Here is a 64,259-nt window from a genome sequence, read left to right on the forward strand (position 1 = left end):
CCACATCGCTGCGCTTAGTCCGCTTCACAAATGGATTTATGAGTATTTCACAGCTCTGGGAATGAGGCTGTGAGCACCGCTGTCGACACACTGCAGCCATTCCCCACTGCGGCGTCACATGGGTGCCAAGAGGGCTGCATCAGTCATTAATGGTGACTTGTGGGTGGCGGTCGTGCGCGTGTCGATAGTCCCGTCTTTCCAAGCGCGGCCTGCAGACCCGCAGGCAGACGTGACCTCCCACCACGGACTTTCTGCAGGGTTTTTTTTCCTCTTCGGAAATGTCATATCTGCGCATCTGCGTAGCCTCCTCCCTAAACTGGAGACAAGTACCCTTCAGCCTCCGAGTCCTGAAAGAGGACAGACAGTAGAGGTTGTTCGCGAGCCTGTGAAGAACTTCCTTGTCTCTGTTTTTTTGTGCGCGTCTCTGCTTGAAGATTACGTTTACATTTATTCTTTTAGCTGTCACTTTCCCCATTTCAACAGCTGGGTAATTTCTCCTGGATCACTTAAGTTTAGCGTAGATATCTTGATCAAGTGTACTACAGCAGGAGGGGAGCTTCAAACCTTGGTTCTTCAGGTCTTGGAGCAGAGGCTGGACCCGGTACACCACCCGATGCCCCAAGTAGCTTAATATTCAAACAACATATGTCAAAAGTATCTTTACACAGATTTATGTCCGTTTACCGTGGTAGGCTAAACTCACCGAACCCACGCTTAGCTGTCAGAAACCAAGTCACAGATGACCACAGCATGCTATAAAATCAGGTCAAGGAGTAGCGTGAGTATCTTCTAATCTCCTTTTGTCCCTTCGTGTGTTAATTTCATGGGTAGCCTCCGAATGACCTCTGACCCTTCTTGACCCTTTACGACCTTAGGAGAGGGGCAGCCCTTTCATCTCCCAGCAAGCTGGCAGCAGTTACGTTTAATTGCTGAAGGTGTGCGCTCCCCGTGACCCCCGGTGACCTGTGGCCGTGCCCTCCTGCTCCTCCCAGCTGTGTGCGCGGACCCCGGGATCAGCAGGGACGCCGCAAACTTCGCAGAAACGCGTGAAAGAAGCAACGCGAGGGGCGTCTCCTCTGACTCCTTCCTTAGACCCGATCAAGGTTGTTCACACACCGCTCAGCCCCTTTTGACATAATTCATCGCGAACGACACTCATTTCCAATTTATTCGAAGTGAAAAATCAAACAGCCGATTTGCATATGAAGTGAAAAATGCAAATTAGGTAAATGGAAGGCTTGCAAGGACAAGCTCTGGTTTTTTACGGCCTGATGTAAATGCCTCGAGACATTTAGACGTTCGAAATGGAAGCCTGGCGAGTGAAGTGACATATTGTTTGATGGGTGGCAAATGTTAGGTTTTGTTGCGCTGGATCAGAATTCGAAGGACGATGACGTGATCAAGGTATGTCATTTGTCTTCCTGAGATGAAGACGGTGTAAGATACGTCGAGGAGCACCGTCACGTCCCGAGCTGTACTCAGATAAATTGCTCCCTCCTAATAACGGATTATTTATTCTTTATTGCGACTCCAGGCATCAAAAAAATGATACCTTCTACTTTGTTATCGGTAATAACTGTTTATCTGTTGGTTTGTGTCATTAAATATGGCAAACTTTTCTAAATTTTTTAGTACACCGACTGTGTGCATGATGCATAATGTATACCGACACCGGTAATGTACACCGAGGCAACCATATATTGACGGAAAATGTTTCTGAACATCCGAGCAACTTCGAACCGATGTTTTTCCATGTCTGCGTAAAACACGGAGCATGTCCTTAGCAGCGGTCCCTGAATAACTGAAATAAAAAGCTGGAGATAGCTTGAGGGGAGAACACTACGACATGCAAATTGCTATTAAGGATCATTGGAGAACCATTAACATATTGCAAGATAAAGAAACAAATGAACACGGGCCGTTCTCGGCATTGCCGCTTGCTGCCGGTGCAAACCAACGGAAACCTCTAGTACTCCAGGGTAAGATCAGAGCGGAGCTGGATGTTTTAGTGTTGTCAGAAAAAAATAGCTATAATCCTTTTGTGACCCATTTCAGTCTCAGTAGGAGTCCTGTTGTTGAGAGCGAAAAAGAAATTTCCCCTGGCACACAAATATCTCCAAAGCTTCCTTCACCTAAAAAAGGTTTTTGTCTTTTAGGGAACAAGGGATTTGCTAACTTCTATGGAAAGGGGGTTTAAAAATAGCGGCGACATCCAAATTTGCCGAATATGTGATCCCATTTCCAGTTCTGTTATTTCTACGCCGTGCGCTGTAATCAAATTTTTTAAAAAACTGTGTGGTATAATATCGGTTTTTCTGGTAACTTTCCAGCTGGAGAATGTAATTTTCACCATGTATGTTTTTAATTGGATAGAGAAATAAACCTGTTTTCTGGTCATCAATTACCCATTCTTCTAATGTGGCTTGAATTAGGAAAAGCTGTATAAGAAGAAGCTTAGCGAGCTATTTGGAGTTGAGACTGGGAATTGCACAAAATGGACAAAATGAGAGGTTTCTTTCCACCCTTGTTGTCGACACATAGATGGCCTCCTAATTGACAAATCCCTCAGCTCGCTGAAACCGAGTAATATCACGTGCAATAAAAACAATGCGACGCACGTGGTGCAGGGGTTTCGACAGCTTTTTAAGGGTCGCAGCGATGGTTTTACCTCATAGCTCTATGACTTTACTGTTTAATCTTCTCCCCTGACATTTTTAATTCAATCTGCACAAAAATTTTACCCACTTTTAGAGCTGAATATTTTATTAGAGCAATTCAGGTTAACTATCTTTCCCAAGATCACACCAGCAGAGCTCTTTTTGGGACGTGGATCAACAGCCACCAGGTTGAGAAACCGTGTCTTTAAGCATCGCATCTTCTCTGTTGTGCATGAAACAAACTTTCTGGTGCTTTAAATTGTGAGAAAAAAGGTGTTGGAAATGTGCCTGTGAAATCAACGTTGCCGCGATGTATATGGCTTGTTGAGAGAACAGTGAAGCGTGCAGCGACAGCAAGGAAGCTCAGCTTCCCTGATATTGTAAGTAACACAAGCGGAGGGAAGGGGGTATTTCGTGTTCTTTCCAACAGGCTGGACTTGATGCCGCTAACCATCCTCAAATGCCGTATTCCCCGCAATGATGCGACCGCCATACAGGAGGCATAAGGCCGGAGATACGAGGGGGGATGGGGGGAGCTCCGTCCCGCCAGCGCCGTTTCAGCTGTCAGAGTGCATGAGGAGAGGCTGTCTTGAAGTGAAAAATCCATTTTTCCTCAAGGTCTGACGAAAGGTCGGCCGTTGGTGTCACTGGACAAATTACTCACTCCGTTGTGTCGCCGGGCAATGGAACGGAAAGTAGAGGTAGATGGGCGCAGGGGCTGAGATACAGGAAGAGGAAAAGGAGGAAAGGTGGGAGCTGAGAGGCGGGGTGATGGCATTGCCTCCTTGAAGACCTCGTGGCTGTTCGAATGGCGAACTTAGCGCAAGCATTCCTCATCGACCGTCCGGAATGCGCTCGGGGTCTTGCCGCACCTGCCGCTAGCCGAGGCCTGCCGTCGCATTTAGTTGAGATGTCAACCGTGCATGGCCCTCCTCAAGGTCAACTCACCCCAACGTGAATCCATCAGAGACCAGCCTAATTACTGAGCAACAACAGGCATGGCTGAAATAACCTAATTATTCTAGGCATGTATTAGATAAAGGGTCTTATTGCCTCCTTTCCTGAGAGGAATAGTTTAAAAGGAATTAGATTTCCCCGAATACTTCTCAGCTAACTCTCTCCCAGTGTTAATTGGGTATCGTAGGCATTGCGGAATAGTTATTCCCAGCAAATTTCATTGCCGCCTTTTTTAAATTAAACATGCAGAGATGAGCTGAGGCGTGCATATTCAATGATAAATCATCTCCCCTCGCTCTTAAATATTTTATAACAGGTTGAACGGTACTGATCGATATAAGCGGAGGACAGCCCAGAGAATAATATGCAGTAAAATAATAGTTATGCCTCTGTCTGGATTACTGATTTTAAGGTCACCCTTGGTACGGTGAGAGGGCATATCAATTTTTAGAGCTCTCAGGAGGAACAACATGTTTTCTCCTCAATCTGTTAAGCGCCTGTGGAGAGCTGACTTTCATGGCTCCTGGGGGTAGTTGCGGATTTGCACACGGTTCTGTATCTGGACCAGGATCACGGTCTGGCCCCATGCAAACACTTCACTCACTGTGTTTGATGTTCATAAAGACATCTGGCAGAATTTATTCATGGAGGAGTGGTATCTGCATATTTTTGATCTTCCTTGTCTACGGAATGCATGTTCTATGCCTCCGATGGCCTCGAAGCCAGTCAAGTGGGAGGCATGTGATGCTCTGGAGGTCAAGGGTCATCGTGAACTCCTTGTGGCCCAACCAAAGGCATTGTATGAGCACTGGATTCTTAGAAAATGGTATGTTACTTTTTCCGCTGAAAGTGTGGGAGTACATTGACCCTGAGATATCCCCAGGTCGTGTTCTGAAACCGCCCATCCCACACAGAAATGTAAATTTTTTTATTCTTTCTTATTTCAGTTTTTTGTAAGAGTTAAATGACATCATGGAAAATTATAGGAAGGAAGAATAATAATTTCCTCCTAAATCACAGGGTCAAATTTTCCGCTATTCTTATTTAAAGAGATATCTTTCATGTGATGGTTAAATACATAATTTAGCCCTGGACACCAAAAACTGGCTGGGTTAGCCAGGAGTCGTGGCCTTGTCAGAGTGCAGAGGAACAGCAGCGAGCTGGCAGTGGCGGTGTGAGACGAGGACAGCGAGGAAGTCAGCTGAGATTGATCTGTGGGTGAGGGAGCAGGGTGACCCTGGACCATCTAGAACCAGAAACCAAAACGGGAGATAACGACCCTCCAGCTGACCTTTACTGAGACAAGCGAGGCTAAGTTCAATGTGCAGCGCGTGGCTTTGTGAAGCAACCATGACACACTGAGCAACATAAAAAAGCACATCATCATGAAGAAGAGGAGAAAAGCAAGGCCTTGTGTGTGAGGACTTTCCTCCTTTGTTCCACCACCAGTCAGGACCACAGAGTAGCCCAGGATGCTCTGAGCTGTCCTCAGCGTGCCAGTCTCCATCTTTGCACGTAAAGCTGTGAGGAAGCTTTGTGCTGGAGCTCACCCGCTCCTTAATAGCCCACTGTCTGGCAGAAAGCCGCATGTGCGAGGGTCAGCCGGGGGCGGGGCAGGATGGCCACAGAAGCTGCCTTGTTTCACAGGTGGAGGCCAGCTCGCTTTCGGGTCGGGATGAGTGCTCGGGGTGGCGGCCATCGCTCAGCAAGAACTCTCTGGAAGGTCACAAACAGCCAGCTCCCCCTGCCTTTGTACATTTAACCTCCAGAAATGGTACTGTTCCTCTTCATTTCGTCGTGATCTCAAGTCACAAGGGACAGGACAACAAACAACTGCTTAATCTCCCTCTGGCCCTCTCAATGCTTCAGTCAACTAACCCTGCCAATATGCACATCTGCCATTATTATATCATAGTCAATTACAGCCACCAAAGCAAATTAATAAAAGAAACGGCATAAAATTAACGATCTGAAGCCACAGACCTCCTGTACAATTTTACTGCAAATTATAGATCCAAGGATTGAGATACTTGAAACACGTGGTATACAACAGAAGACTGTGTGGAATGTTTACGCTGAGGTTTGCCCAGATCTTCAGCTTGCAGGGTCCACAAGGTGAACAATGGGGGACTCACAGATGATGTAAACAGGGACGCGTGGGCATCACCATTATTGATGACATTATGATGCATTCCCATCACCAGTGGGTTCTTTACTCACCACTTGCCCATACATTGACTAATAGCAGAACTTATTTTAGAAAATGAGTAGATACGAAAAAGGCATATTTCCTTCTCTGTGGATGAAAGCTGAACAGGAGGTTCATAAATGGCCAGTTTCCCATTTCTTCTGCTGTTAATTGTCTTTCGATGAAATTAATGCATAGCACTGCAAGCACAAAACCCTGGCGGAGAGACTAATTGTTTTGACAGAGCCCTTAAAATCTGATATTAAATGGAAATGTTTGCATATTGTGCAATATTTACATCACATTTTACCTGATATCCGAATACAACTACAATGTTTTGCATGCTGTGTCAATGAGCTATGTGTTCTACAAAAATGCTGATGGTACTATTGACATGCATTCAACAAACTCATGTATTTGATTCAGCGTCATCACTTTCTCAAGCGAAGCAAAGGTTGTGAGTCATGACGAGAATGGGCATGCCCATGGATCAATGGAGGAGATGTCTACGCATGTTTCAGTGCACCCTGAGACCGTCCCCCAGGGATGAGTGGGGTCATGGAGAACGTGCGCCAGAGATGTGGGAAGAGAGTGGCCGGTGGCGCGTGAAATGGAAACCCGGGCAAGCAAGTCGAGCCTGGAGACTGCACTGCTCCGTCAAGTCCACCATCGGAGCTGTGAGCATGCCTAAAAGCATCCTGGGACTGTCCAGGTTCGCTGAGTTCAACAACTGACAACAGACTAGAGACAGAGAACATCCGGAGGGGTCGGCTGCCTATAGGCTCCATCTCACCCAGCTCTCAGTCACAACACTCATGACTGTGACAATGGTGAGGCATGTGGGGGGGGTTTCACCATAGATTCCAAATTCAGAATTCCCACGGTGCAAAGCTTTGGCCCCCTTGTCATACTGCTGTCTGCGAAATCTGCTGGATGTGATGCAGAGCGTGAACATCAACACCTTTAAAAACAGTCCATTCCTGTGGAAAACCCACAGCGGTTACATGGCCGTTACTGAAAGTCACACAGGAAGTTGCCAACATTGCGCTGAAGAGGTTTAAATCCCCAGTGGAACATTTTGTTCGAAGAGGCATTTCCCTTAATGTGCTCCGGAAAATTCTGACTGTAGGCTTCAGGATCTTTTGGGTATGCATATGAATTATTGATATCAGTTGCTTTGGGGGCAAAGTAGTTGCGATGGCAAGATATGTTATTGCAAAGTAAATCATTACAAAAAAAAAAGAAAAAGGTGTTTGCGGGACTGAGAAAAAAGATAATTCAAAAGATTATTCAAAAACGAAATGTCAGTCTGAAGATTGTTGAATTATGAATTAACATTTTGACAATTTCACATAAGTGTGGATCTCGGTGATGTGTAGATTCGGATGACAAAATACACAATTATTCAAAATGTAAATGTCAGCCAATAGACTGCTTAATTATGAATTAACATTTTCAGAATTTTGTACAAATCAGTAGAGTGATGAGGTATAATGGAATCTAATGAAGGTAGAGGGCAATACAACCTCTTAGAGCCTGAAAATGAATGCTTTCTGATCTTTTGCTGACCTCTAAAACCAGCAAACCGAGGTTAGCAACTTGATGAACTCCCGTTACAATGAACTGCACTTGGGCTCGGAATGCTAATCAAGTTCGGGATCCATATGGCTGACCCCAGAAGATTCCAAGGCTTGTGAATGACAAGTGGCTGATCCTGATCAATGTGAAGGAAGGTACCGTGAATTGCAAAATCAATAGGGCTTTATTTGCTTTTACAATGCACTGTCTTGGTGCAAATAAGGGCGGTAACATAGTTGGGGCTCCGTCAGAGAGGCACACTCTGTTCTCGTCAAGGGGTCAACCTGAGCACTCTCCGGAGATTTGGCAGGAGCGTGGGGTCATGCCGGGAACACCGAGTGCGCTCAACAATTTAAGAGAACACAAACATGTGCCCACATTTCTACAGATACCACACATCTGAACTCAAAGCCATGTCAATGTAAAACTGTCCTTGGACAGAGACGCCAAGAAACAGTATGGTCCAAGGTTTCCGTATTTCGCATGGTGGTTTATCCAAGAATGGTAGCATCTCTTTTTTAAATATTATTTGTCTCCAACCCCTCCTCCTTCTTTCCGCAGTTGCTGAGGAATACTATCCAAGGTCTCTGAGGCCAGACAAAGCATTTTGGAATTTGACATGACTCAGAGATCCCCAGCCCACGCTGTGGGCTGCTGACCTTTTCGTCCTTCACCTTTCATTGAAGACTCGTTTAAACGCAGCCCAATTGCGCTAGAGGAATTACCCTCTGACCTCATTTCTCTGCAGCAGGAAATAAGCTAGACAAAAGGATGCTGCCATAGAGTACTTACAGACCAAAATGAGAAGCTGATTCAGCCCGCTCATAAATTTTTAGGTTCCCAGTGGTAAATTGGGAGAGAGCTGAAGAATGTGAGTGTTTCTACAGTGTTGCTACTTATGAGCATTATATTCCTTTGTTTCTTACTCCTCACCGTCTGACAATGACACCATCCTCCCTCCCAATGGTGCATGATCGCTGATGACCTTGAAGTGGTATAGTTGCAGTTTTCCTCCCCTTAAACTATATCTCTTCACATTGCTCAATGTACCCAAAGCTGAAACCAGAATTTATTGGTTCCTGACTCCAGATGTTCTTGCTTCACTCAACTCATGTTGTCAACAGGGATTTGATACACATTTGAATTACAAGATACTGTCATTAAACCAGATGCTACATCTGTGTCTGCTGCTGCAAAAGCTGGTTTGATTAAAGCTGAAAAGTTGCTGGAAGCTGAGGGTGAAGGTAAAACCATCACCGTCCCATCAGCAGGGGTACGATGAGAGGTTTCACTGTTGGGTTGCTGATCTGTGACTGCCCTGCCATCCCAAAGCCACCAGACCTGCAATTCCTCCAGGGCTTATGAGACGAAAGATATCTGGTAGAATCAATCTGGCACCACAGAGGCGTCCCTTCTCCCCAAGATCAAACTTCACCAGGGATATCTTCTGTCCTTTCGCTTACAGTTGAGTTGATGTTAATTTTAGGATCATTGCAGTTCTGCAGACTCAAACATAGACTCATTGCTCATACACAGGAAGTACTTCTGTGACAAATTTAAAGAAGTACTTTGAGATATGCTGATGAGGTTGTAGTGTATGATGTTAAAAGGCAGATTTCCCAGAGAAAGGAATGTTATGTCTGGACCAGATGTGTATTAATCACACTTGTACAATTTGTCTGATAAACATATTCATAGGGGTTAATTTAGTAGACTCATGCCTGTGAGTTACACAATGATTTCTTTGAAAAATTATAATACTGGTCAAGGCTGTTGTATATTATAAATGAAATGCACACACTTTTATTATTATTCTTATTTTTATTTTTTAAAATAATTTATTATTATTATTATTATTATTATTATTATGTATTGCATATGTTCAGCTAAATCCTTTTTGTACTTCCATTTACCTTTATTTATTTTAAGGTACAACATTAGTCTAGTAGGTGACTTCTATTAATAGATTGTTGGTGTATTTAGATATGTTTCCATTTTCCTCCCAGTAGAAGTGCTTCAGTTCAATATTTGTAATTAATGGGAAGATCAAAGTTCACGTTTCAGGTCTCTGTTGATTCATTTCAAATCTGTCAAGTAATTCTTACAACTTGTAAGACTCCCCACCCTCATATGACATCCCTTAGTGGCCAGAATAAAATGTGTGACTGTATAACTCAACTAAGGATTTTCTACAGCTCTCGGGCCTTCCTGCATATTTGTCAATATTTCATAACCTCAATTATGAAAAAAAAAAATCAAATTTTTTTTATTTTGGAAAAAAAAAAAAAACTGAATCAGTGACAGATCACTTAATGCAAATTCAGAGCAAATTAGCTTGGTAAAACTGAAATTCTTCCTCCTGTGTCCCATTGTGCTGACCTGCTCCTGTGTTCCAAGAACAGAATTACAGAAAATGCAAAAAAAACGGGGGAAACATGAAAATATAGGTATCCTCTTCTTTTTCCCTCTCTCTGCCATGACTCTGCTCTTCTAGACTTGCTCCACTTTTCTTTTGTTCTCATAAAGCTTAAAAAAGATCTCAGTACAAGAGTTCCACCATATTTCACATATGGTATATAGTCCAAAATCACACCGCCCCTCTGTATGTCATGATTGTTACAGTGACTAAGCCTTGCCTATCCCCTCTTGTCGATCCTCACACACGTTTTTCTTTCTCTTCCGTCTGTTGCCTCTCCCCTGGGCCTACTTTCCCTACTACAGCACAACATTAATAAAGTGCTTTGATTTAATCAAACATCATTCGTCTCACATTTCCCCTCATGATGTCGCAGACTGTGTAGAACATTATTTGGAGAGCATAAGACTTTATTACACGGTAATCTGTCTTAAAGTTTACCGCAGCTTATGAAAAATGCCATTGTGATCAGGTTGTGAACAGCGGAATCAGCCTGCAATGGGTTTAATTAATCTGTAAATGGGTTTATGCGGTAGTCCATTTATGTGATAAGGTCTTCTCCCATCATTCTCCTTATAAAACATCCCTTCACTCTGATCAGTTCCACTTGCAATCTATCAAAGCCAGAAAAAACAAAGCAGGGCAATAGGAAGTCATGCATTTTTTGCAGAATTAGGCATAGAGCCAGTAGGTTAAGGTTTGAGACCCAGAGCTGCACCCTCAGAAGGCTGGTAACTTAAGTACAGACTGTGTATTCACTTGTACCCACTGTAAAAGGATGTACAAAGGACATGGCGAAGACTTGATGCAGTGATCTTTGTTGCATTTGCTAAATGCATCTCCAGACTAAGCAAATAATCATAATACCTGTCACCGCTTTGTTTAGAAAGTCTCTCGCTTGCAAAATAATGCCACATTATCAGTCGTGACCATTAATAATGGAATCAATAACAACCATTTTTTCTCCCAAATGCCTTTCTAATAGTGGGATTTAAAAGATTTAGAACTACATTACCTGTTTCTTAATCCATCCGCACTCTAGAAAAATAGGCTGCAAGGCAATAACCCATAGTTTAAAAAAGTGCGTCCATTTATTATACTTTAAATAACCCTTTTTCCTCAAACAAGCCATCACTAAGCACCTCAATGCCATGCCAAAATGGGTTTGCTAATAATGCTCAATAGCTTATTGAGGTTATTTTATGCGATGGCCTGGTAAGGAATTAGCCTCTGCTTCACCCCAGTGCCAAACACACATTGGAGCCCTGTGGCATGAGACAGTCCATGGGGGCAGGTATCCTGATCCCAGACAAGGGCCGCTGTCCCCCTTCATAGCTGCCACCTCCACCTTCACCCTAGGACCAGTGGCAGGGACACCCAAGATGTTTAACAGGTCTTGGTGACCTAATCATGTTTGGCAGCCCCTTATTGGTTAATCACGTGGAAGATCCGTGTGGCTGCTTTACGCTTGACCTGTGACAAATATATTATTAACTGGGGGGTGGGAGGAGACAGGTGACCTTATGGGTGTCACCTGAGGCTCTTGTCTGTGCTTACTCCTCCAGCAGGAAGCAACCTTCACGTAAAATCCCTGCAGAGGTCAACAAACTAAATAATTCACAAAGGTTGTTTGCTTAGCGCTGGAATCGGCAAAAGAAGATGTTTTTGGTATTAACCCCTTGCTGCTCAGATTACGGTTAGGGCGCTGATTTATATTCGGAGTTTTGATAGTGTCAGGTGGCACAGTGTAAATCTGACTGGGCGCAGTCATCTCCAGTATCACACACAGATGGCAACTGAAAGAAGAGCAGTTGCTCTTCCAGTGTTAAAGTGCAATCTTTGAAAAGACCTTTGCTGTAAAACTGCTGAAATCATATTTCTGACAGATTTAATTTGAGACCCGTTGTTTTTCCATACAAGCAGGATTTTTTTTTTTTTTTTTTGCAGTACTATTGTGGAACATCTCATAATATTGAAACCAATAAATTGCTCAGTATTGCAGTTTTGGTATGGGATCTCTGTTTTCCTTTCCGTTGGCACATTAATTATATTGAATGTAACAAAGATGATGCAGAGAAAGAGCATTTTTGCAGCTGCATCTGTTGGATCGCTCCATGTTATCCAGTGCTGGGAGGTGTTTCAGAGACTCCTTTTCCTGGAATTGCAGGATGGCACCCCATGAGTAGATGCATCTGTTTATAGAAATGCAAATTTCTTCCCATTAAGGCATTAATTATTTAGGCAGCAGCAAACACAGTAAGTGACAGCTTTCTGATGGAAGAGGCTGCCATCCTTATTGGGAGTCATAAAGAATAAATCTGCTCTGTATTGCTGGTTTGGTCTGGTCAGGGTTTAGCAGCCAACAGTAGATTTGATTCTTACGAAGTCTTGCCCGTGTGTTAGTAAAAAAAAAAAAAAAAAAAAAAAAAACATGATTTTCAAGTGTGTCTATGAGAATTGACTGTTATTTATGTGTCGTTTTTTCTGGAGCAGATCAAGACAATATATGTCACACTGTAACTCTGGTTAGTACCTGTTATGTCTTAAAGTAAATCAAAAGTTTGACACTAAGATTTCGCTACCAAGGGCCATATTTGGACCTAATTTACCCTGAATGGGTTTTTAGAGTCATCATTTTTTCTACTTCAGACACCAATGGGCCACGCTGCAATTATTGAAAAGAGCAATGGGGGGACAATGGCTTCTGTGTGAACTATTGAACCCCCCTGTTCACGTTTTAATAGCTGGTGATGGCACATGAGGCCCTCCTGGCAGAGCTGTTCACCGTTACCGTTGGCCTAAGTGCATGTGTACGGCCCGGGTGCAAACTGGTGGTTGGGAAAGAGGTTTCCGAAGCACAGCTGCCACGGCTGATACGCTGGACGAGGAACCATGTCTGTAGCCTCAGATGAGATAGGTTTTCGGTCATCAGCCTTAGTGTCTTTAAGTGAATTCTTGTAAAAATTACATCTGTGCCAGCACCCGTTTTCTGTTACTGTCTTGATATTGCATTCATAATTTAGAGTTCCAGTGAACAGTGTAAGTCTCCCAGGGCAACCTGGGCAATACTTGCATGGGAAAAACCAGACAGAAGAGAGAAAGCAAAGCAACCCGTAAGTGTCCTGCATCTCTGCTGCATAAGAGCTGAGATAAAGGTAATTTCACGATCAGACTTTTTCTCTAAATGACTCACACTTTACATTGGCTGTTGATGCCATCGAGTCAAACCTGACCCATAGCAACTACTCGCATGGTTTCCATGGCAAGGGAGGAACAGAACAGGGTTGCAAGTGCCATCTTCTGTATGTCAGGGGAGGCACACGCAGGGAGAAACACGAAACCGCTGCGCACCCCAAGCAGAACTCGTACCCGACACCAACCAAACGGCAAGGTAGTGGTCAAACCCACCGAGGCACCACATCCCCTTTACGGTGGTTCTGAATGTTAATTTTAGTGTATTTTAAAGTGCCATTATACTGACACTTTTGACTGCAGTAATTTACGGCGTTAAGCTTCTTGCAGAGATTTGCTGGTAATTTTTACTGTATCAATTCAGGATCAGTACCTTCCTCAAGGGGACCACAGGAGCAGGTGGGATTTGAACCTGGGTGCTTTGAGCGCAAGGTGCTGCCTCTAACTACTCTATCTTTAACTCTAGCTCGAACTACTGAACTGGATCTCAAGTAATCACCCTGGTCAAACAAAGATAAAAAATAAAAAATGAAATATTATGAAGGTATCCTGCAAATGTGGACAGGCTATGTGAGGAGAAGACACATCCTCAATCAAGTCATCCGCTAAGCAAATAGCGAAAGGCTATGTGCTAAATACTACTGTACATAGCTCACAGTGGGCACCCTTTATCCATTTATACTGCTGTATATTTCAGCGGAGTTATTCAGGTTAAATACCTTGCTTACGGGTGCTGCATCAAGGTCCTGTCCTGGGATTTGAACCAGCAGCCTTTTAGCCACAAATACTTCATCATTAGGCTACCTGCTGCCCTTTACATCACCTCCTAAAGCCCACCAGGGCTGCCGTGCCAAGGCTGATCCTGTGCCTAGCCGGCATTTGCCCGTCCTCCCGGAGCCGTCAGGGCGGCGCGTTTCTGGGGGGGCGCCCCAACACTGTAATTAGACTTGGTGTGACTGACATTCGAAAGGTGCTGACGCAGGCGTGATTTTCAGCCACTGCAGCAGCTCTCCGGGATCCGCCGTAGAGCAGCATGAATCGGCTCACCTGAAATCACAAATCAACCCCAAAAAAGTCACAGGGCTACACGTAAATCTCTCACAACCCCCCTGCCCACCTAACCTTACTACACTGACTAACTTGACAGCAACAATCCGCCGTTTTTGAGGAAAGCTTAAAAACTGAGCGCTGCTTCGGCCTTTACTAGCGTGAGATACGGGAGCCGTGGCATTGGGAGATAAACAGATATCAGGGTATTTGGAGGATCATGGGTAATGCAACGGGATAGCAAAAGACAAACAAGCGTAACCCTGGCACCAGCAAAGGGGGTGGGAGAGAGGACAGGCCTGATAATGGTGTGAAGGACAAGGTCAATGACCTGGGGATCATTCAGCAGATTGTATTTCAGTCTCAGTGCAAGGTCAGGCTACTTACTTTACCGCGGCAGTTTCACAATCTGCGTTTTATTTAGTATCACAAACAAACTGAGAGGTTTTTAAATAGACGTCTTGGTACATCTTGCCACATATGCACAGCAATCATGTATTATTCATATATATATATATATATATATATACAGTACATATATATAGTTGCCACTTTTTGAATAGTTTTCCTCTATTCATCTACAGTGTAAATTTTTCATAAATGTTTAGACATTATTCTACCGCAATCACATTAAACATCGCCGTGCTTAAAATCCTATATAAAAATGTCCATTATCGGAAGGTGGATGTGTATGTCTAAGGTGTATCTGACACTGTCCCTGTATAACAAAGACAGGTTATACCGAGAATAACGGCCTAGTGCAATTCTGTTTTTTTACATTCACTGTTAATCAATTCCCGAAGGTAAGAATTCTTTAAAGAAATATTCTTTGCATACATTTTTAAACAAACACATTCAAAATAAGCAGCCTTTCAGAGATAGCAGACTACAGCTAAATGACTCCATTAGAGGCAGCACACAGAAACATGGAACAGTCAAGAAAAACTTAACATTAAATGAAAATGGGCTCTTTTCTGGAAGTCCTTTAATTAACTCATTTCATTAGTTGTGTTTCTAAATTGGGACTTCTTAATGGCGGCTTTAGGCGAACTTTATAAACGTCATGTGTTTGTACAGTAATAAAAACACATCGCTCTACACTGCATTCAGATCGGCGTCATGTGATATCACATGCTTACTTTCTTTACTGCATTTTTTTAATATATTATTAACTTGCTTTAAGTGCATGGGCATTCTCACATGGTGCTGGTTGCCGTCCAAGATAAATTTATCCTGCTTTTCTTATTTGTTTTCATAACTGTCGGTTCGTATGCGCTTGCGAGTGGTTGTGCTTGTGCAGATGTGTGTTTGCATATGCGCATGAGCGTGTGTCTCTGCAGGTGGGTGTGGGTGCACGGAGGGCAGGCTCTACCGGGATTTCAACAGCTGGGATTTGAACCTTGCTCTCCTTTGAAATTGATGGTTATGGGTTCCAGACAACGCTTTGCCCTCCCTGTGGATGGTGTTATCTGCGAGGAGTTCCGCCAAAGCGCTAAGTGCCCCAGACAGCTCCCTGCTGATCTGGTAATGAGTAATCAGGGCAGCTGAATGTCAATTGCTCCATGTGAACTGAGGTGACCCTTGGCCAGGTCCCCCACCACCACCCCTCACTCCCCCACACACCCCCATATACCAGCCCCAGAGAAAAGGTAAGCAGCTTGGCCCCCGTGACCTTGCGAAGGGATGGTAAAGGGGGGAGGAAGGGGGTGGGGGCTCTCTGATCCTTCCTCCAGGCCCTTTTCCAAACACAGAGAGCGGCTGAGACAAGGGCACCTCTGCAGCCTGAACGCGAAGGAGGACACAAGCTCTCACGGTGCCCTACCACCCCCCCCCCCCCCCCCCCCCCCCAAATATAGCCAGGCTTGTCTCCCACCCTTTCGATTCCCTGCCTCCTGCGATTTTCCTGGGCTCGCTGAAAGAGGAGACCCCGGAGCTGGCGACCACATCAGCCGCAGCCGGTTAATTATTCCCTTTGCCCTAATTATACATTGGTTCTGTAATTACATGGGTTCCTTTGGAGAGCACAGGGGCAGAATGAAAGGCAATCTGTTAACTGGAGACTCAGCAAACTTCTGGAGGATCATAAAGATCGCGGGTGGAAACATTTACTATGATTACTGCCCCACAGAGATCGGTTTGCCTTTCCAAAAAAAAAAAAAAAAAGAAAAAACCGTGCTCTGGGGCACAGTCCTTCGTAAACCGGTCATGAAAACAAGTGACATCAAAACGTACTGAGAGATCTGTGGCCTGTGTGCCAGGAAGGAATGGGTACCTGTTACATCTGTGTGCTTCGCTTTGAACCGTAGAAGCGAAATCTAAACCAAAGCATCTCAAAATCAGCACTGATAACAAGATTGTGAGATGCAAGTTAAACCTCACTGATGCTATCAGTGTATCAGTGAAGAAACTATGCTGCACATGCAAGATAACGTCGTCTGCAAGAGAATGCACCGTGCATTGACACTTATTCCGGTATGTGAGTAAAGCAAAAATTGTGCTAATCTCCCTGCATAAACAAAGTAAAGCGGGACAAGTCCACTGCTCTGGTTTTACTCAAGGCATGACCTGTTAAGCTCGAGTTCTGGTTAAATTTTTAAAGTCGTTGTGTTTGGGTTTGATCGCCAAGGGTTGGCAAACTCAAACAGAGGGGAGCTTAAAGTGGATCTGAGAAGAACAGCTAGACAGCACTGTTAGAAAGGAGATCAGCAAGGGCCTAACAACAGCCTCCACTACGGTCGTCGCTCTTCCTACAAAATCCCTTCCCAGCTTAGCTGAGCATGGGGTGGTGGTGGTGGTGGTGGTGGTGGGGGGGGTGGGTTCTGTCCTTGCCATCTAATATTCAAATGAGTCAGAGGAGAGCTCCACCCCAGACCACCCGCACCACAACCGGGGAAGGATTAGTCAGAGAGCACGAACTAGGTCAACAAGATGCCGAAACAATGCACGCGAGAGCGGTGGGCGCCGCCACCTCGGCGGCCCCGCGAGTCCCGTTCCCCCTGTAGCCCACATCCAGGCACATGTGGAACGGCGCTGACCCGCTTTTCACGTTACAGAGTGACGGGCAGATGTTTCCCGTTTCATCTGGAAAGAATGTAGGGCACTCCAAAAAAAATGGGTTTTGTTTATTGCTGAGCAACTTTTGGGAAATGCAAATGAATTCCATTTCTGTGCCAAAGAAAAAAAAACAATTACACAATTTACACCGCGATCAGTAATTTATTAAAAAATGCACTCTTTTCGTCAATTTTCCTCACTTTTTTTGACTGAGGGAAAATTGTATGCCCTAAAATGGGACACGTATGGCACGACTGTACGTACAATACAGGACAAGATAGCAGTTTCGTTCCACGGTTGTCAGATTCTGTCTCTATGACCTGCATTGCATGTGTGGAGTTTTGAGTTCACACCTTACAGTCTCAAATTCCCAGTGGAAGCAAAAAAAAAAAAAAAAAAACTTTTTTCACTTTTTGTCAGTCAAGTGTGCAGTAGAGAGATGACACAACGTGAAACAGGATACACGCCGCATTGTCTAGCGCGCCAAGAATTAGCAGGTGAGCCAGTTCAACCTGCGACACCGAATGCAGAGCACCAGCCACACTGATCCACACTACGTGAGCGGTGCATAAGGCCATGTGTACACACAGCGCAGTCTTCCACGTAGAATATTGTGCCACACTGTGCTCTGGGTTCGGATGGGGCGAAGAAGGGCGCATAGGCCGTAGTCATAACAAACGTTTATTGGAACACCGGCACACAGGGAAATAATGCTCTCGGTCTGAGGACCCTCTTCCCTCAAGGAGCTGCGCCTCAAGCTAGCCTTCCCAGCCTATCTAGTGTCCCCCAGGCTTTTTCCTCTCACTTGTAGGCAAACACAGTCACCCCCTTAAGTCCCCACAGCGGTTGAACACGTTATTCCAATTTTCCCACAATACAGCTATTCACAATAGACCCGTTTTCCCGCCAAAACTCACGGTAGCACAGGTCGTTATAATATAACTCTAAAATGGAATTATCATGTGCTGGCTTTTTGTTTCATTTAGAAATTTGCCAAAGCACAGTAAACACATCTGGAAGACCTCACTGTGCCCATGCTGACGGGATCTTTTCCGTGCTATATTTCGATGTTGAAAACCCTAACCTTATTCCATGCAATCGCATTATTCCTGTTATTTCAGAATTTTGCACAAAACAATTCTGTGACTTGAATAAATGGTAAAGTAGAGTAAGGTAACTTCAAAAGCTGTTTTTTGATAGCACGATAGTATTATTGCTCCGCAGGAGGATTATCATATACCGCATGGGATCACCAGTGGTGTGTCAATGATATTTTCGCGTGACTAATTGAAAATGTAAATAAATAAACAAACTGAACAAGTGCCTTTGGAAAATGTATATGAAAGACGGGTCAGTCTCTCCTTGTCACATAAAGGTCGCGTCCCAACAAGCTACACCCTCCGACTGGCCCTAAGACACGGCTCGGTGCATTTTAGAGCCATTGTCCTGTTGCCATAAACATTAGGGCTTGTTTCCGCCGTTTTCATTCAGTGACCTTCACACCTTTACCTGGTGTTTCGGCGCATGTGAAACAGATCAGGGGCGCTTGAGCGTGGCGTGGCCATGGGCCTAGGCAGTGGAGAGGGCCTTCGCGTTTGCCGCGGGGGCACCTTTCGTGGCTCATTTGGCCCATTGCCTTACACCACAAATGAAGCTGGGGGAATTCTGTCCGCGGTACAACGGATTGTGCCGCAGGGGTTCTGCGTTTTTCCCCCACCGTTTGCGGTTACAGTGCCTCCGTCCGCCTGTTGGTGTCTCTTCTGAGAACGCTGGCAAATTGATTAACACGCACCAAATTGGTGTAATTAAGCTCTCTTGTAACACAATTATATTATAATCTCAGTTAAATCTTACATAAAAATATGAATGACATACATGCATGTGAAACATATGAATTTCACGTTGACTCCTTTGTACTGAGCTCATTGTTCCTTTTCTTTTCTAACTTTCAATCAGTATTTGTAACTGAAACAATATACCAAGAAGCGCTGTTAAAAGTTTTATTCAGAGGCTCATCTGTGAGCTTTTCTTACATTATTTATGTGTCTCTCAGTTTGTGTGTGTGTGTTGCATTAACAAACAGCAAAAATCGATTTGACTCACCTGTTCTCAAAAATAATGAGGGTAATGTCATAATCCATGGGATTTAATCCACCAAGCCTGTCAACTCTCTGCAAACTAATTCAACAGGCCTTTTGACTTTATTGTTTTCGTTCTGCTGTGCAAAGCTGTGGCCGGACTGCAACTTTGATATAGCTCATATGAATCAGACAGTTTGGATGCACACAGGTCTATAAACTGGTTCTCACTGCTCTGCTTGCTTCGGGTTATTACGGGTAGCACTTAAATTCGATATCAATTTTGAACCAATTCAACATTAATAATAATGGCAAATTTTAAAAATATTTTTTTGTACTTGCCAAATGTGAACTGATATTCAGGTTGCATTTCTCAATTTGCCCTGCTTAATGCTCTTGTAACCTTTAATGCTCTATAGCATGCTCTGGATCTCCAGATAAGGCCATATGCCAAGCATATCAATCAAAAGCAGTGTCTCCAAAAAGGCATTTAGGTGGAACTTCCTCAACGGAGAAGCCAAAAACCAATAATTTGACTGGGAAATAAAGGTCACTATGGCATTTCAATGGATCCATATTGCCAGAGTTGGTAAAGCACATTGCACATGTCCAGTATCTGCTGTTTCTGATGTTTAATGTGTAGCTGCTCTTTTAGTTATGGACCTAACTGAATGAAAATGAAAAAAAAAAACCAATAAATTTTATTGTAAAGTAATTCAGTCATGTGGGATATTGGTCTTTTGTCTTTGGGGATCTTTACATCTTTGTACCTGCCATATTCTTTCATTGCAAAAATCCAAAACCCTTGGTACCCTCTCATCCCAACCACGAAAGCCACACCACTGATGAATCTTACAAAACCAAACTGGGACTGTTAATCAGTAATTCATCCTTTCACCTGGTTTCAGGGACAAAACATGCTACCTTTGTACTGTGCCAGTCCAAAGGGTACATCGTTGCTTGGTCTCCACACCCTTTTGCTCTTCCTGTTTAGAGTTGCTTCTTGCGAAATCCAGGGGGGTTCAAAGGTTAATGTCCGTTGGCACTCCAGTTGTTTGAATCTATGACTGTCAGGTGTTTGAGTCTGAAGTCTGTCATTACCCCCTAGCTGCCCCCCAGGCCAGGGTACAATGAGCCAGGGGAAAATGACCTTTGAACTTCTGCTCACAGTTTATTCTGCTGTCAAGTAAAGCAGGGATAAACAGTTGAGAAAGGAAAGGATTGTGGAGAAACAAACAGGATACAGATACATTATTTGAATTTCAAATGCTGGAATGAAATAAATCTCCTGTGTATGACACCCTTTGGTTTGCACAGTTCACTGATAATCTGCCCTAGTAACCGAAGATTGAACCTTGGTTCTTACATGAGAGGTTTATGGCAGTTCTAGGGATGCTTTGCCTTCTGTTGTAAATACAGTGATTTATTAATAACAGCCCCCAGTCTATTTAGGAATGGCGAGACACCTAAAATGTACCAGTTAAATATATTGTCATCTTTTGTACAACTGAAAATTGAATTGCACTGTTGTTATACAAGGATTTTATGGTTTACTTGGCTTGGCAAAATCTATTTTATATCTGCCCCTGTTTAGCTGCTTCCTGTTTACATGCATTTTGAATTTATACATTGCTCTCTAATATCTATCAGGCTATGGGCTTGTGCCAGCTGGTGCCAGCTAGATACATGATAATATAAATATATTTTGCAATAGAACCATCATAAAAATGAACAAAATCTCCCATGTATCAAATATATTGAATTTTAAGTTACATTTCCTAATGGAATGTGCTTTTTACCCTGTAGATGAGTTGTTTTATAGTCTTTTAAAATTGCTATGTAAAATTTGTATTGAGTGCATTTCAAGATTGGAACATTTAAACTGCAAGTAAAAATATTAAACTCTATGATTCATTTTAATGCAGGCTATCTGTTTTTTATTTTTGCATGTGATGCCTATCAGAATATATCACAAGGTAGCATCACACAGCAGAAACCTCCTCAAATGAAGATATTTTTTAAATGAATTGATATCATTTCTCAACATTTTTTTTAAACTTGTACGACTTTCCCTAGACTACCGGAGATGATTTAGAGAATGTAGAATTCTAGGTTACAACTGTTTCAGCCCTACTGCCCACTAAGATTCAAATACGGATTTTTGTTTTTATGCTAAAACAAGTCACACTTCATTTGAAAGAAGTGCAGTTCATCTATGTTTTCCAAAAACTGAGAAAATTAAAATGAACAGCCACAAATGTTGTCTTAGTTCATAATGGCAGTTATTTGATATTCAAAGTTAAAAGTCCAAGCAGTTTTCCCTCCCTTTCCTTAGTTCCTCCTCAGCAAGTACAGTGTTAGGTTTTTATAGGATTATAAAAACCCAACTCATAAAACAACAGGATACCTTTTTAAATGGTTTTAAAACTAATTTACAAGATTGTTAACATGCTGTCTTAAAAGTTTTTTGCTTTCCCTACACATTTTCAGAACCTGCCCCCAATTTATTGTTTTTTAGAATTACATGTAAACTTCAATGCTTATCTTGCAACTTCTAAAAATTTCCCATAGTATAGCTAATTTGGAATCTACTTTATATCTGTTTATATACTAAGAAAATTAAAAAAAATGTGCTGAGATTGAAGATCTCTGTGAAAAGCATGAACAGGGTTATGAAGTTCTTTTGAAAAAATGAATGGGAGGACCTCATGTCTCTATTCACATGGCATTTGAGGTTAAATGTCAAAGGTTAAAGTCCACTTAAGGTCAAAGATTTAAATTGCTGACACTACCCCTAAACCATGACCTGATCGGTGACACTAAGTTAAATTTTTTGGAAACAGCAGAAAAAAGTAGAAGTTACAGAGAATTAGAGAACTGTGTAAATGAAGTTCAATCAGTCCAGTGGCATGTTCTACACTTTAAATGGCTTTACCGCAGTATAAATGAAGCTAAACTGTTTAATATAAGGGGGTGCGGTGGCGCAGTGGGTTGGACCGCAGTCCTGCTGTCCGGTGGGTCTGGGGTTCGAGTCCCCCTTGGGGTGCCTTGCGACGGACTGGCGTCCCGTCCTGGGTGTGTCCCCTCCCTCTCCGGCCTTACGCCCTGTGTTGCCGGGTAGGCTCCGGTTCCCCGCGACCCCGTATGGGACAAGCGGTTCTGAAAATGTGTGTGTGTGTGTGTGTGTTTAATATAAGTTTGAGTGAAGCATGTGTGTTGTTAATCAGGCAAAAAACTATTTTTTAAGCTGTAAATAAATACGTGATACATTTAATTATGAGTAAATAATAAGAAGTCATACGGAAAATTTTGCCCTTTTTGCCATTTTCAAGTACCTCCACCTCTAGAAGGCATTTGTACATATTTATAATAATTAGTAATATTCTTTATTTACCTGTTAGCTTTGTCTAAGGTGGTCCACAATGTTAGATAACTTAAAAACAATTTGACCATTCGGAAAGCTGGGTGTTATTACTGTATAATTCAGGTAATGTGAAGGGTTTTCAAATCGGGAAACTTGAAATTATAAGATAAATGAAAAAGCTCATATTTAAAGGACTTAGGAGGAGGACTCAGAGGCCACACTACTGTGAAGTTTAACCAAAACAATGGGGTCCCAACACCTGGTGCCCATTCCTGAGTAGTCTATCTCAGTCGCTTTACTCGATTTTTCAAATAATCGGACACCGTCATGCTCATTTTAAGGTCAGCCCTTGCTCGCGACAGCTTCCTTTGACACAAAAGAGGCTTTAGCCGAGCGCTGGCTGTCCTGCACCAGTAAAACATCTGTGAGCCGTGTCCCTCAACCTGCCGGATTGTTGCACCACATGGAGCGGCACATACAATGCCACAGTGGGGGGTAGGTGGGGGGCAGGATGTGTGCTGCCTTGTGGTGGAGAGGAGGGCCAGTTTTCAAGGGTGGGGGGTACAGGCAGGTTAACAACTCATTATTCATGGGGATAACGTACAGGCCAGTACACTCTACCAACAGGATCATCCGCATTTCTGGGCTGTTGCGAGTTTAAGCCTGCGAGTACATATCGCTGGGGCATCAGTGAATGGGTGTCAGGAATTATCCTGAATTCACTTAGAAGCAAGATTACATTTTATCAGCACAGAAAATATCCAACTGGCCTGTGACTAGTGTAGAGTAAGGGCCATTCTTCAAGGTCCCTGGTTTCAATCCGCTCTCCTGATGTAAAACGCTTGATCAAGGTTCTTACCCCACATTTCTAAGAACACCGTGCTCCATAAACAGATTAAATAATTGTAACCTGCTTGGCTAGTACTGAGAGTCACCTTGAACAAAGGTGTTAGCTAAATATAATAATAATAATAATAATAATAATAATAAATCCCAAGACTGTTAAGCAGCTAACGTAGACAAACAATGTAGCTTCATATGAACATGCTGATGCGTTTTCAATTCGTGTTTTCCCCCTTTACTGTGGTTTAAATCCCTACAAATATTACGAGTACAGGCATATTCAATTTCATTTAAAAAATTGCTTAAACCCGTCCTTGCATTACACACACACACAGTAGTTTGTTTCTGCATTAGATCAGCAAAACGCCAGTGTTAATCGCACAGCCTCTATGTGTGTAACGTGCAGCTGCGGAAATGGACGGTGATGGAGCGCGCTGGACCTTCACGCGCTGGGCCTTCACGCGCTGGGCCTTCACGCGCTGGGCCTTCACGCGCCGAGCCCGGGAGAAGAACGCGACCCACCATGTTGAGCCGGGGCTTCGGGGCTTCGGGGCGCGCGCGGGCTTTCCGCCCTGACGCGGCGCCTTTAAGGGTGCTGTCCACGCGCAGGAGAGGGGGCGTGTGCATAGCGTTGCGGAGCGAGTGAGTGAGTGTGAGTGCGTGTGTATGTGTGAGTGTGTGTGTGTGTGTGAGTGCGCGCGCGCGCGCGCGCCGGGGACACCGAGAATAAACAATTCCGTCAGACCCCTGAGCGCAGGGCTCCGTGTTCGCAGGAGCTGTGGAAGAAGAACAGAGAAGACGAAGGAGGCTGTGACAGTTTTTAGCCGGAACGCGTACAGACTCGTTCACTCTTAGAGGTTCAGTCGGCGTCGTTAAGAAAGAAATAAAGTGATAATAATAATAATAATAATTATTATTATTATTTTTGAAAATGCAGAAGGATTTCACCCTTTGCCCAAGAAGATGCAGCGCGTTTTTTTGAACGTCTGAACAGGTACGTGTTGGGAACCGCGGAGCAGAGCGAACCGAACGACGCGCATTTATTCGCTCGCGCGACGCATCCTCCGCGCGCGGTGGTCTGCGGAACCGGGGGGCGACACACCGAGGGGCGACACACCGAGGGGCGGATGGAGGTAGGGGTGGGGGCTCGGGCACCCAGGGGCTCCCGAGTCCAGTTTCCATTTTGTATCTTTTTTTTTAATCAACACAATGTGTCGCCCTCGTCATTTCCGAGGAGGTTGGGGGGGGGGCGGGAGTGTCGTCCGCATCGTCGCCCCCGGGTGTCGCGTGCATTTTTTGTCCTGTGGTGTTTAGAAGCAAAAAATTACATGAATTGGAAATGCCGATTTCCATACAAGTGACGAACACTGTGATCGCGCCGCCAGTCGTGTTTGCGGCTCTGTAGCGCGCGCGCGGCGGTACCGGCGATGGGTTCCGATGCTCGCAGCCAGATCATGTAGGGAACGCGCATCTCATCTGACAACACAGCTGCACCACCTGGATCTTACCTGGCAATTGAGAGTTCAGTTCCAACCGTCCATGCATTATGATCGGTGACCACTAGACCAGTGCGGTGGCCGCGGTGGTCCGGAGTCGGTCCGGAGTCTGTCCGGAGCGGAGGCACGGCGGGAGCGCGCGCGAGGCACTGTGTGTGATCCTCGCCCTGCGATGGACTGGCGTCCCGTCCAGGGGATTCCCTGACCGTCAACGAAGAGCTCTGCTGTTTAATTACTGCATTTACGCTCTTCTGTTAATTATACTGTACTGATAATTTCCCACATGATCCTGCAGTGTGGCGTCTGCTTTGCTTCGGATTCAGTTTTGCAGTTCTGATCCGCAGGGCCGAGCTGTTCTGCGGCCTTCTCGGAGCACATCACATGCAGTCCTGCACTTGAAATCATGGCAGAGTTTCACTAAAGAAGTCATAATGGTCATGGTGATAATTTCTTTTTTTTTTTTTTCTGCTGCAGACCCTGCTGGCACTGGAAACAGTTTGCTGCAATCTTGTCATACGTATCATTCCACCCGAAAGACTCTTTCCCCTTTTCCCTGCTGGCAAATAATTCAATAATTTACGCTCTTGCTCTTGATTTGTGTGTGTGTGTGTGTGTGTGTTCCCTGAACCACATGAGTTGTTACCGACAGCTACATGTGTATTAAAGCAACAGGATGGATAATACAACGGTTTCCCAGGGCGACTACTTGTCTGCAGTTCTCCCTGTTAGTATTTTCAGTTATTGTGATGTATTACTCTCGTTTAACCAACAGACAAACAAAAACAGCTGAATTTGCCACTTAGGAGATTTTGAGAGTCATTGAGCAGAAAGAGTATGCAGAGCACTCGGTGTCAGTGCAGGCATGCCCTTGTGGGCATGCATGCGTGTGTGTATGCCAGCATGGCCGTGTTGCGCGAACAAGTAAAAACACATTACTCTTCTTGTAGAGCAGGGAGACTCCGCTTTTGTAGCGATAGTTACTTGCAACCCAAAAATAAGTGTGAAACGTTTAACACATGCCCAGCAAAGTTTGAACTGTGATTGACTTGTGTCACATAACAGGACCAGATGTTACCTGTAACATTTGGGCAACTCTTTACTAGCTGCTGACCGAAGGCCTACCCTGTTAAATTTATAACCTGTTAAATATTCAGTTCTCAATGCATCCCATTTGGAATCTAAATTACTGGAATCCACCAAATGGTCCTTTTGAAATATTTATTTTCTGCTGCGGTACAACTCAAAAAGTTCCACTTAGTTTGACATTGATACATTTATCTGATGCTTTCCTTCAAAGTAGCTTGTAATGTTAATTTAATTACCCATTTTTACCAGAGCAATTTAGGGTAAGTACCTTGCTCAAGGATACTACAGCCAGGAAGGAGATTCAAACCTGTAACCTTGGGGTATAAAGGCAACAGCACTAACCACTACACTACCAGCTGTCCGGCCATCTGATGTCACATATCACCTGGGCTTCCTTGGTTCGAACAGCCTCTACCTGTGTGGTTCCGTCGGACTTCCTTAGGCATTACTAAACTATTACTAACCCTTCGACCGGCGAAGTTAATATAGTTCCCTCGTCCCTCTGTTAATTTCACACCTTTGCTTTGGTTTCCGTGGGAGAGAATGTAAAGGTTTTGTTAATAACCTTTTGGGTGCATGTTTTCAACTTGTCATCTTCAGCAGAAACAAATGGCCTGTTTCAGCATCTGTCTGATCACACGATAAGCCAGCAACAATGTATTCCTTTGTTGGCTCCAGTGCAAAGAAGACATTTGGTTTTTTTTTTCAGATTTTTTGGACAGTAAAGGTATAAAACTTCCAATGAAATCCTCCCAGAAAATACGCGTCAGTGTTCTCGGGGATCTACGTTGTTTTGGAGAAAACTGTCTGCTAAATGAATAAATGCAAGTGTACTAAATGACAGTGTAAATGTTGAAGGTCATCTGTTTCCCTGTTTCGTTTAGCAGATGCTTTTCTCCAAAGCGACTTACATAGTCTACATAGTATTCATTGTAGTATTTAGCTGACACCTTTTCAGCCAAGGTGACTTACAATAGTAGATACATTGTAACATTGCGATCGCTTATAAAAATGTGTCCACCTCTGTCATTTTCCAAAGTGAAGTCAAACTGTTGTAACATTTTCAGCTATTTTGTATTGTTTTCGAGTAGCACGTACCTAAACATTGTTTACGTTATGTGTGGAGTAAACTTCTTCGTGTATGTATCATTATTACATGATATGTAGCTGATTTTCAGCTGAAATGTGTGTATGAGCATCTTGTGTTGTTCAGACATGATACAATACGATATAGTTGATGCAGTTCAGGTTAAGTACCTTTCTCAGGAGTACGACAGCAGGAGCCGTTCACGGGCTCGAAGTGGCAACTGCCATCGCAGTGTCCGTATCGGCGCGTTGCTGTGGTTTTGCTGGAAAGAGTGGGTGCCGTGCAGCAAGACAGGCTGGCAGTGTGATGGCAGGATGATGTGTTGGAAATCATGATGCAGAATGGAGAGGTGCACTCAGTGTGAACCTCTGAATGTGGTTCTGCTGATCTGTGAATGTGGGTCTTGTGCTCTGCTTTGGAGAGCGGCCGTCGACTGCGGTGAATTCCACTTCCCTTTGCCCCCGGGGTCTAAGACCCGAAGTTACACCTCCCTAAATGTTTTTCAGCGTGTTCTACTTTGAAAATTGGCAGATCCAAGTGGATTTTCTTTGAAAGGTGACTCTTGAGCACGGGAGATGACACTGTGACCCTCTGGTACAAGCCAAAGGCTGGAACAGGTGCGGGGCATCGCAGGCTGCTATCTGGGAACCAGATGGTTGTGTCAATAGACAGTAGTAGTTAATGCATGCTTTGTATGTTGTCTCCATTATCTCTTTGTGCAGGGGGGGAACCTTTATCTGATCCCAGTACGTTGCTTGGGAAAGTACATGGATTAGTAATAAGAACAGCTTGAAAGGTAAGGATAAAGCTGTGTGTTCTCAATGAATTGATGCAGACGCTGTGTGGAGTCGGGCGTGCAACCTGGGATGTTTTGTCATAGTTCCGTACCGCCAAATACTGCGGGGTCGGGTTTTCCCTCCATTTTACGTTTGCTGATGGGGGATCGTAGCCTGAGCAATACACGCAGGGCCACGGTCTCTCACCCTGAACATGCGGAAGTAGGAGGAGGTCGGGGGGAAAGAAGTTGAACCCGGGATCGCTGGGGTGTGATGACTAGGCAGGAGGCGGCCATGTGACACTGGAGCTTGTCAGGCAGCGGTAACACGGGAACGCTGGGCCCCTCGGGCCCGACCGCTCCACGGCACCCGCCTCTGCCCTCAGAGCAGACAGCACACCTCTCAATTATCGCATCCAATTGATTGGTTGTGATTCAGTTTGCGCTGAATTATTCATACTTCGCATAAATTACTCACTAGGCCCACAGACAGATCCAGACGCTGATAAATCAAACAAACCCCTTCTGCCATCGGTTGCCTCTTTGATGGGTGGCGTGGGGGATTTTGGGGGAGGCAACTGGATAAAATTCTCTAAATGTTCCAGGTCACTGAGTTAGAGCAGAGGGAGCATGCGGTTCCCCCAGCTAGTTCCCAGTAACGTGTTTCTGAAGGAGATAATCAAATATCTCCCTTAACAAATACCATAAGCAAAAATAATGGAAACACCTTTAATCACATCTATCAATGCAGCCTCATTTTTCGGTAGCAGAAATGATATTCCCTTCAACCCGTGGCAAATGAGGTGTGTCGCTGATATTTTTCCATAGAAATTTGGCCCCGATGCACACACCGGAGCAAACAGCATAGGATACGGTCATCAATAACTCTCTACTATATATGGTTTCCGAAGGGTTCGGGAAAATCCAAACAAAATGTAAACTTGCAGTGTCACGCTCTTGTTCTCATTGTCCTGCCGACAAGCGGGTGCCTCTTCTAATCAGTCGAGTGTGTTTATAAGGTGGCTTGTTGACTTGTTAAGCTTGTGTCGCAACTGAAAAGTAAACAACCCTTATAATACAGAAGTGCGTAAATCTTCAGTTGCTTCAGATTTCTGTTCTGTCCGTACTGCACGGATTACTTTCTGAAATGAAGCTCATTTTGCCCATCCTCCTCCTTGTATGTACGTTAAATATTTAAGTATTGGTGTGTCTGTGTATGTAAATGTTGTCGAATTAGAGAAAGTTTTTCTATCACTAAAATGTTTAACAAGGTAATGAGTGATATTAAACATAATAAAGTGTAAAACAGTGAATTCTTTTAGGTCATCCACGAGGTTTCTTAATATAAGTTACTTAGAAAATATTTTAATATCAGCATGGTGCAGAATGCCAGTTATTTAGACTAAGTGTATTTTCAATGTCGTTGATGGGGATTGACCTCTAAAGCAAGGTCCCGTTAACTTGAGTTTATCTGTATGTTCCGTGCCGTTGTCATCCAGGCCTTTTTTGACCATAGCGATCACATTTATCTCTGCTCCTTTAGTGTTCCCGAAGTAGAGCGCTGAGCTGAGCGGAGGCCATGTGGAAAGCTGGTAGTGGCCTGGCAGCGCCGACAGCGAAATAGGAATTTTACAGAGTTAGAAACGTTATTCAACTACATCTTAATTTAACCAGGTTATATCGAGCGAGGCCCGAAGAGGCGAGATGGCTATCCGAAATGCCATTCATTCCCAGGCCAATCCCGAGACCCGCGGAGGTTAGAGGCTTGTCTCCGTAAGCTGACGGATTGATGTATGAGCCTGTCGAGCGGAGAATTCCGCATCCAAGGCCACCACCGGCGTCGCCCTATTAGAGGGCCCTGTCCTTCACAAGTTCTTAGCTGGCTGTCCTTCCTGGAACCTTCAGCGCTCTGACAAGGGCATCACGTCTGCTACAATAAGCTGCGCAGGGCCAGAGCTCCGTTCTTATGTAATCATCTGACTTTAATGCAGGCTTCCCACATTGCACATGTCCTCGCTCCGGCCAAGCAAAAAGAGAGAGACGGGGGGGGGGGGGGTGCAGAGATCCCAACTTAATTATCTTTCTCTTTTAAAAGCTTTTTTAAAATTAAATTTGCCAAGCAATTAACTAAAAGGGGATTTTTTAGAATTTATGAATGACTAGGAAGATTGATATATTGCACAGAAAGGCGACAGAACATGCTGCAGAACTATGTGGAAGGGGTTTGGATTTATTGCTGGGAAGGAGTGTGCCATCTATAGAACATAAAACGCGGGTAAAACTAGTTTTTACCGCAGCTTTTGGCCCACATCTCTGCTTGCGAGCCTTCGCTCGTGGCCGATCTGTCCTCGTCTTTTTGAGGAAGTGTGAAAGCTGCTCGGCTTCTTTTCTTCAGGGTAAAGTCTGAGTAAGTGAGACAGGTGATTGCACCATTACTGTAACTTCTCCCACAGTGATGGGAACCTGTCTAGACTTTTTTTTTTTCACGGGGTGAGTGGAAAGGGTTATTTCCAGGCCTTCATGGAGTCCATTTGAGGCTCCCATTTCTTGTCCTTTCTGCCTTGAACCTCCCCACATCAGTCTTCTGAAACGTCACCCTTTCGGATGGCGAGTGTTGAGACTGAGGTTGTAATTGGTTAGACGGATGTTGAAACAAAGAGTCCTGAAGTAACAGTGCCTGTTGGATAAGTCTGGACAAAAACCTCCATTTGGTAAGCTGGTGCTGAAACTAAGACTCCTATTACATGGGCATAGATAGCTGTCATCCTTCTGCTCCACCAATGTAGGTTCTACACCTTGGCTTGTGCTGTAGCTGGCAATCAACTGATACAAGAGAGTTTCAAAGAGAGCTTCTTATCTTTGCATAGTACCGCATCTTTTCCATCACTCGATGCATATTTCAGAGCCCTAATTAGCCAAAATAGAAAGGTCGTTGTCAGGGCCCGTGGGTAGTACCCACCTGCTTCTGGTCAAAAGCTTATCGGAGGTTGTGTGTGGGAGCGACCTGATGTTTCCCCCTCGTACCCTGAGCTAAAGTTGATGATTATTTTGAGGCTAAGAGCGCGGCTGGGGCCGGGGGTGGTTATTTGACACTCGTCGATATGCTTCTCTAATTAGAGCAGAGCTAGGCCAGAGCCACGAAGGCGGATCTGCCCCCAAGATAGAGGGAATGGGGAGCCCCTTCTCTGTGTGTTGCACAGATTCGGGGACCAGGTGTAGGGGCGGAGGTGTGGGGATAATGCTCAGTTCTGCTACTCCTGTCAGAACAATGAGTGAGCAGATGTGCCAGGGTAGGCTCAGAGAGGCAGTTGTCAGTAGTTGTTTACCTTCAAGTGTTTGGGAGATGGCACCTTAAAAAAAAAAAATCAGCAGCAGAATTCTGCGTGGATCCCATTAAAGTATACAGCGGTAACAGAGACTGCAGTCGCTTCTGCACTCTCAGCTCTGATGTCGCTGCAAGCTCTGAGCGAGGTGATTCTGTGCGGGGTCGTCTTAAGCACTGACCTTCACTGTGACCTTTGGAGCAAATCAAATGTATTACCAGCTATGAATCCAAGAGCTCAAGATACCTAAGCTTTCTTCCCATGTACCTGAAATTTCAGCAAGAATGCCATACGTGTGCGCAACTTGTCAAGGAGGAGATGCAGAGCTCTTCCCCAGACTTGCCCTTTGTTGCGGTGTGCGCTAGAGAATTGTACCACTGTACACCTCGTACAATGATGGCAAGCCGTTCTGTGCCCCATTGTTGCAATGGAAAGTGATATTGCCTGAAACTGGACATTAAATGTAATATTCAATGGACAGATCACCATTATTCACTCATGTGTTACGGAATATAAATATATGTTTATTCAGCCAAAGTGCTCCTTTGTTTCTCCGTATCCTGTTTTGCTGTCTTTGATCTTTGAAGGCTGTAGGTCCTTGCCCGTTCTCTCTGCTTTATTGGTACAGGCATGAATGTGTTGTTGAACCGAGGGATGTCTGAGCGGGGTTTTGTCACTTGATTCTGGGAGATGCCCACGCAAGTTCAGCACCGGCACTTACATAACTTTAAAATGCCCCTTCTCTAGCCGGAGTGGTGAAAGTGTTCTGAAGGCCCGCTGAATCACGTCGCTCAACAGGAAAGGCAAGTCAGTAGAGTCCCGCTGTTGCTCGGGCGACACCAGACTCCTTCTTTTACAGCCTGGGTGGGTGTGGGGTGTCAGGTTCCACCCCAGGGATGTTTTTCGAGGCCCGTGAGTTTGTGTACTGGCACATCAGTGTGCACCTATTCTACCCTTGACCACAGTGGTTTCATTGTTGGCGGGATCTGTGAAAGAGAGCTGGTAGGTGGTGGGCCATGGGGGCGGCACAATTGTTCAGACCTGCCGTTTTGAAGAGAACATTCTTTGGTACCACACACAGTGTTGTTTGGACTAATTTTATGTTTTAATTGTTATTTAGATTTTTGAAAAAAAAAAAAAAAAACTCATCTGTGTGCCCCACTCTAGCTGCTGGATCCTGAACTCGGGAACGGCCCCTGCATTTTATATCCGTCAGCGAGGCAGCGCAATTGCTTCCCTGCATCCCAATGAGCTCGTCCGTGCTCAGCGGAGCATCTTCGGCTGCGGCCTCGACGGAGCCGCCACAGTGAGGTTTGAAGGCGACCTTGGTATGGGGCTGGCGAGAATGGATGCGCCAGGGTTCAGGAGAACTGCTCCAGCCCTCTAATGCCTGAGCCAGTACCCCCCACTCTGCCCCCTGCAGATCCCGAATAATCACGTCTGATGGTTTAAGCTGCTGTTTAGCAACACTATGCCGGCATATTTTTAGCTGAGAACTGAAATAATTTCAGCTGAATGAAACGCGCTGCTACAAAACATGGCTGGGCTTTTTGTGCATTTGCTTTATTCTGGAGGTCAGGGTTTTTATCTGCTTTTGGAAACTATACCAAAATCAAGGGAGGTAATTATACTCATGAGCTGCTTTGTCATTCCTGGAAACGCACACCCTTCCAGAAGACACTAGTTTGGAGTATGGTGACACCCTACATTGCGTCAAGGTAAACATGTTTCAAGGCCAGAGGGTTTTCCCATGAACACCGTCCTGCCCGTTTTGAGGCAGAATCACTGGGAACCATCGCTAACACCCTGATTGGACAAGATCAGCTGCACCGAGCCATATGCGGCTCACGATCGGCCGACACGATGATCGCCCGAGCGTGTTCTAGTTGAGGAGGTGTGGCAGCATGTGTTGGAACTGGAAAGTGAAGCTCAGTATTGGGTGTGATTACCTGTTCTCTCAGACTGTTTTGGCTGAGAAAACTTAACACTAATTGATGTGGATTTGAGTCCCTCCGTATGGCTGTGTTTAGCAATTACGACATTAATCATTTATGAACGGTGATGTCTTGATGGATACAGCATATGCAAAGTTCAGCGAGCTGCTGATAATTATAAATTCAGCATGACATGCTTTTACATTGTTTGCATCCAGGGTATTATTTATTTGTGTATTTTAACCGTGTTACATGTTCAGCGACGTGAGTAACAATAATTGCACTGCTGGCTCTTGGAATGACAAAGATTAGTTATTAACTGCCATCTGAGATTTGCTTACCATACAAATGTGGTCTTTACAGCTTCTTATACGGAGAGGCGATCATTTTCAAAGTACCTTGATACATTAATGTATGGCATTTCTGAAAATCTACCATCAAAAGTGCCCATCTAGCAAAAACGCTTTTTTGGCAGGGATGTTTCCTCTGTAATGTCACGATATTAAGTATATCACGCCTATATTTTTGTCCGAGTTTAGTACAGTTTAACGTCTGAATATATAACTCTGGATGAAATGCTGTGGTTTCTGGCAAACATTGGTTTTGTGTTGAATTAAATACGTTTTGATCCTGAAAGTATGTGCGGTTTTATAAGTTTACCTTAATATTGTCAAGCATCTCATTGTATTCCGGATAGAACTTTTTTTGAAAGATACTAATAACAGGAGTTATGCAGTGACTTCTAAGAGGAAAGATGGAGAGTGATAGCTGAAGAGATTAAACAGACAGCATTGAAATTTTCAGAAACAACAAATCTTTGTGTCACTTGAGCAAACGTCCTCTGCAACTTTTTCACTGTGAAGCAGTGGCCTGAGGGGACCGTAGATTTGAATCAAAGCAGGATCAGTGAAGCTTTTGGCCCCAAAAACCTAAAAGTCATTGCAGAAAATCACCAATGGCTCTCAATAAGAGCCCTGTGAATGAACCAGGAGCGGCGTGCCCAAGTTTGCCGCTCGAGTCTTGCCGGGTTCTTAGTTTGAGCTGGAGCCACTGAATTCTGTGCTTTAGGTCTGGCAGCTCGGCAGTATTGCAGCTGCCAAGATTTTACTCTTAACCTAAGGAGGTTCTTTTATAGCTAGAATAGAATTTTACTTCCCTCTCTGCAACCGAGCATTGAAGTGGCAGCTTTTAGTGAAATGCGTTTTCGCAAATTCATGTAATGCCCAGTAAAATGAGTGTGATATCTTGGGTTTATTGGATTTAGTTCTCATGCATTGGAAAGGATTTCCTCTTGAAATCCTCCATTTTGGGCTTTTACTAAAACCTTTTAAAGGCTTTTTTCTACTTTAAATTCAACCTTCATGTCAGCTCTGACCACACTACTAGTGGTATCAGAAATATTTAGATTTCTAAAGGGGAAGTCTGTACTTTTCCCCTTTTTTCCCTTAGAAGGGCTATATTTGCATATTTCACAAGTTTATGGTATGAACAGTCAGAGAACTGTTTTTGACGTGGTATTTTGCATCATTCAGAGGATGATTTTCAGTGGTCACTCAAAGTCAGGCAATTCCAGTAACTGTGACCGTTTTACTTGCATAATGTTATTTGGACAATCTGATGTTGGAACGCTAGCCAGACAACACAGATTTAGCGGAACAATTATTTTTTTAAAGCCGTCTGCACTTTTGTTGCAGGCTGACCTTGCTGATTAGGCCAAGATTAGGCCTGACCTAAAAACATTCAAATGGTGTTAATAAGGCTAGTGCTCTAATTGAGCCAACTCCCGTTCATCTTGTCGCTTTATTTTCGCTGTAAAAGGGGAGGAATTTGTTTTAAAGCGATAAAAGTGAGTCATCTTTTAAAGATATCACAAGTTCAGTTTATGCACAGTCATTACAGGCTTTAAAGCTTATATTTTTCTGTGCTAGATCTCTAGCTAGACCTTTTTGTGGTAGACCTTTCCACAGAGCCCATGTGTTCTGAGCGAAAGAACTTATTTAAACTACTTTCAGCAATAGAGGAACATGCATAAACAGCTATAGATGTGTATCTTAGCACAGTGAGCGTGACAATTCACTGCTTCCTCAAGAGGCAACAGTATCATAAGACGTTCCTTCGCACGTCAAGCACAGCCTCATCGAGAGGCATGTGGTGCAGCTGCACGCTGCCTTTCTCGTTCCCGTACCCTTCCAGTGTCCCGTGACCTTGCCGAGCGCTGACTTCATCCCAGAACAATGTCTGATTCCATGTAGGTGAATGTAATTAAACAAGTGCTTATCATCTGGCCAAGGAAAGTTTAGCCCACGGGTCATGCTTGTTTGTCTTCCCCTGAAGGTCAGGGAGAGGTGAGAGCCATGGTTCGGAGAGGTGTACAGGTCGTGTGGGAGGCTGGCCGATGTTGAATACATGTATGGGGAAAGAGTTTTTTCAAGCTTTGAAAAGTCAGTTTTTATTCCCCGGACCATAGATGCGTCTAAAGGTCCAAACTTCTCTCGCTGTGGCCTTTCGGGGTTGAACAAAACATTCGTCTGTCCTCTGGCAAGTAACAAAAAGAAATCAATATCCTGCTGTTTCTGTGTTTGTGCTTAAATGAGACATGATCGCATTGTAGGAATTACTGAGAAAAGTGCTTGGAGGACACCGAACGTGTTTGCACCTCCTCCGTCTGCATATCCCCCGACCAAAAAAGTAGTCGACGTGAGAAGTAGCTCTTATCCACTGCTAAAGCTTGCTGGGATTTAGAGGTCAGTGCCGGTGGAAATTGAAGTTAATGAATAAAGAATTATTTGCTTCAGCTAGTGTAGAGCTCAATATGTTTTTGTAATAAGGCTAAGGACTTTATTGCGCATAAAGAAACCTTGCCATTAGCAAATGAAATAATTTTGGAGGCGAATGAGGGGAGGAAGCCGTGAACCAGGCGAAATAGCATCGCGGCCTGCTTGCTCGCCCTTGGCTGGTATCGCCGTTTAATTAAAGCATCCGTTGGTTACAAACACGCAGGCTGATAAGGGTTTAATGCATTTTTGAACGTGTGAGCATTTTTTTTTTTCTTTTTTTTTTGTGCTGGTGGGTTAATGAAAGGTGGCCTGCTTGATCAAATTCCATGGAGCTTTGCTCAGGGTCTATTTTTCCGTCTTTGTTGGGGTGGTGGCCCGAAGTAGGTCAAGGGGGCTTGCGAGGGTGAGTTGAGGGGGCTTATGAGCGTAAGTTGAGTGGGAACTGCTGTTCGATCCACATTAGCAGCAAGCACGGTCAGCGCAAATTCGCTCACGGTGAAGAGCCTGCCGCAACAGGTTTTAGACCTTTTCCCTTAATGCCGCACTAATTCCTCCTGCCCTTCCTTCCAGCTCTGTCTGATGCGGATGGGGAAGAGCAAAGGGATTTATCTTGTCTACCCCCCTTTCTTTCTTCTCCCTGACATGATTAGTTGTTTGTTTAATTTGACGGGAACGTGAGCCACCTCACAAGTCCTCCAGAATGATCGGGGAGTAAAATTCTCAGGAGCTTCGTAACAACGAAGCCGCAGTCATGCCAGTGCTTCCAGCTGTCACGCTACTTTTGACAGAATGAGAAGCGCAGAGCATTCTGCAAAGTTTGGTGGCAGCTAATGTTCCCAGGTGGCTCCAACTGTTCGAGTCACATTGCTGTCACTTTTTCTTTGCTTCGTTTGGGTTCTGGTGGATGTTAGTGCAATTAAATCTGCATGCCAGTTTTTGCGTGTGTGTGTGTGTGTGTGTTCCTTTTGCTTTTCAGGGTGATTGCATGACCCAGACTTCCGCTTTGCGATTGCACATTAAGATAACACTTCTGCTAATCTCAACAGACCGCCAGCATATTTCTTAGCGTAGAGTGTCTCCGAAGGCCTTCTTAAACAGTTAATACTTTGAGCCGTAACACACTGAGACTTCCTATCTTGATCACGTCTCCAGCGAAAGGGCTTTAGTTTGCGAGTTCTGGCTGCAACCTTGCTTCGAGACCTTGACCTCCATGCTGAAGGTTCTTCTAGTCCCCTCTGTTCCTCGTCAGGGTCCCTGACAGGTGTTCGGTTTATGCGCTATGTGTAACCTAATCCTTTATGTGATGTTGCTTGGCACAAGAAGAGGCTTATTTAAATTGCGTTGCCAAAATTAAGACTAACAATGTTGCCTGCGTTCGCCTCCTGCAGCATTTCGAAAAGCATGCTAAGTTGTGGCAAAGAAATCACCAAATATCCCAAATGTTGCAACAACAGATGTACAACAGCCACCCAGTGCCTATTATATGTACGATTTTAGCCGGGCAGTTAGCATTGTAGGTTGCGAGGTGAGGTTCTTGTGTTGAGCGGGTGGACATTCAAAAGAATGAATTCTATGAGATGTACGTTGCTTTAGAGAAAAGTGTCTGCTAAATGAATGAATGTAAATGTAATGAAGAAATCTGCTCTAGAACATGTTCTCCGAGTCATGTGTGCAGGCCTATAATTCTTTTGTACTGCTTGGCCTGTTGCCTATGTGGGCTGAGGTTCACTCTTGATCGTTCGTATGAGACAGTGCGCTGGTAAAACCCTCTTTCCCAGTCAGAAGTCAAGCATCCCCCCTACCAAAAGAAAAAAAAAAAAAACAAAAAACAAATGTAAGGCTAGAACAGCTGGTTACAAGCTTGGCAGCCGTTGGCAAGTGTTAAAATTGCTGTCTGGAGTGTTCGGACCTTGGGGAATGCGTCTTTATTAACTTCTATAAAGTTCTCCTTGCACCCGGAGAAAGGCGCAAGTTAGTTTGTGCTTTTGAATGGCTCTCAAGGTGTCTTTTGCGATCAAGTGTTCAGCGAGACCGTACTTTGAGGGAACGGCACCTCAGTCCCCAATCTGCCCATCTTGTGTAGGTGTAACATGGCAGCTCATTCTCTGAACTCCCTGTTAAAGGCATACATTGTCCTTCCTCAGCACTTAACCAAGTTGCTGTAGGAGAAATTCCTTTTTTAGCCTCCGTAAATGTCCCCGACTGGGAGTCAGTCTAGTAACACAAAGAAAGAATGTGCAATTTAAATCTAATTGTCCTGTGCCACATAGAGTTGGGGAAAGTGCTGACTCGGTAAGAATCTCTGGTGGGTATTGTTTTAGATTTCTATTGTAACAAGGAATGAGGGAGTTAAGCGAAGGTAGAAGCAACCCCTGCTATGTGTAAAAGTCCAGTTGTGTGTTCACCATGGGTTTGGTAGGAGCTGATGATGCCACATTTTAAATTTATTTTTTTTTTGCCAGTGCTAAATCCTTTCTCCAAAGTGAGTTACAACATCAGGGTACTTACAGTGATTTACCCATTTATACAGCTGGGTAATTTTATTGGAACAATCCCAGGTAAGTACCTTCGCAAGGGCACTACAGCGAGAGAGGGGCTGGAACCTGGGTCCTTCACAAGCAAGGTAGCAGCTCTAACCACTATGTCACCTGGCACCTACCTGCTCTTCATGCTTTTATACATTTTACAGGTTGTTTTCAAACCTGAGGCTTATGTAAAGCACCTCAAATTTAGTTTGAACCACTCCTCCATCAAGCTGGACTGAGCTAGTAAAAAACCTTTCTAATATGCTTGCCAGACCTCTTAAGTACCACCACTGCCGGCGCAGGCAGTGAGGTTACAGGCATAACGTAAGGATAAAAATTTCCTTTGCCATTTCTTTTTCTCCTTCCGCTGAGACATGGATAAAGCTGTGAGCAGACCATGCCACGGTGGGTGGGGAGGACAGAGGAGATCTCAGACGTCTGCCCAGCAGCGCAAAGGGTTTTGTCTTGTGGATCTAGTTCAAGGACACCTGGAGGCAGAGCGACCCTCGCTGTGCCACTAATGCAGCTCAAGGTCACATGCATTCGCCCTGTGACATTCAGCAGTGTCGGGGGGGGGTAAAATTCGTCATTCCCCCAGTGCATAGGGAATGGAGCTCTAAACTCCCATCTCGATGCTTCCGTCATTTGTTTTGCCCTTTATTTATAACTCCTACTTGCTGACTGCATAGGCCTTTTGTTCTGCAACTCCTATGATATTGTTGCCTCTCTTACATATTGAGAGCACATGTACTAGGGCAGAGCTAAAACACTGGGAAACAGCTTTGTAGTTGACACAAGCAGACAGCAAGGAGGGAGATAGGCAGGGAGAGAGAGGGAGAGAGAGGGAGAGAAAGGGAGAGAGAGAGAGAGAAAGAGAGAGAGAGATGAATTATTTAAAGACACAGGCAGCCGAAGCCGACCGGCGCTTCTGCTTCACCGATTGAACTTTGCGGCTATTCCAAGTTCTCAACCCCCCATTAACTTTTTCATGCAGCTTTATCTTTCTTAATTAACTGTAGTAACGGTGAACCTTGCTGCCATTGACAGTCCATGTCCTGTCTATCAGTCTGTGTCAGACGGAATATTGCCTCCCTCGAGTTGGATTCATTATTTTTGCCTTTCTGAGTCCTTCAAAAGTGCTTATGATTTAAGTAAAACCAAAGAAAAGAGTGCAGTCAGCTGTTCCGAGACCACAGCACGGAACCGCCCTGAACCACAAGGGATGGCTGGGGGTAAATAAATGGGCCTGCGCACAGGAAGGGCATTAACCGTTACAGGTTCATGGGGTATAGCACGGGACCCCAGCGCACAGGTGCACGTGTCGGCCCACCAACCGGATGTCTGGGTGAGGTCATGCCCCTGCTCGAGTCACAAAATTTGCAAAGTGAAACTCCTCTAAGACTCTGAAATACGCAGGTTTCTATTTATGGAATCTGTACTGCTTTCAGTGGAAACCCTTCTTCATTTATGGGGAATGGATCACTTGGACAGTTGCGTTTAGAAGATTTTGTCTTACTCCAGTTTTGAGGACTAACAGTTAGTCCTGGTCCAAGTTGCTATTATAATAATAAGTTACCTTCCTTGACGTTTACTTTCCCGTAGAGGATTCGGCGTAATGCGGAACGGTTCCGTGTACACATTGCTCAGTTGCATGTCCCTTTAGTCTGGAGTTCACGTTAAGCTTTGTGATCCTTGCAGATATGGTACAAAAGCACTTCAGTGTAATATGTAATTTAAAGATGGGATATTAAAGAGCGGAGGACAGTCAGTCCTTGGAATTGTACACTGTAAGGCCACATGGTGGATGGAGGACCTGATTGTAATGAGTGGGAGTAGGGATAGATATGGTAAACCTCCTGAGGTCAATTGTTAACAGATGAATCAGGCACATAATGTTCTTCCCGCCAAACCGAAATTACGAACAACACGTGGCGACCTGCCAGACTTTCAGGACGGGATGGGCCGACGCAATCCCTCCTCTGCCGTTCTCGCCGTCTCATTGGGCCGATCCTTTGACGTTCTCACTGTCACACTCCTTGGCACACTGCGCCGCTGAGGACCATGGCGAGGGTGGTTCCAGGGTTTTTTCTTATTAACTTCTTCTCCCATCTGGGAAAAGAGGCAGGAGACCCAGACGCGGCCTCCTCTTAATATGCTGGCTTTTCTTCAATCATTTAATTAAGAGTGGGGAGATTACTCGGGCCGGCCGGAGTCCGCTCCATCTCCCTTCCAGGACCTCGTTTATCTCTGATTAAACTTGTACTGTTCTGTAACTGCTCTGCCCGTTCTTTCAGGAGCAAGGAGACACGGAGAGAGGGAGAGGAGAGGCTTGTCCGGGTGACCTGAAGGCCCGGAGCGGAAATGAGAGAAAAGTACAACTCGCTCGGAGATCTTCTCCCAAGCTTCACTTTGTCAGCTGAAGTTGCCGTTGTGGACTCCCTTGCCAAATCTCGTGGCGAGTTTGCGTGGGTGCGAGCTGTGTTTGATATGCAAAGGAGCCTCAGTGAAAAAAAAATCCCATCGGAAGTGGTTTCGATGACTTTTCCCAACACACAGAAGTAGCGTTTGATCCCGCGTTATGGAGTTTTGATGCAGAACTGGCTCCCAGCTCTCACACATTGGAAGAAAAAAAAATAAAAAATCAGCTGAAAGGAATAGCATATAATGTGGACGTTTTTTTTTTTTTTTGTGATAAGACGATTCTATATATTAAAAAAAAAAAAAAAACAGTTGAGAGAGAATAATAAGGAAAGGTGAGACAAAGCACTCATGGAAAAGACAGCAAAAGCTTTGAGGCTCTGTGCCAAGGTGACCATGGCAAAGCATCCCCTGCCCCCCCGCCTGGTCTGAAATGGTTAACGCATTGTTGTAATTGGCACCCGCAGCTGCGCGTTCTGTCGACGGGGGACGATTTCTGCAGCCTCCGCTTTGTGTGACAGCTGCCTAATTGGGCATTCTCGGCTCGCAGCGAGCCGGCTCCGCGCGCCCCGCCCGCTCGCGGATGGCAGCGGATTACAGATGAGGACACGGTGACCCGCTCGACCTTCCTGCCGAGCGGCGGGGAGGGGCCTCGGCGTGGGCCCGGTTCTGCAGGTCACTGGAGGATGAGGTCGTGAGAAGGTGGAGATTCTGCCAGGTGGCGGATGACAGAGTGTCACATGACAGTAGACTGATGTCACTGTGTCAAGGGCACAGCTATTGGCACTACCTCCACCTCCCCCCTTTCTTTTTTCTTTTACTTTTTTTTTTTTTTTTTTTTTAGGTGTCATGTTACACTTCTCTCTCTTGGCTTCATCTGTCCCTCACTCCAAAACTGTCAGCCCAGGCCTGTGTGTTGGTCGGGGGGGGGTTGGTGGGTTGGTGGATTCCTGCAGTGTGTTCTGTTTTTTTTTTTAATTTGTTTTATTTTGTTCTACTGTTATTCACGCCGTCTCTGCATGAAGTTACATGGAGCTGTATAACCTCCCCCCCCGTTCTGTTGAGTTTGGTTGTGCTGTTTCACCTCTCTGTCCATGTTCCTCTCTTCCTGTGCATCTCTCCGTCTCTCCGCTCTACATCCCTGCTGCGTAAGAGCCCGCGTGGGGTTGCGTCCTCTCGTTAGGAGTGGATAATCACACTCATTATGTGCATAATGACATCTCTTGCGGTGCTGCAAAGGTGGGCATCTCGTACCCGTTCTCCTCTCTGGGCCTCAGGTCTCAGCGCTGAAGCTAGCACAAGTCTTTTTTTTCTGAACAGCCTCAGATCTGCCTTCTCCAAGACTAATTCTTTTATCCGCTCATACCCCTCCAAACATGATGTGTTGGGTGGAATTAATTTGATGCTGAAGACTGATGTTGGAAGCTTGACGGCACCGACGCCGAACTTCACACATTAAAGTGAGGATGAGGAAACCCACTGTTTCTGAGCACAGATTTGATGGCAGGCTGTGTGCTGGAACGCCAAAAAGCTCGCTGATTGTCCTGTGAAGCCAGTTGGACTTCTCTTTAGGTGTCCTCCACGAGGCAGCAAGGGGACTGCTAATGTCACTGCTTCTCCGAGAGCCTGACGGGCAGGTTAAAGCGGCAGAGGTCTTTGCCGGTTCATACATCTCCTCGCAGCGTACCTTCCCTCCCCCAGGGGTGTCATGTTGGCTGCCCCCCCTCCTTAATAGCATGGAATATGCAGCACTGAAGTCTTGGGGTTGGCGGGGGGGGCGGTCTAGGGTGCCTGCGATCTGAGAGTCGGGTGATCTGCTGTTGCTTCTCCTCCAGGAAGCAATTTCATTCCCTCAAGATAAAAAGCTGTCAGCAGTAAAATGTGATGAATTAGTCCACTCTAGAGGACTCGCCCCTCTCCGTGTCTGCATGTTTGTGTTTGTATTTGTGTGTGTGCGTGTGTGTGTGTGTGTGTGTGTGTGTGTGTGTGTGTGAGATTATGCGTGAGAGTGCGTGTCCGTGTCAGAGCGTGTATCTCTGCATGTGTGTTGGGAGGGAGTGCGGAGAGAGGGTGAGCGAGAGAGAGATACGCTGCTGGGTTACTATGGGTTTAATGGTGACCTTGTTGTGCATGCACTTAGACGCACCCCAGCGCACGAGTCCAGCTGACAGAGCTCTCTAATCCCGCACACACGCGCGCACAAACGCATACACGGTCGCTCTTGATTAGCAGCGGCGGTGCTTCGCGATCAAGGCGGAAAACACTTCCCTCGTGCCGGTCAGAGCTGGGTCGCAAAGAAGCGTCAATTTGTGCGCGTGCGTGCGTGCGCGTGTGTGTGTGTGTGAGTGTGTGAGTGTGTGTATATCTGTGCATGTGGGGGCGGGGGAGATGGAGAGCCATGCGAGCCACATTAGTATTCCAGCTAGGAGCCTGTGCCTGCGGAGCAAATTGATTACCGCACTGTACCTGTACTTTGCGGCTTTGGGGGAAAATACGGTAGGGCTGCATGTTTTACTCCTCTCTGTGTGCATCACATGCATTACATGTATTACATAAGGGAAACAGCCCAGGTTTGCGTCCCGTCTCTGCCTGAACCGCTGTCTCCGTGCGTCTCCGGTGCAGCTGTAGGTAGGCCCGGCAATGCTGATGCATTCTTCTCGCGCGCGTGCTCGGCGCGCGATCCCTCGCGGCGGCCGCACGGCGCGTGTCGGAGGTAGCCGGGGGCGACTTGCGAGAGCGCGCGGCGCAAACGCAGCCGTGCCGAGCGATCGGGAAAGCGGGCGGCGTCGGGGCCCCCGACCTTCTCGAACTTCGCGCTGACGCCGGCCCGAGGGGGACGCGGCACGGCGTCGGCAAACTCGGCCTCCCCTCTCCGCGCCGTTTATTCAACGGCACGAAGGCGGCGTCGCCGGGGCGTAACTCGCGTGCTCCTGTCATCGCCGCAGACGGGAGCAAGCGTGAAACGTCCTTCACCGGAACTTTCCCGCACGTGTTCTCGGAGATGGCGGAACCAGTTACGGCGAACTTACTCAACTCGACCGAAGCAATCCGCACGGTTCGGATGGAGTTTTTAGTTTAGAGTTATGATTATAGAAAAACTTTGAGACGACAAGACCGTGTTGTCATCCTCTCCCCCCAGTTCATGGGAACTTGTGGCGTCCCGTGGCGACGACCTCTCAGTTTTTCCCAGGCTGTGACAAGTCATTTTTTCGCATGGCTTCAAATGCAGGCGCGTTCTCTTTTCCCGCGTGTAATCGATCGGACTGTTTTAACGCTTTGCTTTGTTTTCGGAGTCGGATGCTGGCGTTTGCGCTCCTTTGGGCCGTTTTGCTTTACAAATGAAAGCCTAGCGCCAGCGGAACGGATGCATCGTTGTTTTAAAGAGAATACATCTGTCAGGGGATTTTAAAACTCCCGTGTGCTGGCAAGCACGGATGGCAGGGGAGAAGATCGGTGCGCTCTGTTTACGTCTTTGCGTTTCAAATGTTTATTTTCTTGCTGTATCGTATTTATGGCGCTTGGCTGCGGCGGCCCTTGCTGTGGCCGGGTACTTTTCCGATACCGGGCGCGGAGTGAATTATGCTTTTGTTAGGTTAATGAGGCTCTCCATCTTGGATGCGTTTCACTCTGCAAGGGCAACACCTACAGCATCCACTGTCAATTCATCTCTGTCAATTTAAACCGTATTTGTAAACAGCTTCTTAGGCAATTCCCCCCGTTCTCATTCTGTGTCTGTGTGTCCGGGATCGTTTCGAACCGTAGTGTTTTCCCGTCTCCGGGGCACCGCTCCCTGGTTTTCCAGAGCTCGACTGAACTGCCGGCTCGTGTGCTGCGAGCCTGTCGCGTTCCTGTCCGCGGCCTGACCTTCATCGCATAAAGGTCACACGTGACAACAACACAGGAGATGCCCCGGGGGAAGGTCTTCATTTCCACTGTAGCGTCTGCCAATTATTTTTCTTAACCTCCGCCTGACCTTTCCACGCTTTCGCTAACTGCATGGGAAGCGGTTGCTAAGCCTAGGCAGGGAATTTTTAACAGTCTGTAGATAATTGCTTTTGTGATATTGGTTTACAGTCGAATCATCGCCGTGTAAACATTCGCACCTGGGAAACTGCGTGCTGCGGCTACACGTACAAAAGTGAACTCTGCTTTTCTTGGACATTTGCTGATGCTCAACAAGTCCGGCACAGCAGACGCTTACAACTTTTAGATTTCTATAAAGCCGAAGGGTCTGTTTGTTGAATGGGCCGGTTATTATGTAATGTTATTCAGAATCATAACACATTACAGCTTGAAAAAACTCCGATAAGGAGCTGGAAATATATGGAGCGTAACTGTTGTGTTGTAGATGGCGTAGTATAGTGTTGGTCCGCTCCTCTCTTCGTTAATGCGGTTTTTAGAGCTCTAATTTCAAAGTGTCATATATTTAATAGAATCTCAGGAGTGCTTGCGTTATTTTCATGTAGACAAAATAATTTTTGTGTGGTTTCGTGCACATTTTTCGGTGTAGTTTTCTCTCTAGTTAAGCCATTACACGTAGCAATTACAGCATGTTTGTTACTCGTCTTCGCAGAACAATTACCGTGGTCTGGTTTAGTACCGGGTTTGTATAAAAATCACTGAAATATGGTAGTCTGCTGTCACCCGTAATGGTTGTCTCCTCTCCTTGTAGGACCTTGTGTCACCTGTAGACTCTCTCAGTGGAATGCGTACTGTCAAGAAGACCAAGACTAATCAATTACATTTGACATCATGGAATCCCTGATCAGCTCAATATTGAAGTAATTACACATTTAAATGCAATATAAAATGATTATGTTGTTATGGATTATATGGCTTGTTGCCCAACAGCGTGCTTAAGAGCCTAATTTAGCATTCAGTGAATTTCCTTACTTGGTATGTGGAGCTGTAGCCCGCACTTGATTTTTGAAGACCTCTGAGGGTCCCACACCACTGACCAGGGTATTTCTCTTGTAAACTTTCTGTGTTACTGGAGTAACCAGCGACCTGTAATATTTGCAAACTTGAAACCGTTGCAGGAAATACATCACAGAAATTAAATGCCAAGAAACAGCAAGAACTCCAACCCCATGATGTAGGTAAACAAGGGTCAAAGTTTAAACTGGCCACTTATTTCCTCTTCAGCCACAACTGGCTGTTCTGTCAACAGTGACTCACTGCTGTGACTAAGCATATCTTTTTGAAATCTTTAAATATCATCCTGCAGAATGTCGCCTGGCTCTATGCCCTCTTTTACAGACACATTCCACCTTTGGGTAGGACTGACTCGCTTCTGTCCATTGTGCAAATCCTCCCGGAGAAACCAGCAATGGGACCAAACAGAAGCGGGTCGAGGCTTGTTGTGCTCCGGTCTCTTCTCCGGCCACCCGCTGGCCTTTGAATGTGGCTTTAAATGGCCCTTGGCGGCTCTCTTCAGGTCACATCGGTGGCCCGTCAGATAGAGGATCACAGGAGATCATTAGGCACCCTTGTTCTCTGGCCTCTGGCGCTCATGCTAATTATCCTATCAGCAAATCTTGTTTTTCGGCACCTCTTTACAAGACCGGTGTTGATTTGGAACACCAGCATGGACTGGGCTGGGTACACACAGCTTTCAGTTTTTTTCCTGCATTATACCGTATAGGAAACTGAACAAAGTATGTAGAGGGGAACAGATCAATTCCTGGAGATGGACGTAGAGTGCTGGGAGAATCTGTGTGGATGGGCTGGAGGCAGCAAACATCGCGCATCCTAACGTGCACTGTGGAAACATTCAGCCCAACTTCCATGAAATAACTTGCAGCCTCCTGTGATTGAGTCCAGGGATCCAGAGTACCACAGTACCACAGTTGCCTTCTGTGGAACAACTACCGAGAAAGCCAGAAGACAGAGTACCTGGATGGGTCCACTCTCCACATGGAACACTTCATAATGGACGCAAGAGGGGTGGAAATTGACGAGCACGTCCGCGCCTGGCCTGGACGCCATCCAATGTTGCGAGTGGCTCCGGGACCGAACTCTTTGAGGAGTGTGGGAGGAGGGCAGTACCACAAGCCTTTGTTTCGCCTTGGTGATGTAGGTCGTGTTCCTGCGCTCTCCGGGGGCCCGGCACTGTGATTGGTGGGGGCGACAGACCGGGCGAGCGTCGGAAGGGCTCGGCCAGTGACACACTGATCTGCGTTTTCTGACGCGCATCTTTGGAAGTAGGTCACAGTGACCTAGTTTGAGTGGCGCTCGGCCCCAACTGACTGAGTCAGTGCTCGTTCTATCTTAGGAATTCGCCGTCGCACTTCGGTGCTGCATCATTGGGGCACTCAGGCTGATAGTAAAACCGACGTGTGGAAGGAGTTTGTGAACTGGCGCATTGGTGCAAAACCGGGTTTCAGAGGTAACGTATAAAGCCGTAGTATAAACATTTTCGACATTTTCTGCGTGACTGAATCTACAAAATATTTTCGATTCCTTAAAATTTAATATTGTAGCAAAATACGAATGCTCGTGTCATGGTAACTTCTTTTTTCCTTCCCATTTTAAATGAAATGGTCCAAATGAAGGTCGCTTTTCAGAAACCCATATAAGTTGAGTAAAGCACTAATACCCCTCATGTAACAGCTGTGTCATATTTCCCTTATGAGAATTTTTCCAGTATCCATAGGATAAACTGTATACAGAGAAGTGAAGCAGCATGTTTACCTCTCATCTGTACTTTAAATACTATCTTGCAAGATTCTAACACACCGTACACATCTGCTGAGCTTTGGTTGTCAGATATTACCAATACACGACCAGCAAGGACAAGTTTGTCACTTTTTATTAAAACTTAACGCTTTGTATGGATGCCAGCTGTTGCATCCAGTCCGATGCCTCAGCAGTGTGAATGACCTTGACTTTGCCTGTGGCTCCTGTAGGGTTTTTCCCATCATGCATTTTAAATAGCTTAAATAGATTACAATTCCTGGACAATGAAAGTAATTTATTATCCGTTTTTTGGAGGGGGAGGGGGACAATTAATCTTGTACCTCTCATGTGAGAAGTGGTAGATTGGCTTCAGATATCAAATACTTGCAATTTTTTTTTTTTTTTTTTTTTTTTTCTTTTTTTATCACATTCCATATTTGCTGCGATGGTCTGTTTCTATTCAGCTCCTTATTCAAAATGTCCTACTGCTGCTGATAGTAATACGTTTGTAATGTAATGTCACGCTACCGTGTCATGTAAATGATTCCATGAAAGAGTACGGTCTGGTAATAAAGGTGTTTCGAGCACTCAAATAACATGCAATGTGTGTTGTCCGGAGAGATTGTATTGAACCCGGTAAAATCTGAGGTCACTTGATCCCTGCTTCTTCATGTTCTTCTATCAGACTTGGTTTAGCTCTTCTGATGTGTGGCCGTGATAGGCCGACTATGCTTTTCTTTTCTTTTTTTTTTCCTTTAACAGCTCTGCCTAACTTTCCAGGTCTTTTACAGTTGGATTTATGCCTCATGGGATTTGCTGTCGGGTATGTGGAGAATCAGCAAATGCTTTGAAATGACATATTTGAAAAAAGTATATTTCATCTTCCGGTGCTTTGCTGAAATGCTGATGTGCAGGTGAATAACGTTTGTTCTCCCCCGGTGGCGGTCGCAACGTGTTGGCTGCAGATATATGAGCTTGACGCCTGTAAAAAGTTGGAATTTCACCGAAACCGGGAGGGCTGTCGTTCATCTGTATTTAAGCTGCCGTGTTACCGTGGCCAGCTGGCGTTGCATCCTTCGTGTGATTGTATCGTGATCTGTCAGGGACTGCTCCGTTCTCTACCGCGCTGAAGCACCAGGTCCCATTAGGGATAAGCACACAGACTCGTAACCGGAAGGTTTCCGAATCAGTCCCCGCTATCTAGACGCTCTGCTGTGGAACCTTCGAGCCATGAAATAAGCGGTAAAATGGGCTAAAAGTTGTTTTTGATAAAAGCGCTGGCTAGACGTCAAGATGCCGGTCCGGGAACAGTTTCCTGCTGTCAGGTTCAAGGAACAGTTAAAACTTGCAGGCAGCGGTGTGAGTAATGGTGTTTTTTACCGTGAAATTATTCTGTCCTGATCTCCCACTCGAATACAACGTAAAGAAGATAAAGTAAATCTTTCTGCAAATCTGCCTTTAAAGATTACCAGGTGACGTGCCTGACAACTTATCTTTGATTAGTTGCTCTAGTGGAATGCGGGTCACACTAGTTGGTTAACCTTGCGCTCGGGTGACCCGCTCACGGTTAAGCCAACACAGGGGGCCCACGGCGCTGCGCTCGCAGCCGCAGTTACCACGTATGAAAAGCACAAATCTAGTGCCGCTCGATTTCGAATGTTGTGGCAGATTTAGGGAGCTTTTGTAAACGGGCTAATTAGCTTTTCTTTCCATTCGGAGGCAACGCCCGTACTTCATTTCCATCACGGCACCACTGAAGTGTGTAGCTGCCAGCTTGAGTCGTTCTGCATCGCACATCCTTTCGGGGTTCTGTTTTAAATCAGATCGGCTTTAATTATGTGCGACAGTGAGACACTGTTGTCCACTGATTATAAAATTATAAATAAAAATAATTTTTTTGCTTATTTTTCGGTGTCTCTGTCTCAGCCTCAGCATCTGTGATTACATGAAGTGTTATAATGATACTTGGTAGTAAAACCATGGTGCCGATAAAGACTGGTTGTTTGTTTCTTTGCTTATTTTGGAAAAATGGACACTGTTATTTCACTACTGGCCAGAGGGCAGTTACGGAGTCTTAACTGGACAATAGAAGATGGTAGGGGTGGGAGATGGGCCAGGGGCTGCTTTTCCCTGGAAAATAAGTAACACTGAGTGACACTTGGAAGCGTCAGATTTAATTAACCTTTAGTAGTCGTAGCCTTGACTTTGGGACTCCTCTGAGGGGTGAAGAGTGGGAGGGTGGCGGGGGGGGTGGACCAGGAGATTTTTATAGCCGCCTTAAGACGTGACAGGTACCGGGCTCAGAAGTTCGCCATCGATGGCCCTCGGAGGTGGCATGTGGCGGGAGGCGGGTTGTCACTAGCCTGCCTCAGCTCTGCGGTCACTGGAACTTGACGGGGGGGGGCCAAAGGGTCTGTTGTACCTGTTGGCCCCCGCGAGACACAGCCCGCTGAGGTGCCAATTAGCGTCAGCACCTGGCGACGACCTACCCTGACGTCGGGGTGGCTTGCGAACATGGACAGGCCTGTCTCGGGATCTCCCGTGCCGAGGTCAGGGGCCACAGCCGTTCTAAAGGGCCAGGGCACTGTCCATTTGTATTGTTTGACTGCATGATCATGGGCCACAGCTCCACAAAAGTGAGCCGGTGTTAAAAGAAATGAGCTCATGCCCATGTGATCTGGAGCGCTGCGTGCTCTATCAAAAATCTTTCTGTATTTCCGCAGTACTCCAGACGCTTTGTTTGCAATTAGTGCCATTGCAACGCTCATATGAATAATTTGGGAAATGGGATTTGGGAGGAATACCCAGGGCAGTTGGGAATACAGATGTATTATTTAACATTAAAACGGAACGATTTAGCTGAGATAAAGGCTGCAATTTTCAAGGAATTTCAGCTCTGACTTTTGGTGTCACAGCCCATTTTTATCTTGAGCGTGAAGGCATGAGGCTCTTTCCTTTGTTACATGATTTCCAGCTGATTTATTGCATGTGTTGTCAAGTGAGCTGTTCCTTAGGGGCCCTCTGCTCATACCCTTTGCTAGCAGTCAAGCAGCCTGGTACGGGCCAATTTATACCTTCCGAACACATTGAGGGAATAAATGCTCTGCGGTAAAGGCTTGTGCAAGTTCTGATAACACACAGCGACACTCGAAGACACGCTCAGGTCAGTGAAGATAAAACACCGATGGGGACGGCTGCTGAAGCCTTGGGCATCAGGCGAGGGGAGGGTGCGGTGGTGGGGGGCAGCTGCCGTGTTGGCCGTCCGCGGGGCGAGATCTGATGGCCGCGCAGGAGCCGTTACGCAGGAAGCCGACCTTGGAGCGCTTTATCTGTAGGCCGTTAGGAAACTGCCACAAACGTATAATAGCCTGAAACATGTGCCTTGACAAAACACAGTTTGATTTTGGATTCATTCCTACAAAATATGGGAAATGTGAGCTGATTTGGATGCCTATCGGTATGTCACCTATTACGTTTATGTAAATTTATTAATTTAGCCGATGCTTTTCTCCAAAGCGACTTAGTATTAAACTGCCTCTAATTATTTATCCATTTGCAGCGGCTCTACGCACTGAGTTAAACCAAGTGCACCAGTATCTAACAAATGCCTCGCCAGAAGCTCAAACTTACTACCAACTTGGCAGTGATACTGTTTATCTGTGCAGGAGGTTCCGTCAGAGAAAAATGCCCTGCGTGCGGTACTTTGCCCTGTTGTTTTTTTTAATGTAATATCTGTCAGATCATGCTTGTAAGACTCGCTGTGCCGTGAAACCAGGAAGATCTTGCAGGGCTCTTTCTGGATTTTAGATGCAATAACATCACGATAATTACCCCCTACTCCACCGTGTACTGAAGAACTCACAAGTTCACGAAGGGCGCTAATCCTCAGCAATTGTCTTTTTGCATACTAAACGAGTTGAGACGCCATATTATGGCAGACAGTAAAATTAAGTCTTTGTACCTCACCCTTACGTTTCCTGCGACACGTGGGTATTTATTTCACTTATTCACGTCTATTCGAAAAACTTTTACCGATATATTACTAAAAAATACTTAACAAAATGTATCACGTTATAAAGTCCTTCTCTGCCTTTGCAGAGTATTTTGAAGGTTGAAGGAAAATGTCTCTGGGAGTTCAAAAAAAAAAGGTTGTATGGGCCAAGGCAAAAAGGAAATGATGAGAGAAGTGAGCCATTAAGGAGCAGACGGGAGACAGGATGGGCTGCAGCACACAGCCTGTACAAGTCAGTGTTTCTCACGCAACGTTTTTCTCTGTTTTGTAGGTCCTGCACCGCTGAGACCCGAGGTCAGGAAAGCAAGCAGGCTACAGTCGGCTTACAGACCTCCCAGGGCCTCCCAGCAAGTATCCAAAGCATCTACCATATGGACCACATGGCTGGGGATCTGGCACAGACCTGCTGAGTCCTCACTGGCTCCTGGAACAAACCCCTTTGAAATCAATGCGTAAGAAGGCACATCATGAAGTTTCACAAAGCTACGCCGACTGGAAGGATCTCTGAGGGCATTGCTGAGGCTTGAAATTTTTGCGTGAAATCGCTTGCCCGTTACTGGGATAATTGGTTTGTGGGCTTTCTGACACTGGAGGCACCGGCTTTTTCTGTTTTTTTCCCTTTCACTTTTAGTGTTCGGTTGATTCATTTCACCTGGAATCTTAGCGTATGATTTTTCAATAGTGGAGACAAACCATAAAAGGGACTTTGGTATTGAACATGACTCATGGGGAAGAGCCTGGCTCTGAGATGCACCAGGATTCAGCTGTTCTAACTTATTTGGAAGGTTTACTAATGCATCAGGTTGCCACTGGACCAGGCGCCACGGCTACAAGGAGATCAGAGGCTGGGCACAGCAACCAGGAGCAAGACGGCAAGGAGGCAGGGGACTGCCAGTTGCAGAACCATGGTTCTAATCAGCGACAGGACAGAGGCATGCCTCTTAGAGGGGCAACACAGCACCTTAAGAAGGCCAGACTGCTCCGTTCAGAAGCCTGGAGTGGGCCTGAAATCCGGAAGCTGTCAGCGCCCGTGGTGGATTTGAACGGGCACGGTAGTGACATACATACTGGTGCGCTGAATGGTTCATCAAAATGCAAAGGGGAGAGTACACTTCTGGCTTCTCTGCTGCAGTCCTTCAGTTCCCGGCTTCAGACCGTGGCTCTGTCGCAGCAGATAGTAGAGAGTCTCAAGCAGCAGGATTGCAGCCAGGTCAACAAAAGCACCCAAAGGGCAGAAGGAGAGGAAGAGGTGGTGTCCCGACCATGTTACGGAGCGGCATCTAATCGCTTGAAGGGTCTGATGAGGAAGAATAAGACGCAGAACCACAACAGTGTGCCTTACCGCCGCAGGACTAACCAAGAGAGGCTCTCAGAATCGCCGCAGGCATCACACGGCGGTGCTCAGCCAGCTGTTGCAGACTCAATCTCATGTGCGGCACGCCTCAAAGCAGTGGCAAACTTGGTGAACATTAGATCCAGCCCAGCCACCTCCCCCAAGCCCAGTGTGGCCTGCAGTCAGCTAGCCTTGCTGCTCTCTAGTGAAGCTCATCTGCAGCAGTATTCCCGAGAGCAGGCCTTAAAAGCACAATTATCTGGGCGGTCAGCCAGCGAGAGGCTCGCAGCTATGGCCACACAGCAAACGCAGGATAAGAAGCAGGCCAACATGGGACCAGCTCAGATGGCTCCAGACATGGTAAGCTCCTTAAACACCAAAAACGGAATATCGCCACAAACGGCATTAGGCTCCAGTAAACAAAGTGTCACCCTCCTTCCAGGACAGAGCAGAACGACCTGTTCCCCGCAGGCTCAGCATCCTTTCAAGGAAAAGCGGCCGTTCGAAAGACACACGAACAGGCCCTCGCAGCACTGCAGCAGTTTGCTCCTGCAACTCCTGAACAACCACAACACGCAGAGACGGATCAACGGACAGGATCACCTCCGTGAAGACTACAGCATGTTCCCTTGCCGTAGCTCCCCGCTGCTATCTGATAGCGAGTACTCCAACACAGAAAACAGCCTGCCAAAAGACAGCAGTGATGCTGAGAGCTCCAGCTCCAGCTGCTCTCCTATTGACCTCTCCATGAGGAGCAAGGGCAGTGGTCCAATGCTGGGGTCCTCCTCCTCTCTGGACAAACTGACAGAGTCTCTGATAAACACTTGGAAGCCCAAGACCCCACAGCCACATTCGGCTGAAACCAGAGAACTTGAATCTAATGTGACTGTGAAACCCCATCACAAAGTTACCCTTTTGCAGTTGCTTCTGGACCACAAAAACAACGAGAAGGTAAACAAAAGTCCAGTTAATCCAGATTTGCAGCTAAGTGTAAACCCCAAAACCAACAATATTCCTGCAGGGAGACTGACACCAATAGCAAGAGCTGAGGAACCGAGGACACAGAGCCCTCAGGGTGGGATGACTGGCAGAAACCTTCAGTCCATGCCTACGTTCTCCCATGGAAGAGACTCAAATGGTAGTGCATCACCCTACAGTTTGTACTCTTCCCCTCATGCCCAGTCAATTCCGCTGGATCTCTGTAAGTCTAAACCCTGTAAAAGTGATACCGGTGTCCAAGAGCCAGCTTTTAGCGCCAGCAAGCTACTACAAAACTTGGCCCAGTGTGGATTACAAAAATCAGCCTCTTCCCCTCTTTTAAGGACTCCGCTGCCTACTAGCCACATCCAAGCTCACGAACTGAATTTGGACAAACATTTAACTTTGCTGGAGAGACTCAATGCTCCAGTTCAGAGAAGCAAATCCCCCGTTTTAGAAGTCCCTTGTGCTAATTTTGTCAGTGTCCCATTTGTGCCAGAGGTCTCCACACCTGTGTCAGAAGTTGAGAATCTCCTCGAGAAACGTACAGTGTTGCAGCTTCTTTTGGGGACTGCCTCCAACAAAGAGAAATCAAGTAGCAAGAGAAAAAGGCCAGCAGCCAGGGGCAGCAACTTGGAAAAGCAGCCAGATCGACCTGGGAGTTGCGGCAGCTCGAATGGCCTCTTCCTGGACATTAAGATCAAGAGCGAGCCATCTGAGGAGGCTCATCCGTCCGATGGTGACGAAGCACTGGAGCGGTGCAGAAGCGAAGGAAGGGAGTGTAGGAGCCACAGCCCCGCTTCCATTCCCAAGCGAATTATAAAGTCAGAGCGACTGTCCCCAGACACAGCCCCCCGAGATGGCCTTCTGAGCCAGCTGTTAAAGCAGCAGACCAGAACCTATGAAGCTGACAGGCAAGCCGACTCGAGCGCCATCGCTGTGAAGGAAGAGTGGCAAGAGCATCAGGGACCAGCCTTACCGAAGAAGAGGAAGTTCTGCCTGGAATTTCACAACCGCCTGAACAGCAAGTCCTGCGTGACTTTAGGCAGGAGCAGCACTCCAAAGGACCTCGGCGATGAGTGCCCTGTACCTGCAACAGCCACTGGACACAACGTAAAGAAGCCGACAAGCTCACTGAGAACAGACACTCCAGGGAGGTGTCCTGTCAATGAGTTGCCTCCAAGTGACAGTGGGGGCTTCAACGTGCTAAAGCAGCTCCTCCTGTCTGACAACTGTCTGAAGGACCTCTCGCAGCCCCGGGGTGCCCCCAGCCCTTCCGCTCAGCAGGTCAGCTCCAAAGTCAATGGAACTTCCAGGCATGACTTCATCGGCCTCCAGCCGAACTGCAGTCCGCAGAGGTCGAGACCCGGTGACCTCAAAACAGCGATCGCAAATTCTGCGAGCGACAGCAACCCAGGTTCCCTTTGGGGTGGCTATGCCGCACGACAGGATTCTCACAAAAAGAACCTTGTGCCTCTCAGGAGAGATCTTGAAGGCCCCGTGCGGTGGGTGGTCAGCGAGGATGAGAAACAGGACTCGCGCCCTGCTTCCCCACGCCTGACTAAAACAAACCCCATCTTGTACTATATGCTCCAGAGAGACAACCTTCACCTCAGCAGAGAAGGAAAGGTGTGGGAGACAGAAATTCTGCGCTGCGGAACACAGGTGAAAGTGAAAGAGGAGCCCATAGCGGACGTGAACGCCGTTGACCACAGACTGACCCTGAAACACCACTTGCAGCAGCACAACGAGAGGCACGTTTGCAACTCTGAGCACCTGGATGGCTTGCTGAAAAAATGCTAGGCTACAAAAAGAGAAGAGAATGCTTCTATCCGGACTGTGAGAACAAACTTCGTTGTGTCTGTTTTTGCATATGTACTAGTTTTCCTCAGTTATTTAAATTTTGTGAGAAGGAAAAAAAAGTGCAGGCAACCAGTTATAAAATACTAGTATCAAACACAATGGCAAAATGATAAAAGATCCAAAGCAACTTTTTATGATTTTTCAGAATTTTCAATTATTTACCTTTGAAATCATCCGAGTATTTTCTCTATGCATAATTTTTAACAAAAATTTTAATTGTGTATACTATTTAAAAAAATAATAAGAATAATAATAATAATAATAATAATAACAACAAACGGGTACGTAATTTGTCTAAATTCATATGTGCCGCACTTGCGGGCATTTTTGTCTTGCGTATACACAAATACACATGTGCGTTTCCGTGTTTCTCTCTTTTCTGACTGGTCCTCACTCATCCACCTTGACTGCAGTTACAAAAACTAGCTATAGCCTTATTATCAAACTTGTCGTTGTCAGTATTTAGTGTTTCATTTTTATGTATGTGCTCTAAAGTCATTCATTTCTTCTCTAAGTGCTGCTAGATTCACCACCATCAGCACACCCCCCCCCCCCCAACCCCCCACAAATGGTGAAAAATATACAACCAAATTCACACACTGGGCACTGCAACAGGCTTGCTATGACAAGAATAGGGAACTTTTGGTATGTGCGTTTTCCTTGATGGTCATAGTGGAACTGGTGCAACATTTGAGCCGCGTAGGTGCAAGGATCTCCAGTGAAGTTTCACATGTTGTTCCGCAAGGCTCGAGACGTTCTTCATAACCGCCGAGGCGAACCAGAAACTGTGAGTCGTTCCAAAGCTCGGAGGGCACGTTGTGTCTGCGAAACCCATCCAGGGATGGAACCGGTCATTTAAAATCCAGTCTGCCATTTGAATCATAGTGTTCCTTCGCAAGTACCACTTCACACCTATTCTTTATTTGGAGTGCCCTGTCTGTGCTGTGGGATGTGTACAAGAGACGTGGCATTTGTATTTTACTCTGCTGTAATATCTGTTTTTATTTATTCGCTTTTAGTAGTTGATTTTTCAAAGTTCTGTGCTCACACTCTCATAACCGCCAGTGCCAAACGTAGAAACATCTGCACGTACATTTTCATTTATTCATTTTGCAGATGCTTTTATGCAAAGCGACGCACATCTCCGATGAAAGAACTGTACCATCCGTAGGGTGAAGCCTTTCAACCACTCCTTGTCTTCTTCAGTGCTTACAGTTATTATCGAGAGGGTACCAGGATTTGAACCTGAGGCCTCTTAGTTTGCATTAAATGTTATACCCCATATGACACTGCAGAGTCATTTTGTTATGGAATAACATTTGTGTTGATGATTATTGCAAAGCGGACTCATACTGTACGGCTGTTCCATCAAACTTTCCCATAACTTGCTTTGCACTTGCTTTGAGTATAAAATCGGATTACAAAGCAATTTCTCGGTTGCATTTAAACGGTATCCACAATACTTTAGTGATTGCATAATGTTACTCAATATTTTTGATAGACCCCTTTCTTTACGTGTATGATCTTGGCCATGGATTGAGGTGTACTGATGAATAATACAAATTAGTTTGGTCACATTAATTTTGTTAGCACTATAATGGGAGATTTGTGGTTTTTAGTTCAGTTTTTTTTTCTTCTTTTTTTTTGTATTGGCTCAATCCCACAGGCTTGCAAATTGGGTTACCGGCTAACCCATAAATGTAAACTTCTTTTTTCCTTTTCATACTTCACTGTCATGACATTATCAAGTCTTACATGTGATTTTATTTATTTTTTTTCTTCTTTTCATTTCCCTTTCAATATCATTTACTTTGGATTAGGAATGGAGAATGGATTTAAAAACTTGTGTAAATAGTACTTTCACTATGAAAGATAGCTATTTTGTATGGTTCAAGAGAAAGATAATGTAATAGTTTTCAATTCCTGGAGCCAATGTAAATTGTGTAATAATGTATATAACTTGACAGAGGATGATTTCCTTTTTTTTAATTTCTTTTCCCCTTTTTTGCATGTGTCTCTCTGTTGTAAGCTTATGATAATCTTTGTTTGGCGAATTGTTGTGTTATGTCTGATGCTCTACACTGCTGCCTGTTGCATGCAGAGGCATGGGAAAAACCAATGTATCAATACTGGATGTGGAGAAATATAAAGTCTTAAAATAGGTCTTTTAATATGGAGCGCTCGTCACATAAAATGTGAACCGTCAGTAAATGAAATTATAGACTGAAAAGCAAATATTTAAACTTTCAGAACTAATGTGCATTAAATATTTTGGTTTATTATTATTATTATTATTGTTGTTATTATTGTTGTTGTTGTTTTGTTAACTGGCATCAAACCATACCAGTTTACACTGTGTACAGCAAAGTGCTTACAATGATGAGGCAGAGCGGTGAGCTGTACTTATATTTACCGTTAGGCTTTAAAAACAGATGTTTGTGTCAGTAAGTCCATCTTCTTTCCATGTTAGGAAGGATTTTTTTTTTTTTAATGTTATCATTTTTGGTGTTTACTTGCACAGGTTTTAAATAAAGTACTAAAATGCACAATTTGAATAAATAAATGGGTAATGTCCTTTTTGACTTGTGTGTGCGATCTCAGGTTGTAGACTGTTCATTTACACACGCACGATCGGAAAACGCTTGACCCCTGCAGGGTCACGGGGAGCTGGAGCCTAACCTGGCAACACAGGGCGTAAGTGCGGGGGGGGGGGGGGGATACACCCAGGATGAGATGCCAGTCTGTTGCAAGGCACCCCAAGCAGGACTCGAACCCCAGACCCACCGGAGAGCAGGACCCGGTCAAACCCACTGTGCCACCACGCCCCCCCTTACTGTTTATTTAATCAACTGAAAATATTTTTATATTCATGGTAACAGTTCATTGACGGCCATTCTTAATGGTGTGACCAAAGCAATTAGCACGGACAGCTGCTGTTATGCGTAAAGTTATTTGTATGTGTTATTACACAAAAAAACGGTATGGCGCACTACGGAACTAACCTGAAAAGAACCGTTTTCTGAATGTAGCTCTTAGTTTCAAGTAATGCTTTTCCTCTGGGATGACTCACTTTAAAACCATATCGGGCCATGTACCCACCGTCTGAGTAAAAAGTGCGATTTGAGGCCAGGGTCAAACTAGAACCATGCAATAAGGCGAGAGTGTCTGTGAAAGGAAGCACCGTTTGTCGGAGAACATCAGGTCCGGTGCTTTTTGCTTTCCTCTCTCCATAAGGTCACTGCTGGCATTTCATTCCCTTACATTTCTCCTTCCAATGGCAGGTGCTCCATTGCCCCCCCCCCACCCCCACCCCCACCCCCACCACGGCTATCTCCTACCACGTTGCACGCAAAATCGGGGAAACACAAGGTCACTAAAGGGTGTCAGTGGCTCCCTGAGAAATACAGCACACAGCGATGCAGCTGGAGGTAGACAGGTAGACAGACGGGCAAGTGCCACCGCTTTGTAACCGGTGCGGGTGTTTTGTATGGACCCACTTGAAAACCCCAACTCTGCCCAATTCGTTTCACAGATTTGCATCATCTCCGGCGGCTAGCGAGAACAGCGGAGCTGGAACTCTTTTCGTGTTCTTTCATAATGATGAGGGGCCAGCGGAATAATGTTCCTGCCAGCAGCCCTCAGACATGCTCCGCTGTGTTACGCACAGCGATGTTTGTGAGCGAGGCCTGGCAGTTCGACCGAGAAGCAATCGCACGTACTGTAACATGCCCCCCCCCCCCCCCCCCCCCCCATCCTTTTCTTCTGCCAACCCCCTGCCAGTGTTTTCCAGCACCAGGAAGAAACACAAAAAGACAAAAGAGCGGGGCTTGGAGGGGTTTTTTTTTCTTCGTGCAGATTCGTTTGTTCCTGCGTAGCAGCCTGTTCAAGATAACTGGTTTTGAATGTGATCCGTTTTCTTCTTCTTTTTTTTTTTTTTTTTTTTTTTTTTTTTTTTAAACAGCCGAAACCCCAGAAGTAGGTCATGTTTTCATGCGTCTCCTGCTCGGTTGCTGCGTGTAGGTCTGCGTGTGTATGAGCGAGCGCGAAAGGTTGCCCCGCTGCGTTATTAGCAGACCTTAAGCCTCGGATTCATTTGTGTTAAGAGGCCGGACATTCAGTATGTGGAGTGAACCCAGTCGGAAAAAATAGTCTAGTAAAGGTAAATGCCCGATATTATTTTCACTCTGCAGAGGTACCCTTGCCATTGGTTTGTCGCACTTTTCAAAACAATCCTTTAGCTGATGCTTTTCTCAAAAATGACTTATTGTAAGGTTTGTGCAGTGAGCCACATACAACTTATTTACCCATTTATAGAGCAGGATAATTTTTTACTGGGTCAATTTAGGGCAGGTACACCGATCAAAGGCACCACAGCAGGAACATGGATTCAAACCCACGTCCTTCCATTGTAAGGGACCAACCCTAACCTCCACACCACCTGCTTTTGTACACAAAGAAATTTCTTTTTTTCTTTCATGTTTGTTTTGGGTTACATTTGCGCGTTGCGTTCCTTCAGGCTGTATAGATATGAGACTTTGGAACGGGGTTTGCTTTTGTGTTCTTCTGTCAGTCCTGCTTGCTTGAGTTTCGCTGCCACACTGCTGCTCTCTGAACCCTGTAGATGGCACAGTGAACACTATGTGGTAAGCGGAAGATACCGTTTGGTAACAGCAAAGAGATGGCCAGGAGATAGCGGTTCTTATCCTCTGTGATTATCTATTTTTTAGACTGTATTTATCGATTGTTGGAACGAGGTCTCGGAAAGGGCTACAGCTGCCTTAAACTCCACGTCATTTGAAATATCGTAAGCAGTATTTCAGATATTATTTGATTTAGAAGACCAAATAGAAGGTGATGATACACTCTTTTGCCAAATTCCAGTACACAAGCATTGTCCTCCCAAATACTCCATAAAATGTCATAAAGCGGCTAGCAAAATAAGATTTTGTTTGGCAGTTTTAAACAAAGGCCTTGGATTTGATATGTTTTTTTCCGACCACAGCCAGGTCTATTCTAGGAATGACTCACATTAGCACCATCGATGGCAAGCTGTTTTATAATAGTCTGTTGAAACCTTTTTCTTTTTTTTTTTTTTTTAAATCTAAGAATGCGTTTCAGTCTTGTGTTTATATGAGCCTGGAAAAGTCAGAAAAACAGCAACTTACTAATTGTGGCTCACATGTATGAAACTTCACCATGGCAACAGGATGAGCAATAGTGCCATACTAGAATGGGCGAAAATCCTGTACAGTTTATAAGGCTGTCCTGTCCTACAGCAACACACAAAATGATTTCTAATAACTTCAGTGCTTAAGAGGCGAGTTCCTTTCCTATCGCAGTAAGAACATCCGAACCGTGACTCCTTGCGCCTATTTAAATTCGGACATTATGGACCTCGACCTTCAGAATCAGAATCCGATTTATTTGGCCAAGTAAGCAGACAAGGAATTTGGCTTCAGTTCCAAGCGGTCATAGTGTAGAGTAGACCAAGAAAAACACAACATACATATATACATACATACATACATACACACAAGTACAAAGATGCATTGACAGTGCCGGAGAATAAGAGAAAATAACAAGGGATGAAATAAATAATGAGGGAGGGAATAAGTAAGATGGAAAAAGTATTGGAAGGAGTAACAACAATCAGCCGTTCATGGACATAACAGCATGGGGAAAGAAACTGTTTTTGTATCCGGTTGTTTTGGCGCACACAGGAATCTGAAGATCCGTAGACCACGGCAGTGACTGAATTCATCCTTTCTTACAAGAATCCTCGTTTAGCCAATAACTGGAAATAGTCGAATGTAACGTAACGAGATGGTATTTATCGGAACGTTACGACAGCTTCCGGCATGCTGACCGCTTCTGTCGTGCCAGCTTCGCCTTGTTTTGCATCCACAGCAGAGGGCAGGAAGATCAATTTTTCATCCATATTTATCGTGGTGGAGAGCACCTTTATGGGGTCTTCATATGTGCTTAACATTGTTCCTGCTGTGTGCGGAAAGGAGTAACCTTGCTCGTGTTGCAACAGCTTGCTTTAATGAGAACGTCTCTGGGAGTTCAAAAGAGGAGCAGAGGTTAAATGCTAAGTTGTTCGAGTGGGAGGCCAGCCCAAGCGTGGGGCTGAACAGTAACGTTTTGTCTGCCATGGAGCAGGAGAGGCTTGGGGCGGCACGTAGTACTGTACCCCCCTCCCACTCCGCCCTCGTCTGACTTCCACTTTGTTTGATCTTCCAGCGACTGCCCTCCCTACCCTTCCTTAAACTCCGCGTAACCTCTCGTCCCTCTGCAAACTCGTCCCTCCGTACATGTTTATCGGGCTTGAACTACCAGTAACCCCTCGCTTCCCTTGGCTGCCCGAGAGGGGTGAAAAAATTAAAACAAAGTCAGTCACAGGGTTTAGACCGAGGTTAAGTCTTTGGCAGCACAATTACCCGTTTGTGTGGAATCGCGGCCCGTGCGGGGACGCTGCCTTCGACATGCCGGGCCTGGTGAGATGGCCGTGAACTTTGAAGGAAGACAAAGGCCGACCGACTATTGAAACAGTAGAAAAACAATCAAAGGTTGTATCTTTGAGAAGTGTTTCCTGAGGGAGGTTTAAAAAAAAATGCTTTGGCAAGAATTCAGGAAGAATCCATTGCAAGCTCCTCCAAGGTGATAGACGTGGCGTGGAGCGGGGGGGGGTGGAGACATCGTCGGCGGAATCACGTCTCATTCGTTTGCTGTCAGAAAGCGGTTATTAATCTCCTGCCATAATCTCAACTGCATCACGGGTTTTGCGGAAAGCAGAAAGGAGCGAAATGTGTGCGTTGTCACTCGGGCACCCCCCAACCCCCATCACCCCTATGCCACAAGGCTCCTAGATTCGTATGTTTCTGTTAAGAAGCGCAGATGTTACAGGTGCACGAGGGTGCTTCGGTACTGTGCCTCTCAAGTAGCTATCCGTGGACCTCAGACTCAAGGAACTGCTGTGTGTGTGTGTGTGCGCACACCTCCAGCCCTGCTCTCGGCGTACTTACCAAAGCCTTCTGAGGTGTCACCGGTGTATCTAAATTAAACGCAACCCACAAGTGTCACACAGGTGTGAGAACTTACAGCTGCAGCGAACACCCGGCTAAAGGTTTCAGGGTTACCGTAAGAGAGCAGGCCAGAAAAATGCAGGCCAAATGGTTTAAGTGTCTCTGTCAAAGAGATTACCCTAAATACCCCAAATGACCTTTTATGTAACCGTTTTTACGCTGATTAACTTCAGTTAGTATCCAAATAACCTTGGGGATGGGGTCCTTTTGCTGTTTGTGTAGGAGATGGTTTTAATGGCATCAGACACTTTCTTTTCCTCATGAAACCCTCCGGGGACAGCATTTATGTTCAGCTGCGTGGCAATGTGTGCAAGAGCGACCGGTCTGAGAGTGACCGGTCAGAAATGCATGGACAATACCTGAAAGCAAGGGCGAAGCAGAACTGCACTGCACAAGGGTAAACAAAAATAATGCTCATTAGCAATAACACCATTAGGCACGACTGCGTGCTATCGTCCAGCAACATCTCATACAGCTGGAAATTATTATAAAATATTACTAGGACTTATACTCGTGATTAAAGTTTTAATATGTATGGAATATTATTACCCTAAAATAACAATAAATTGACAAGTAAGGTCATTAGAGCCATGAAGGGGGAACTTAATCGTCCATTACCATGTGATTGTCTGGATGCGGAAACATCTGACTGTACTTCATGGGGTTACTTTTGCAGATACGTATTATTTTGGATGAAAGATATAAATAATTTTTAACTTTTCTTTTTTTGCATGTTGTTTTAAACGGGAAAAGCAAGCTGGCTAAAATGTGCTGCGGAAAGACATTTCATGAGAATGCGGACTAGCGGTTTGGTCTCTTCTCCCTTGGTCTCGCGCCGCGTAGCAGCCCCCTTGAGAAGTTCCCCTTGAGAAGCGCATGGCCTCCTCCTCCGGGGTCGTAAACTGTCTGAGGGTCATGCCGTTCCGACCTCCGCAGCCCAGTAATTTTCCGTGGATCAAGTGTTGCACCTCTGCTCCGTGCTGCCTTCAATTATGCATATCTTCAAAGGGAAGCACAATTACAAGAGAAGGCACGATTACCTCTTACTAATAACCTTCTGGAAAGTCCTGTGACCTTTTGAACTTGTTTCGAGGCACATAAGGAGGAATTTCAAAGGATCCCCCCCCCGTAAATGTTTGTTTTCACAGCTTTACCCGCTACCATGACTTATTTATTGCAGTGACGTAAATAAAGAAATAAATCATAAAACAAAGACCGATTCTTCTCAAGGTAATACTTTGCAAAGTCACCGACTTCCCGCACGCAGCTGAGAACCAGGAGTGAAATCTTATTTCTCCACAGCCACTTACAAAAGCATGCGCTCCCAACGAGGTTTTAAGTGACGCGGTTAAACAGGCTTTCCAGAAGAACCGAGGGCACCGAGGTCAGGGCTGCCTAAATGTACTTAATGTCAAACAGCGAGCCGTGGGAAGCGTTTCAAAGCGCAGTCGGGAGTGAAGCAACTGTGTCGGGATCCATCGTGGCGCATGCTGGCTCCTTGCTCGCTTTCGGCCG

At 45.5% G+C, this 64,259-nt stretch overlaps 1 protein-coding gene across 1 annotated transcript; it reads left to right on the plus strand.

Annotated features, from left to right (window-relative positions):
• Nucleotides 1-24,143: 24,143 nt before the first annotated feature.
• On the plus strand, nucleotides 24,144-58,214 carry nrip1a (nuclear receptor interacting protein 1a). Its single transcript, XM_018748860.2, has 2 exons — nucleotides 24,144-24,368; nucleotides 51,757-58,214. Exon 2 carries the CDS (start codon nucleotides 52,204-52,206, stop codon nucleotides 55,597-55,599), a length of 3,396 nt encoding a protein of 1,131 aa, XP_018604376.1. The 5' UTR covers nucleotides 24,144-24,368; nucleotides 51,757-52,203; the 3' UTR covers nucleotides 55,600-58,214.
• Nucleotides 58,215-64,259: the final 6,045 nt, after the last annotated feature.

The sequence above is a fragment of the Scleropages formosus genome, chromosome 10 (assembly GCF_900964775.1).
Source record: "Scleropages formosus chromosome 10, fSclFor1.1, whole genome shotgun sequence".
NCBI classification, from domain to species: Eukaryota; Metazoa; Chordata; class Actinopteri; order Osteoglossiformes; family Osteoglossidae; genus Scleropages; species Scleropages formosus.

What these genes read in the sequence shown, in the direction of transcription:
- nrip1a (XM_018748860.2), top strand. Translation starts at nt 52,204, where the DNA reads ATGACTCATGGGGAAGAGCCTGGCTCTGAGATGCACCAGGATTCAGCT.